We start from the raw sequence: 72,089 nt of genomic DNA on the forward strand, positions 1-72,089 counted from the left end.
TTGGTAGCATGCAAGGGGAAAAACACACCAGCGCCTAAAATAGGCTGTTATACCCAAGAACCACAGAGTCAGTATAAGGAAAAGTATTTATTACTAGATTATTATAGGACAAGGAATACAATTATAAAAAAATCGTCACTCAATCTAAACTAAAAATAAGTGCAGGTTGGCCAACCTAGAATACTAATATTTAAATAGATAGAAATGTCTATAAGTGTAAAACATATGTTAAAATTGTATCTAAAAATTGTATCTAAAAATATATGAAACATATGTGAGAGTTAAATATAAAATGAGCACATATGTGAGAATTAAATATAGAATGAACACTTAAAAGCGAATAGTATTATGCAACACAAGCATAATACTATTCCAAGCAGAGTCAATGGCAGCAACAAAGGTCAGCTGGGAAAACTGAAAACACTCTGCAAGTTTCAAATAAATCCCACCTTTTATGACAAGGTGCTAGCGACACACTGGCAACGTTATATCTGATTGGTTGTGCATCCTGTCCCTCACAGAGACACGGACCAATCAGATTATGCAATAACGGCCGAGGGCAGATACACTCCAGAGAGCTCTGTTCTAAACAGAGCCTAAACCACCGTCTCTGGGAACCTAACCATGGGTCCCGCCACCCACTACGTGCTTTTGCAGGTTCTCAGACAGAATCCGTGTGCGACGGATAATAATCTGATAGAAAAATGTCCGTCAGATAACAGTCTAGTCTGTCCGAGAACATTTAAAAGCACGTCGTGAGGGGTGGGACCCATAATTTGGATCCCAGAGGCGGTCCCTAAAAGAACACTCTGGAGCATATCTGCCCTCGGACGTTATTGCATTATTTGATTGGTCTGTGTGTCTGTGACGCACCAGATACACAACCAATCGGATAATAGTCTTATATGTGTGATATGGCCAATGCTAACTTCCTTTTTTTAATCTACTCAACTGTATTAAGAACAAATTAAAAAATAACTATCATGTTTACTGCAAGATATATTAAATACATCTGGGAGTTAGCTGAATGCATCAGGTGAGCCAATGTCAAGAGGAATATATATGCAACCACCAGCCAGTAGTTAGCTCCCAGCAGTGAATTACTGCTCTTAAGCCTTCCTAGGTGTGCTTTTCAACAAAGGATACAAAGCGAACGAAGCACATGAATTATATTGGAAATATGTCAAAACTTGTAAGCTCTATTTGAATCATGAAAATATAATTGTTAATTTACTTTAAGAGCCTGCAGGGTTATTGTGAAGTATACATTGATTCTATTTGGTTTGATATCACTGGAGTACAAAGGCCTCAGGAACTATTTCCGCAGAAAGTAGAAGTTGTATTGAAAGCTGCAATATTATTTTTTTGTATAGCTTGTTTTGTAACAAACTTTACAAACTACCTGTGAATTTGCTGCTTTTAAATTTCAAATAATGTCCAGTTAAAAAACGCGTGTACACTCCTAGTGCCTATGGCAATATGCAGCTTATCTCGCAGACAGGCAAAGAGGCTGCAGAACAGGGCTATAGGTGTTTTTGTTGTTGTTATTCATAAAACAAAGAGAGACATTATTCCTTAAAGTGATTGTAAATCCTAGCGTTTGTGAAATCATTTTACAAAGACTAGGTTTTACCATCACTTGAACATTATCATGAATTATTTATTTTATTTATTTTGGCTTAATTTTACTATGGTATATATTAGTAAAATAATAAAACAACATTTGCTATGGTGCTATTTTGATATTTTCTTCTGGAAAACAAGTAAAACCCCAGGGTACGGCGCTAGTCGGTTAGCCCTTAAAGGGACAGTATACACAAATTTTCATATAACTGCATGTAATAAACAGTACTATAAAGAATAAGATGCACAGATACTAATATAAATATCCAGTATAAAACTGTTGAAAAACTTACTTAGAAGCTCTCAGTTTAGCTCTGTTGAAAAGGTAGCTGGAAAGCCCACTGCAAGTGGGAAATAAGACACATCCCACCTCCCCCTTCTTTTGCATATGAAAAGACCCTTTACACAAACAGGAGCAAGCTGGAATAGGTATCTGACGGTATTCTCCTAAAACTTTGGGGCTTGATTAGGAGTCTGAAAATCAGAGCAATGTTATTTAAAAATAAAAAAACAACTTTATGGGCAATATAAATAGATCATCTACAAAACATTTATGCACAGAAAATATGAGTGTATAATGTCCCTTTAAGGACCAGCGCAGAACTTTGTTTGGCATTGATATCATGGGCTCTTTCGGTAGCAATCTCGCTGACAGCGGCAAGATTGCGCTATTTCTGCATTCTAAAGAGACTAGCTGAGGTTGCATTATTTAGTTTATTAATTTATTTGAAACAATGATTACTTTTTAGTGAATAAACTTTTGTTGCATATCTTTATTATTATATGACATTTTTATACAAACTGGTACAATGTTATCAAAGTATATATTTAAAGTGAATGTAAATTTTAATGAATGAATACCCAGTTTTAAAAAAATACTATTAAAAACAGGGGCACTTTCATTCATTAAACTTTATATTGCAGCATTTTTTTGGACCGGCGATCCTCCACCCTTTTCTAATGCTGTTCTTAGCACAGCAATGACGAAACCGGCTTCCTCCAATCATGGCGTGGCCTCACATGATGCATGTTCTGGGGTGCATGCCATGATTAGAGTAAGCCAGTTTCGTCCTTGCTGAAGTAAGTGCGGAGGAGCTGCAGGCGGGGGATCGCTTGTCCAGGTTTGCTAAAGAAAAAGGTAAGTATTATTATTTTTTTTTTAAATGCTTCAATGTAAAGTTTAATGAATACAAAGTGCCCTGTTTTAATAGTATTTTTAAAAACCGGGCACTCATTCATTAAACTTTACATTCACTTTAAAGGGCCTATTTATTATGGTGCGAGCGGACATGATCCGATATTGCGGATCATATCCGCTGCACATCTATAAATGCCGACAGCATACGCTGTCGGCATTTATCATTGCACCTGCAGTTCTGGTTAACTGCTGGTGCAATACCGCACCCTGCAGATTCGCGGCCAATCGGCCACTAGCAGGGGTGTGCTTCATTAATATGCCCCTAAGTGGGAGATAGCCACCTAGTGGCCAGAGTGTTGATTGTGGCCTGGAAAAATGGAACTAAACATGTGCACTTTGGGGTGACCACAATTCAGAAATGCCATCTGAAACAAAGAACAGCAGAAAGTGGGTACCTTGCCTAAATCTGTCCCTGTGCCAGTAAACATTTTTAGGGCATGTGTTATTTCTTTGTTTAAATACATTTATATGCACCCCTTAAAGGAATATGAAACTCAGAAAATTAGTTTTACATCTCAGATAAAGCATACAATTTTTAAAAACTTTTCAATTTACTTCTATTATAAATTGTGCTTCATTCACTTGCTATCCTTTGTTGAAAGAGCAGCAATACATTACTGGAAGCTAGCTGAACACACCAATGACAATAGGCATATGTGTGCAGCCACCAATCAGCAGCCAGCTTCCAGTTATGCATTCCTGCATCTAAGTCTACCTTAAAGGGACAGACTATTTTATTGTTTAAAAAAGAGACAATCCCTTTAATACCCATTCGCAATTTTTGCACAGCCTACACTGTTATATTAATACATTTTTGTACCACTGTAATTACCTTGTAGCTAAGTCTCTGCAGATTTCCCCCTTATCTCAGTTCTTTTGACAGACTTGCATTGCAGCAAATCAGTGCTGACTCATGAATAACTCCAAGGGAGTGAGCACAATGTGATCTATATGGCACACATGGACTAGCTCTGCGTTCTGTGAAAATACAATGCACTAAGATAAGAGGCAGCCTTCAAGGGCTTAGAAATTAACATATGGACCTACCTAGGTTTAGCTTTCAACAAAGAATACCAAAAGAACAAAACAAATTTAATGATAAAAGTAAAGTGGAACATTGTTTAAAATTGCATGCCCTGTCTGAATCATGAAAGTTTAATTTTAACTTGACTGTCTCTATAATAGGCTTTTCAACAAAGAATACAAAAGAACAAAGCAAATTAGACAATAGACACTATCTAACACGTGAGAGTTTAATTTTGACTTTAACTTGAAGGTTTCTAAAATATTGATCTGCAGCCTCATGTGCTAGGAAGATGGCCTTAAATGATTTGTCTATATATATAATATGGTGCCAGAAACTTTTTCTCTTTTTCAATTATATCCCAATGAAGACAAATGATTAATACATGATAGGAAAGTGAGGAACATAACCTTGTAGAGTGTTATCAGTTTCTTATCAATGAAACATCTACTACTAACAAGAGTAAACTTTGGAGTATTTAGATTAGAATACTTATTTCCGGATATGACTTTTGTTACTTGTCATTGGAAGAATCTACAGTAGCTTTGTGTTAACTCTTTTTTTTTTACAGCTTTAAAAGGTAAATTACGTTTTTTTATGATCCACAAAGCAATTACTGAAGTAATAAAGGTAATGAGCCAATCAAAATGATTTCACAAATATATTCTTCACACTATATGGCTTAACCAGAGGCACCTTTGTATCCTCTACATTCTCTTCTTGAATAATATGTGCTAGCTTAATAGACATTTAAAATTCCAAAGGGAAAAAGTTATGCTGAAAATGTAACAGTTGTGTGACTTCACGTTCTGCTTTTTACAATGGCAAATAGAACATTTACTTTATCAGTAGAGTAACAGCAAACGATGTTCAGAGTGTACTTTTATATAAATACTGTTAACTAATGAATAAACATATGTATCTAAATTATATTAGAAATTCTGTTTCTCCAATTTCTTACAGCATATAAAGGAAACACTATAAAATGCTAAATCTAGTGATGGGGTTACATTAGAATGACTTTTTTTACTTGCTAAGCTGATGAATATAACAATTACACATTATATTGTTAAAACAATTTTATATTTTTGAAATAAATTAATGAGCAATGATTTTGCAGATCTGCATATACACAATATATTACTTATATCTACACCCCAGTAAAATGGAATTAGCAGACAGAGCCTAGGTAGGTACATGGAGCACTAAATGGCAGGAAATAATGCTGCCATATAGTGCTCTTGTGAATGGATAACATTCTTGCAAAACTGCTGCCATATAGAGCTACAGTTCCTAAGCTTACGTCCCTGCTTTTTAACAAAGGGTAACAAGAGAATGAAGAAAAAATGCTAATAGAAGTAAATTAGAAAGTTGTTTATAATTTGCATGCTTCGTGAAAGAAAACGTTTGGGTTTCAAATCATTTTAAGCATCAAGCGTTTTGCAAAAGTAGAAAGGTAGGAAAGGAAACTCATGGGCCAGAATAAAAACAACTAAAAAAACAATCAGGTAAAAACATATGATCACAATCTCTACATACACAAAGAGAAAAGCTCTACCAGGAACGAAGAACAGCTCAGCAGCTTGTTCTATGGTGAGTTACCAGAAAGGCTGAAACGTTGTTTAGAGGAGATTTGCTTGGTATTATGGGCTGGACTGTCATTTGGTAGGATCAGACTGATATGCTACTGCATACTTCTCCTCTGTGAAAGGCATAGTGGGCTAAAAGAAACTGCACCCTAAATGGCACTAGTCTTATGGATAAGCAAGGATGTTTTTCTATCTTTTGTTCTGCCTCAGTTGAGTGTGTCTCTCTATTATCTTCTTTATATTGATAACAATCTATCTGTGATCTACTCCTGAAATGGCTTTTAGCTTTCCAACAGTGAATTGATTGTTGAGTTTCTTGAGTGATCACAATGCAATATCATTTTGTTTGTTAAAAAAACTGCAGTCACAAATGACTTTTCAACACAAAAGTCCTTTTCATGAAATATGAAGGACCTGCTCTCGAAAAAGCAACTGACTGATACAATAACCTTCATACCTCTTAAGTTACAGTAGAGCTTGCAAATAGCTGCAAAATACTTTTAAGATGTGCAAAATGCACTTTCAATGATTTATCAAATGCCTAGCAGTGTAAAATTCAAAAAGGCAAAAATTGATTGTGATTGGCAAAACATTTCAGCCTCATAGGAGAAAATGAGCTTTTATCATGGATCATGGATCCGTAAACATGTTTACAAGTGCGGGAAAGAGATGAGAACAAATTATTGTGATCAAGCCAAATTGAACATTTACCTTTTTGGCCAGAAAAAAAGAATGGGAAAAACCGCAGCCAATACATTGTGATTGAAGCATGGAATTAAAAAACTTTTTCCATTCCCCAACATTACCTGGTAGCAATGTGCTATGTAAAAAAATACATTAAAAAATAGTTATTTTGATAGCTAATTTGTGAGACTGAGATATGACTTAAAATCATGTCCTTGACATCCCAAATCTCTATAAATTATTTGGGCTATATCTAGAAAATTTCGACATCAACATCATTAGAACACTAAACCTGAATTTACATTGCTGGTGCAATTAATTTTTATACAGAATTTGGCAGATAACAAAACTGTTTTTTTATTTTGACCCAGACAGAAATGACAAGCTGTTTTTTGAATGTCTATCTATCATCTATCTATATGCCTGCCTGTGTGCCTGTTTGTCTGCCTGTCTGACTGTCTGTCTGTCTATCTATCTGTCTATCTATCGATAAATGAAACAAAAATATTCCTAGATTGAATGAGAAGGATCAACAATATTAAAAGGTGAGAGAGCAAAAAATAAACAGTAAATTATTTATTTGTTCATTTTTAGAAAGTTTAGTCAAAGAATCAAATTATCCAGTTTTCTGGATGTAATGTTTTTCTGCAGGTAGATCTAACGCTGGTTGGCAAATTATGTCAGAGGTGTGTACCTTACTCTGCTTTATTTCTACTTTGTCTAAATTTGAAAAATCAAAGATATTAGGTACACGTATAGTGAGGGGTTATATCTTACAAATACTGAGGATCATTTTTGCATCAGGCCAAGCAATAATGTAGAGTAGTATGAACATGAACCCTTTTACAGGTAACAATTGTAGTATCTCCTCATTTGCTTTTTCATGTTCTTGAAAACAATTAAAATTAATTTAAGATTAACTTTTTAAATGCTGCTCACTTGACATAGGAGTTTCATGCATTTATTCCACTACATTTAGGTTTCACTGCTTTACTTAAAGGGAACATGCAATCCAAAATGTTTCTTTCATTATTTAGATAGAGCATGAGATTTTCAAAAACTTTTCCAATTTATTTTTATTATCAAATTTGCTTTATTCTCTTGGAATTCTTTGTTGAAGGAGCAGCACTGCACTACTAGGAGCTAAGTGAAAACATCTGGGGAACCAATGACAAGAGACATTTATGTGCAGCCATTAATCAGCAGTTAGCCCCCAGTAATGCATTGCTGCTCCTGAAACTACTTTGGAATCCTTTTCAACTAAGGATATCAAGATAGCTAAGCAAGTTAGATAATAGAAGTAAATTGGAAAGTTGTTTAAAATCACATGCTCTATCTGAATCATGAAAAATAAATTGGGGTTTCATGTCCCTTTAAGGTTTTGTTTAAACTTATATTTTGACTATATTCTCATAAAACATTCTAATTTATGCATTAGCACAGTTGTTCTGTGATTGGGAGATAAAACATTAATGAAAAGTTGCTAAATATGGTACTTACTATTTTGCAAAAAGTCCAAATTGTAAAACTGATAAAGGGCAAATTACAAGTGGAGAACTATTTAATGTTCCTGCTCGAGCATTAACTGCGCTAGAAGTAAGCTTTTTTGCGTGTGCAGTGTTGCACTCACATTACAAGTTAAAAATAAACAGTTGTTGCTCACACACTAACCCATCGTGCATAAAAAGCCGGTCTTAGGATATTGCGCACCCCATAACCTATTCTCCCATAGAAGTCAATGGAGCAAAATAAAAAGTGAAAAAACAACTTACACCCTACTTGAATGCAAAGGCAATCGCATATTCTCAAATGCGCTAACCCGACATGAAAATTTGAATATTTCACATTCCAATGTTTCTTATTTTGGTACACTATATATATATATAAAGTCCCAAGTGGATCCAACACTCTCTACTGCAACACAGCCTCCGGGGTGCACTTCAAAAAATAATATTCCAATTAAATGAGAAAGGCACTCTCCGTATTTGATCAATCAAACTTCACTTGAAGTAAAGTTTGATTGATCAAATACGGAGAGTGCCTTTCTCATTTAATTGGTATATATATATATATATATATATATATATATATATATATATATATATATATATATATATATATATATATATATATATATATATATATATATATATATATATATATGCTGTATATACATGATTATATATAGGCATAGATATATACACAGATACAGTATTTATAGGAATATCCATTTTAAAATACATAGAACATATTTTGCTACATGCAGAACATTGGAATGTGAAAAATGTACAATAAATACACATTATAACACTTTATGAAATAGGAATAAGGGCTCCAATGCACTTACATATATACTGTATATGGTTATATATGTGTACATATGAATTTATATGTGTATATATGTCTGTAAATACATGTACTGTATACAAATATAAATACATAAATACATAATACATCTGTACACACATATACAGTATATATATATATATATGTATATATATATATATATATATATATATATATATATATATATATATATATATATATATATATATATTTATAAAGTTAATAAATAATATAGAAAGAGATACAGAATAAGAAACAAGAAAAAAAGAGATTAAAGCCAACCTTGCCCAGCAAGGTTTCTTGCTTCTTATTCTGTATCTCTTTCTATATTATTTATTAACTTTATAAATTTATATTAATTATATCACAATCTCCGTGCACCTCCTTTCTGCCTACAAAAGTAAAAAAAAAGGCAGGAACAAGAGGACTTGCAGATTACTAATATCTTTTGTGCTGCTAATTTTATAATATAATGATATGTGTATATATATATATATATATATATATATATATATATATATAGTATAAAAAGAAAAGGGTGGGGAAAGACAAACCACTAAACATATAAGGGAAGACTCTAGTGGTGCAACCTATACAATTTAAGGTATTGTATCCCTGTTGGATAGTATGGTAAGTAGCTAAATAGCCTACTCAATATGTTAAAAAGATCTATGGATTCACCATAGTAATACACATAAATAGAATCTATCATATACAAAGTATTGTCCTGACTGTAGTAAATCTTAAAAATCGATAAAAATATGATAAAAAATACACAGATGGTAATAGTAAATACAGATGATAATAAAAACAAAAAAGGAAAAAAAAAAATATTTCATACAAAAGTATAATTGATGTAACTGTAAATCGTTTGAAAAATTGATAAAAATTGATAAAAAATTGTTGAAAAAAACTAATAAAATAAAATTAATATATATATATATATATGTATATGTGTTGTATATAGCAATTATGCCCCAATTGAGCAAAAGTGAATTAAACTCATATATTAGGAGCAAAATGTAAAGTCATTAAAAAAGGGTCCTCCTTTGAAAATAAGGTCAAGTGGAACTCCTTTAGATTCTTAAATCAGAAACATAATCCAGAACAGAAAGAATAAAAGCGACTCCCTTTGGGAATTTACTCTCACTCCTTCCCCTCAATCATATGAGGTAAGTGCCGCGTAGTGAGAGGAAAAAACCCCCAGGGATCTGGTACAGTGCCGAATACTAAACTCGTTATATATATATATATATATATATATATATATATATTTATATATTTTATTTATGAAAGAAAAAATCAGTAAACATATATTAATAGACTTTCACGATGGATATTTCTCACTACTATACACGGCGCTATGCCACTTAAAGAGATCTGTGGAGACGTGTATAGTTCTCTTACTGAAAGATTGCAGCTCCGGATGGATGAAGATAGAAGATGCCGCCTGGATGAAGACTTATGCTCGTCTGGAGGTCCTCTTCTGCCCGGATCGAATGAAGACTTCTGCCCCTCTGGAGGACCACTTGTGCCCAGCTGGGTGAAGACGTCTCACGGTAGGGTGATCTTCAAGGGAGTAGTGTTAGGTTTTATTAAGGGGGATTGGGTGGGTTTTAGAGTAGGGCTGAAAGATTGCAGGTCCATAGGTATGAATGAAGTACCACGTGATTGTGATATACCTTTAAGGTATATCCTGCCTACCTTTCCTCCACCCTATATCAGGCACACCTGAACCATCATTCCTTGCCTGAAAATTGTTTTCTCTTTGCAGCTTATCTGATCGCATCCTACTGCTGTGATTCTACTTTTGATAATATCCAACTTGCGTCAATTTCCTTCTCTCTGAACAGGAGTAGTAAGCTAGGATATTTTGTTGTACACTTTACTTTCAAAGTTACTTTCTCATTCTACCGGAATTCTAATTTTTCTTCAAACCGAATCAAGGAGCACCGGATCTACTTGCAGCGTTCCGGAAGCCGCACTCACACTAACGCTGTATACCGGTCACAGAGGTAAAACCGCTCTCTTCAAACTTAAGGTAATATTTAATCCATTTACAAAGGATCTGTTCTTACCTTGTCACTCTCTGGAAATCATCCGCATTACCTTGCTGAATCTACCGGTTACTACCATAGTCTGTCTGTGCTGTATATATTTTATTTATGAGTGTGTGAGTGCGTGAAGTCATTTATGAGAATTGCTACAACAAGAATCAACTACTGACGCTTTCACAAAGTGTATCAAAATACATATTACCTCTATCATTATTCTGAACTGTTTGCTTTATGCTCCTTACTTATATTGCAACAATTGTTTCTACTCAAATATTCCTTGCTTCTGTTTGGCATCTACAAAGTTTTCTATCAGTAAAAGTCTCACCAATGATCTAACAGGTAGTTCAAATCATACTGCCTGTTTTATTCATTAAAAGAGCAACAAACCCTTAATTTAAGAACACTGCATAAGTTCCTGCATAAAACAGGACATCACATAATTTTCAGGCCACAGTGTTCTAAGGGTTTGTTACTGGTAAACAAAACTTTGTTATCATGGATGCAAATGAAATTAAAACTGAGTTCTCTAACATACAAAGAAAATTAGATTATCTTGCACAAGGTTTAACAGAAGTACAAGCAGATAATACCGCATTAAAAGCTATTGTTAAGGAATATATGACTCATAAAAGTACTGATGTACCGGAACCCCATATTCAATACCCTCAACCTTTCACTGGTAAAAGACATGAATTCAGAGATTTCAAGACTGCTTGTAAACTTCTTTTTACCATGAGACCCCGCACATATTATTCAGACCGCATCAGGGTTTGCACCACTATTTCATTTCTACAGGGAGAGCCTAGAACCTGGGCTAACAGGTTTTATGAAAATAATGACCCAATTTTGGATTCACTACAGGATTTCTTCCAAGCTATGTCTAATTTATATGAAGACACAGATACACAAATCACTGCAGAATCTAAACTACGCGCACTCAAACAGGGTAAGCGCACGGTGGAGGAGTACACAACTGAATTTCAAATGTGGGCAACAGACTCACTATGGAACCAAGTTAGCCTTAAGAATCAGTTTAGGCTGGGCCTATCTGAAAACCTTAAGGATGAACTGTCTCGCCAGGAAATGCCTGATACTCTTCCAGCACTTATAAAATTAAGTACATCCATAGATAGAAGACTCAGGGAACGGCTAGCAGAGAGATTCACTTCAGACACAATACCCAGGCGCCAGGTTACCTATCCTACAACATCTGAGAAACATCAAGGTAGTGTAACCCCTATGGAGATAGGCACTATCAAGGGGCCACTAAGTAATGAGGAAAAAATGAGAAGAAGATTAGAAAACTTATGTTTATACTGTGGACAAAAGGAACATAACGTCTCAAGCTGTCCTTCATTACAAAGACAAAAGAAGGGTAAGAAAACAGGTTATCAAAACATATATCATATCTCAGATACAATGCAATTGACTTTACCTCTCTCTTTGCAGTGGGATCAGGAAAATATACACTCCAAGGCATTGATTGACTCAGGTGCATCTGGGAACTACATTGATTCTGTATATATTGTAAATAATAAAATTCCTCTGGTTTGCAAGCAGAACCCTGTGTTTGTTAAATCAATTGATGGTACTTTAATAAATAAGGGACCCATTACACACCAAACAATACCTTTACTTACAATGATAAACAATGGGCACACAGAATATATTACATTTGATGTGATCCCCATATCACTACATACTATTATTTTAGGATATAGTTGGCTGCAAAAACATAATACCAAAATAGATTGGGAACATTCAAAACTTACACTAGACTCAACATATTGCCTAAACACCTGTTACCCCCATAGTATTTTATCATCATCTGAGACAGGGATACCAGGGATATATCAGGATTTGGCAGAGGTCTTCAATTTGAAAGAAGCAGAGAATTTACCACCCCACAGAAGCTTCGATTGCCCTATAGATATAATTCCAGGGTCACCAATACCACATGGGAAGATCTATCCTCTATCACAAGATGAGTTAGTGTATTTAAGGTCCTATTTGGATGACAACCTGAGAAAGGGATTCATATCTCACTCCACATCCCCTGCTGCAGCAGGCATGTTTTTGGTAAAAAACAAAGATGGCACTCTAAGGCCTATAATTGATTACAGGGCTTTAAACTCCATAACCATAAAAAACAGGTATCCATTACCACTAATACCAGAGATAATAGAACGGTTAAAAGGAGCACAAATATTTACTAAATTAGATCTAAAAGGGGCATATAACCTTATCAGAATGAAGAAAGGTGACGAATGGAAGACCGCTTTTCGGACTCGATATGGGTTATACCAATACAACGTAATGCCTTTTGGATTGAGCAATGCTCCAGCCACTTTCCAACACTTTATTAATGAAATCTTCCGAGATCTAATGGATATTTGTGTTATAGTGTATTTAGATGACATTCTAATTTATTCCAAGACAGAACAGGAACACGAAAGACATGTACGTTGGGTCTTAATGCGATTGAAGGAACACAAGTTATATGCCAAACATGAAAAGTGTTTATTTCATGTGAACAAAATCAAATTCCTGGGATACATAATAACTCCTAACAGGATCCAAATGGATCCAGATAAAGTTTCATCTGTACTAGAATGGCCTACACCAAAATCAGTTCGTGCACTACAACGTTTTATTGGCTTTGCCAATTACTATCGAAAGTTTATAAAAAACTTTTCTGATATAGTAAAGCCCTTAACTCAGTTGACTAGTAAGAAACAAAGATATAAATGGACCGAACAGGCCCAATTAGCTTTTGACTACTTAAAGGGGCAATTTTCCAAAGCCCCCATTTTACACATGCCCGATCCTGAGCTGCAATATGTGTTAGAGGTAGATGCCTCAAGTTCAGGTATAGGAGCAGTTCTATCTCAACAAGTAGACAACAAATCAGAATTATTCCCTGTAGCTTATTATTCAAGAAGATTCACACCTGCAGAAAATAATTATAGTATAGGAGATAAAGAACTCCTTGCTATCAAAGTATCCCTCTAACAATGGAGGCACTTACTGGAAGGTACACAAAAACCATTTAAAATCTTCACAGATCATAAGAATCTGGAATATTTGAAGAAAAGTAAAACTCTAACTTCCAGACAAGTAAGATGGTCTTTATTCTTAGATAGGTTCAATTTCTTGATCACTTACCGACCAGGAAGTCTGAATACCAAGGCTGATGCATTATCCAGAGTACAGGAAATGACACCTCAAGAGACCATGACTCCAATAGTACCAATCGAAAAATTTATTGGAGCACTAACACCTCTAGAGGAAGAGATTAAAAGGGCACAAGAAAAAGAAACCAATACACCTAAATCCTGTCACAAAAACTTAAATAATGGTTTAATAAACCATAAAAATCAATTGTATATACCCAGTTCATTAAGAAAACAAATATTGAAACACACTCATGACGAACCTTTATCCGGTCATACCGGAATACAAAAAACCATTGAAAAAACAAGAAGAAACTTTTGGTGGCCCCAAATGAATCAAACCATTCAAGATTATGTCAATTCCTGTGACATTTGTGCTAGAAATAAAATAGATCATAAAGGGCCCATCGGATTGTTGACCCCATTGCCAGTTCCGGATAAACCCTGGTCCATGATCTTGATGGACTTTATTGTAGAGCTACCAAAATCAAGGAACTTTAACACTATATTAGTTGTCATAGATCATCTAACAAAGTTGGGACATTTTATACCCCTAAAAAGGTTACCTTCAGCTTTTACTACAGCTAATGTTTTTCTTAACCACATAGTGAAACTTCATGGACTACCCACTGATATTATAACAGATAGAGGTACACAATTCACCTCATCTTTTTGGAGATCATTATGCAAATTATTAAAAATTACACCAAGATACTCAACAGCTTTCCATCCCCAAACCAATGGGATGACTGAGAAACTAAACCAAACATTAGAACAATATCTTCGTTGTTACATTTCCCATTTGCAAGATGATTGGATAGATTATTTATCAATGGCGGAATTCTCTTACAACAATTCAGTATCATCCTCAACAAAAATGACACCTTTCTATGTAACCTATGGCTATCATCCGACAACTTTGACACTATCTAAAAATGACGTAAACTCACCAGCTGCTAAAGACTATTCTTTACAACTAGAAGCAAGACTATCCCTAGTCAAAAAACATTTATCTGACGCAAAGAATTACCAGAAAGCTTATTATGATAAACGTCACAGACCCAGTCCAGTCTATAAAGTGGGTGACAAAGTGTTACTATCTGTAAAGAATCTAAAACTTCATGTACCCTCTAAGAAATTGGCAAACCAATACATTGGACCTTTTGTAATCAATAAAATTTTGAACCCTATGACAGTATGTTTAACTCTTCCTGCAGCTTATAGGATTCATCCCACTATACATGTATCTCTGATTAAACCTTATACTTCTACTGTACAATCCGGTCTTCAGACTCCAACTGCGTTACAAATAGATGACCACGATGAATTTGAGGTGGAACATATTCTAGATTCTAGGATCAAGAATCATCACTTAGAGTACTTGTTAAAATGGAAAGGTTTTGGTCCTGAGGACAATTCTTGGCATCGTAGCACTGACATTTCTGCTCCCCGTCTAATTAGATCTTTTCATCGCAGGTATCCTTTGAAGCCATCCCTCTCGTCAATTGGGGGACCCCTTAGCGGGGGGAGTGTGTGATATACCTTTAAGGTATATCCCGCCTACCTTTCCTCCACCCTATATCAGGCACACCTGAACCATCATTCCTTGCCTGAAAATTGTTTTCTCTTTGCAGCTTATCTGATCGCATCCTACTGCTGTGATTCTACTTTTGATAATATCTAACTTGCGTCAATTTCCTTCTCTCTGAACAGGAGTAGTAAGCTAGGATATTTTGTTGTACACTTTACTTTCAAAGTTACTTTCTCATTCTACCGGAATTCTAATTTTTCTTCAAACCGAATCAAGGAGCACCGGATCTACTTGCAGCGTTCCGGAAGCCGCACTCACACTAACGCTGTATACCGGTCACAGAGGTAAAACCGCTCTCTTCAAACTTAAGGTAATATTTAATCCATTTACAAAGGATCTGTTCTTACCTTGTCACTCTCTGGAAATCATCCGCATTACCTTGCTGAATCTACCGGTTACTACCATAGTCTGTCTGTGCTGTATATATTTTATGTATGAGTGTGTGAGTGCGTGAAGTCATTTATGAGAATTGCTACAACAAGAATCAACTACTGACGCTTTCACAAAGTGTATCAAAATACATATTACCTCTATCATTATTCTGAACTGTTTGCTTTATGCTCCTTACTTATATTGCAACAATTGTTTCTACTCAAATATTCCTTGCTTCTGTTTGGCATCTACAAAGTTTTCTATCAGTAAAAGTCTCACCAATGATCTAACAGGTAGTTCAAATCATACTGCCTGTTTTATTCATTAAAAGAGCAACAAACCCTTAATTTAAGAACACTGCATAAGTTCCTGCATAAAACAGGACATCACAGTGATACACACTACCAACCAATCAACAATAAGTGGGGGCGTGCCGCCGCCCCGGGACAGACTTTTTAAACCAGCTTGTTATTACAAATGTTGATAGCCTCTGATGAAGAAGGGTGCAATACGCAATCCCTTTGAAACGCGTTAGGACACTATCATAGCATTTTAATAAGTGCTTTCTCCACATTCAGGACATTCTCTCTACCCCATAAGCTGCACTGGCGGCTGAAAGCATACCAAATGATTTTTAATGTTTTTAATTACCTCATATTGTATTGAGGTTTTACTCTGTAAGCACATTATTAACCTTAATAAAGTCTAGTGTAACTAATACACACAGAGTTGCACTATTACTTTCTTTTTGTGTTTTCACATATTACATGCTGGGAGAACACCTACCATGAAGGAGAAGCAGCAAGCTTTAAAGATACGAAAAGACGACACTGTACCAGATCCCTGGAGGTTTTTTCCTCTCACTATGCGGCACTTACCTCATATGATTGAGGGGAAGGAGTGTGAGTAAATTCCCAAAGGGAGTCGCTTTTATTCTTTCTGTTCTGGATTATGTTTCTGATTTAAGAATCTAAACTTGACCTTACTTGCTCCACTTGACCTTTTTTTCAAAGGAGGACCCTTTTTTAATGACTTTACATTTTGCTCCTAATACATGAGTTTAATTCACTTTTGCTCAATTGGGGCATAATTGCTATATACAACATATATATATATATATATTAATTTTATTAGTTTTTCAACATTTTTTTATCACTTTTTATCAATTTTTCTAACGATTTACAGTTACATCAATTATACTTTTGTATGAAATATTAATTTTTTTTTCCTTTTTTGTTTTTATTATCATCTGTATTTACTATTACCATCTGTGTATTTTTTATCGTATTTTATTTTTAAGATTTACTACAGTCAGGACAATACTTTGTATACAATAGATTCTATTTATGTGTATTACTGTGGTAAATCCATAGATCTTTTTAACATATTGAGTAGGCTGTTTAGCTACTTACCATACTATCCAACAGGGATACAATACCTTAAATAGTACCCATTTATTGTTACTGAATTGTATAGGTTGCGCCACTAGAGTCTTCCCTTATATGTTTAGTGGTTTGTCTTTCCCCACCTTTTTCTTTTTATACTATTACTATTTTCTATCTGGTGATGGGGAAGTAGGGGTCCTTATCACCCAGATAGTGTCTCTAGGGCTGCAAACACACCTATATATTTTCCTTTCTGGCTGTACCCAGCGCCATTTCTTATACACACCTTACACCTTTTTTATATATATATATATATATATATATATATATATATATATATATATATATATATATATATAATTTAAAGAAAATACATCACTGTGTAGTTCTTTTATCAAGTCAGGAGGCTTGCTTTTCCCACAGAAAACCTCTGGATGGAATGTTTCCAATGCGGCAAAAGATTCTGGGTAAGATATGCAAATTAGGTTCACAATGACTCACTTTTTTACTTCAGTCTGCTTTTAGGCAGTCTTGCTTTAGGCCATAGCATTCCTGTATACACAGCTTTTAAGCTTAGCTAGGGTTAGTACAGTGATTCAGTGATTCAGTGATGAGTGTAACTGTACTTTGTAATGTATTTGTGAAGTGTTTTGTTACACTTTTTTGTGTAACAAACCAGAGCTCTGAGGTTGCGCTAACATGACACCGTTTACTTCAATTGCGCTCAAGACATCGTGTTTACTTTCAATTTGTAATATGAGCAAAAAAACAGTTATTCAGGCTGGTATGGTCTGAATCACTGTACTAACCCTAGCTAAGCCTAAAAGCAGACTGAAGTAAAAAAGTGAGTCATTGTGAATATCATTTGCATATCTTAACCAGAATCCTTTGCTGCATTGGAAAAAATCACAGAGATTATGTGTTTTGCGGTAACAGGGGTGCGTTGCTAACGAGCATTTTTTTTCACCGCTCACTTAAGACAACACTGGTATTACAGGTTTTTTTAAACCCGACATTAGCCACAAAAAGGTGAGCCCAGAGCAAAATTTAGCTCCACATCTCACCTCAATACCAGCGTTGCTTACGGTAGCGGTGAGCTGGCAAAACCTGCTCGTGCACGATTTCCCCATAGGAATCAATGGGGCCGAATCGGCTGCAAAAAAGCAGCGTTCAGCTTCTAATTGATTCCTATGGGGAAACAAAAGTTATGTCTACACCTAACACCCGCACATGAACCCCGAGTCTAAACACCCCTAATCTTACACTTATTAACCCCTAATCTGCCGACCCCAACATCGCCGACACCTGCATTATATTATTAACCCCTAATCTGCCGCTCCGGACACCGCCGCCACCTACATTATCCCTATGAACCCCTAATCTGCTGCCCCCAACATCGCCAACACCTACTTTTTATTTATTAACCCCTACTCTGCCGCCCCCAATGTCGCCGCCACCTAACTACACTTATTAACCCCTAATCTGCCGCCGCCACTATTATAAAGTTATTAACCCCTAAATCTAAGTCTAACCCTAACCCTAGCCCCACCTAACAAATATAATTTAAAATAATCTAAATAAAATTACTACAATTAAATAAATAATTCCTATTTAAAACTAAATACTTACCTATAAAATAAACCCTAAGATAGCTACAATATAACTAATAGTTACATTGCATCTAGCTTAGGTTTTATTTTTATTTTACAGGCAACTTTGAATTTATTTTAACTAGGTACAATCTTGGAGCGGGTCCATCTTGAAGCCAGCCGACGCGGAGCATCCAGCAAGACCGACGACTACCCGATGAATGACGGTTTCTTTAAATGACGTCATCCAAGATGGCGTCCCTTGAATTCCGATTGGCTGATAGGATTCTATCAGTCAATCGGAATTAAGGTAGGAAAAATCCTATTGGATGATCCAATCAGACAATAGGATTGAGCTTGCATTCTATTGGCTGATTGGATCAGCCAATAGGATTTTTCCTATCTTAATTCCGATTTGCTGATAGAATCGTATCAGCCAATCGGAATTCAAGGGACGCCATCTTGGAAGACGTCATTTAAAGGAACCGTCATTCATCGTGTAGTTGTCGGTCTGGATGGATGCTCCGCGTCGGCTGGCTTCAAGATGGACCCGCACTGCTCCGGATGGATGAAGATAGAAGATGCCGCCTGGATGAAGACTTCTGCACGTCTGGAGGTCCTCTTCTGCCCGGATCGAATGAAGACTTCTGCCCCTCTGGAGGACCACTTGTGCCCGGCTGGGTGAAGACGTCTCATGGTAGGGTGATCTTCAAGGGAGTAGTGTTAGGTTTTATTAAGGGGGATTGGGTGGGTTTTAGAGTAGGGTTGGGTGTGTGGGTGGTGGGTTTTAATGTTGGGGGGGTATTGTATTTTTTTTAAAGTTAAAAGAGATTACTTTGGGACAATGCCCCGCAAAAAGCCCTTTTAAGGGCTATTTGTAATTTAGTATAGGGTAGGGATTTTTATTATTTTGGGGGTCTTTTTTATTTTATTAGGGGGATTAGATTAGGTGTAATTAGTTTAAAATTCTTGTAATTATTTAATTTTTTTCTGTAATTTAGTGTTTGTTTTTTTTTCGTACTTTTTTTTTATTTAATTGTAGGTAATTTAGTAAATGAATTTAATAATTGTGTAGTGTTAGGTGTAATTGTAATTTAGATTAGGGTTTATTTTACAGGTAAATTTGTACTTATTTTAACTAGGAAGTTATTAAATAGTTAACTATTTAATAACTATTGTACCTAGTTAAAATAAATACAAAGTTGCCTGTAAATTAAAAATAAACCCTAAGATGGCTACAATGTAACTATTAGTAGTAGTAGTAGCGATGTCCGGTCGGCAGATTAGATGTTAAAAACTTTATTTAAGTGTTTGCGATGTGGGGAGGGGGGGGGGGCTCGGTTTAGGGGTTAATAGGTAGTTTATGGGTGTTAGTGTACTTTTTAGCACTTTAGTTAAGAGTTTTATGTTACAGCGTTAGCCCATAAAACTCTTAACTACTGACTTTTAAATGTGGTAGGAGTCTTGACAGGAGAGGGTCTACCGCTCACTTCTTCCAAGGCTCGAGTCGCAGAAAAAAAGTGAGCGGTAAACCTGTACCTGCCAGACTCGTAATACCAGCGGGCGTTAAAAAGCAGCGTTGGGACCTCTCAACGCTGCTTTTTAAGGCTAACGCAAGACTCGTAATCTAGCCGAATGTATCCAGAGTTTTCTGTGGGAAAAGCAAGCCTTCTGACTTGTCTAGATTTGTTAAATAAACTACACAGGTTATTTTCTTTACATTGTGTGCTTAGTGGAGGATTTTAAACTCATCTTTCGCCTCCCCATAATTTTAAATGTTGTGTGTGTGTAATATATATACAGGTGGCCCTCGTTTTACAACGGTTCAATTTACACCGTTTCAGAATAACAACCTTTTTTTCCAGTCATGTGACTGCTATTGAAAAGCATTGAGAAGCAGTGCATTTATTAAAATAGCCAGTAGGTGGAGCTGTCCTCTTGTGTTGCAGCAAAGCCAAGGAAGCTTAAATTAATCAGTTTAACCAGACCTGAGCTATCGAGCAGATTTCAAAGGAACAAGATCTTCATGTCTATAAATCAGTCCAGATTGGAATGCATAGAAAGAACTGTTTGCAGAAAAATGCAAGTGAAGTCTGTGTTGTGGGATTATTTTATTAGGTTTATAATGCTGTTTAGCAAATGTTTTTGTTCATTTAACTTAGTTTAATTATATATTCTGTGTTGTGTGATTATCTTATTAGGTTTATAATGCTGTTTAGCATTTAAAGTCTTAATTTCAAAGGTTTAAAAATAACGTATTAGGTGTTACTTATGACAATTTTGAGAGGGGCCTGGAACCTATCTCCCTCACTTCCCATTGACTTACATTATAAACTGGGTTTCAATTTACAACGGTTTCGATTTACAACCATTCCTTCTGGAACCTAACCCCGGCGTAAACTGAGGGCTACCTGTATATATATATATATATATATATATATATGGATATAGATATAGATAGTCATTTGTATGCTTTCTTTTTCTAACACCTAAGACATCATATATTTGAAACCTTATAACTTTTTGTGCAATTTTATTTTAATCATTTTTATAAGATGGTGTTATTATAACTGTACTTTGTAATGTATTTGTGATGTGTTTTGTGACACTTTTTTGTTTCGCAAAACAGTTAAATAGAGCTCTGAGGTTGCGCTAACCTGACGCCGTTTACTTCAATTGGAGAAAAAAACCTGATGCGCAGTCACGATAAACCCCCTATCGCTACCTCTTAAATGTTCTACGCCACTGGTAATCTGGTCCGAAATCTGGCTAATTGTCAGATATTCCAACTGATCATTAATTTTAGGAACCACTTAGTGAGTAGAGTTATATACATTAAGTATAAGAAATAAACTTAAATTAACTTTGATATGAAATTACATACAATTCTGGTGAGAAGTATTACTAGTTCCATATGGCAAAAATACCTTTGTAAACAGCCTAACATAATAAATAAAGACAGAAGAAAACCCTCATATATATATATACCACACTCTGTCACTAGCTATTACATATTTCTCCTTCAAGGCAAAGGGCAGAAGACCATAGACACGGAGATCACTATTAATACAATTATTTTATAAATATAACAAAAAAGTATCCAAAGCATGTACCGATAGGAAAAGAAAAAAGTCCCTTGATATCCAACTTGTAGATTAAAAAAACAGCAAGCCTTTATTTAAACTTTTCAGCAGGATAAAACATGGTCATATAAAAACTCTCAGCAGAGAGACAAGGTGAAAATGTCTGACCGGTTTCGGCCCTGTGTGGCCGTAGTCATAGACAGTTAACAGGTATCTATGGTGCACACCTTATATACCTGTTAACCACTCCCCTACTGGGAGTGGTATTGTGAATTAACATAAAAACAACTTGTAACTCTGTGCTTTAAAGAAAAGAGGGGGGGGGGAGAATCGAATATAGTACAAATATAGTACAAAAATATAAAAAAATAATAATAATGATCATTGGAGAATCAAATGAATAATATGAATAATATAATATAAGGATATAGGGAGATGTAAAAAAGACATACATATAAATAAGGGCTATAGGTATTATAGTCATCTCATATATATACAGATGAGGTCAGAGAGAATTAGTGAGACTAATGTGTAAATAAATAGATGGTTAAACTAGTGTTCATATAAATAAATAAATAAATAAATGATTGCATAAATGTATACATACACATCTAGATATTAAAATAAATTAAGCCTATTCTACAAACACAATAAGATAGAATATAAATTAATAAACTAATAATAAATTAATAAAAGTTAACGCTAGTGTCAAAGAAAACCAAATGAACAACTTGAGCATAGATGTTGCAGTTATAAATAAGAAATAGGCAATCTATAAAACCTTATATAGGTAATTAGTAATAAATAAATATATATATATATACAAATGTGCAAACAAATACCTAGATATATGCTAAAGCCAAATAAATGATTGGCCACTCAAAATATTTTGTATGAGCTATATAGTTGATACATCTAGACACTAGTCAACCTAATATTATTTTTATTATATTATTATGCCCTCCACATCTTAGCCTGATGTATGTATATCAGTCTAGACAGTTTACTATATATTTGTGAGTATAACTACCTAATTAGTGTCGGGAATTATATTAGGTGAAATTTGAATAATGTCCGAAACTATCTATTCCAAAAATTTATAATATCGAATTCTGAGTTAAAACCCTCAGGTACAAGGCTACCGAGCCTGTGGATCCAATAGATCTCTTGCCTGGAGAGGATATGAAGTAAATCACCTCCCCTAGGTGGTCTGGACACAGACTCGATAGCCCGCCACCTGAAGGTTCCAACATCTCCCATATGTACATCCAAAAAATGTTTGGATAAAGCAGAAACAGCCCTTTCCTGGGAAACGTAAGAGAGGTGCTCTCTAATTCGTTTGCCCACAGGCCTAGTCGTTCTACCAACATATTGCTTTTTGCACTGGGTGCATTCAATTAAGTAGATGACATATCTGCTACCACACTTAATGCAGCCCCTGGTGTCAAGGACCTCCAGCGTCGTGGTTGAAGAAAATGATTTTGAAACAACCATGTGGTCGCATGACTTACATGTCTTTTTCCCACATTTGTATGTTCCCTTAACTTGTAACCAAGAGCTGCCACTCTCCTTTTGGGGCAGCATACTGGGGGACAGCATGTTGCCCAGAGACACATTACGTTTATAGATGAAATTACATCCATCACCCATAATGCGTCTCAATACTGTGTCACCTCGGAGTATGGGCAAATTCCTTTCAATGACCTTACAAACCTTATAGTATTGGTTAGAGAAGGCAGTCACTAGAGTGGGTTTAATTCTGGAGGTAGTATCATGACTGAGTATGTTTTCTCTTTTCTTACCCCCATTACCTCTCATATCCATTATGGAGACTTCCATAAAGGCCTTATTGATGAGGTGTTTGGAATAACCCCTCTCCTGTAATCTCATTTTCAAATCCTCACTCTCCCTCAGGAAGTCCTCTCTCCGGGAACAGTTTCTTTTAATGCGCATGAATTGACCTTTGGCAATGCCTTTAAATACATGCCTCGGATGGCTACTTCTGGCATGTAACAGCGTGTTCCCGGAGATGGGCTTCCTGTAGAGAGTTGAGGATACACCCCCAGTTTCGCCATCAAAACTGAGGGTAACATCCAAGTAATTAATGCTGGTCTGGTCCCACTCAAAGGTGAAACGCAGACCAACACTATTGATGTTGAGCCAATTGACTAGTTTGTCAAGTTGATCTTTACTACCTGACCAGATGACTAGCAAGTCATCAATGTAGCGCAGATATTTGACAAAATATTGCGTATAGTTTCTGTTACCCCCAAAGACATGGAAGCGCTCCCACCATCCCATAAACAGGTTCGCGTAGGAGGGGGCAAATTTCGCCCCCATAGCGGTTCCACGTCTCTGGAGGTAAAACTTACCCTCGAACATGAAGAAATTATGACGGAGTAGAAAACTAACCACTCTAAGTACATAATCTCTCTGTTCGGGTGAAATTTCGGTGTCCCTTTTCAGAAAATACGAGATGGCCTGGAGGCCACACTCGTGAGGTATGGAGGAGTACAGAGACACCACATCAATGGTAGTCCAACTGTACCCCTCCTCCCAAGTCACATCCTCAAGTCTTGAGAGCACATGAGTGGTATCTTTCACAAAACTTGGTAGTCTTTGAACTAGTGGTTGCAGGAATTGGTCCACCCACTTGGACAGGGGTTCCAAAAGCGAACCAGTTCCTGCCACTATGGGCCTACCTTGTATGTTCACCAGACTCTTGTGAACCTTTGGGAGGTGGTGGAAAATGGGTGTCACTGGATTATCAACAAACAGACAGTCATATGTCTGTTCATCAATGATGCCCATCTGTGAATTATTTTATAAGTTATGAAGTTAATATGGAAATTGGACAATCCTATGTTTTTACTGGAATGTGTAAAATACTTATCATACTCAATATATCATTCAAAATAAAGTAATTGATTAAACATTAATTTATTTTCGATTATATAATTGGATATTCTATAACTACAAACATTAGTGATTCGTTTGTGGAGGGGAGTGACATAAAATTGTACATAGTCATTGAATTCCATATGGCTTATTCATTCCATTGTATTCTGATTAGTTGAAAATTTATTTAATAAATATTTATTTATACTTCTTAAATGACTGGCTTAGTGCTGCAGTAAACATGTATTTAAATTCCAGTTACATTCCCTGTCCCTTCTCTTCTAGTCTAATCTCCACTGCCATAGGCTTCTGTTTTTGCCAGCTCAATTAAATTTAGTAAGAAATGTCAGATTACAGAAAATGCAGTAATTGAACTAATTGTAGCTCTTAACCAAAAACATTCATGTTTAGCAAGTGGCTGGGACAACAATACAATGAAAATGGCCTATGGCAGTTGTATATTACTGAAATTATAACAAACTGTATCTTCCATATACACTTTGTATGATTTTAATGAAGGTGATTTAATGGCTTAAAACTATATTATGACTTCATCATAAAAAATAATGACAGAATAGAAGAACTAAGTTTAAAAAAAAATGTGTTGATATATAAAATGCAACATTTTAAAGGATAATGCTGCTATTTTCTAGCTTAACAAACCAACTAACAAAAAAACAAAAAAGCAATTAAATATACTCCGCTCAGGGAATGTGCTTGTGCTGAAAGCTTAATTAGAAATACAACATACACTGACGTAATGTCTTAACTACACACCCCTGGAATGCCCAGCTAACTGCCTACTGTAAAAAAATAACTCACTATAATAAACTGTACTATAAGTAATAAACCTCATTATAACTATGAATCTAAGTTGCTAAAGTTATCATCAATGTTTAAATAATTTGTCACAGAGATGCGCTAAAATGTCGGCGGATGACTGCCGGAGGACCAGAAATTCTTCCTCAGCCTATACGGGCTACTGGACTGGATATTGAGCCCTGGTCCACCTCTTTTAAAAGGGGTGCCGACTGAGTAGGGTGCAAGGGATCAAGTCGTCTTTTAGTATATTGCAGGCAATTTGATGAGGCACCTAGGGATACCACTTGTTTGGGGGTGCTACTCTAAACTAACCCCACAAAGTTACAAAAAATTAAAAAAAAAGCTTAAGTTACTAAAAATAATAAACTCCATTATCCAAAATAAAAAATAATTATACCTAACACTAAACTACATGCCCATAAAATACCGCCCTCAAAATAAAAAACACCCTAAACCCTAACACTAAAATAAATTGCAATAGCCTATTTGTAGGGCATAGCCCTAAAGTGATCTTAGCTCTTTTGCAAAAAAAGTTACAAAATCTACATTAAAATAACCCCCATCCCCCAGTTAAAAAAAAATTAACTTTAAAAACCTAGCATACCATATAGAATTAAAAATTACACAGCTTATTCTTAAAAATAAAAAACCCACCCAAAAAATCCTATCTAACCCCAAAAGTGTTACTCACAGTTGATGGGGACTCCGGGTCCTCTAGATGTAATGTCGGTCCCATCTTCATCCAGGCTCCAGACACCAGGGCCGATCTACGGTGGAGACGGACTTTGATGGCCTCTTCTACCGCCTCCACATCTTCTTCAACGGCAGGGCCCATCTTCATCCAGGCTCCAGGCGCCAGAGGCCCATCTTTTCTGCGATGAAGGTGGACTTTGGAAGCCTCTTCCACCATCTCCGCTCTGTATATTCTTCAATGGTGGGTCCCATCTTCATCCAGGTACCAGGTGCCGGAGGCCCATCTTCACAGCAGTGGAGGCAGACTTCTGCAGCCTCTTCCGCCGCCTCCTCTCCACATTTTCTTTTCTTCCACTGTCTTCAGGGAGCCTTCCTCGTCATGAGGTCACCGCTGCATCCTGAAAACCTGGAAGCGTGGAACCCCAATATATAGGGATACCACTTAATTCCTATTGGCTGATTTGAATCAGGCAATAGCAAGAATTTTTCTAAATTTAAATACTAACCATCCAATAGAAAAGGATAATTAGAATTCAAATTTAAAAAAGTTCTTGCTATTAGCTGATTCAAATCAGCCAATAGGGATTGACTGTTCCGTAGGCTTCAATGGGAGCCACGTCAGACACGGCATGAGAACTAGTGCAGTGAAGGGGGTAAGTTGTGCAGCGATGGGCAGAAATGTTATATATATGTATATGAATATATGCATATATATTCATGTGTTAATATGTATATAAGCATATACATATACAGGGAGTGCAGAATTATTAGGCAAGTTGTATTTTTGAGGTTTAATTTTATTATTGAACAACAACCATGTTCTCAATGAACCCAAAAAACTCATTAATATCAAAGCTGAATATTTTTGGAAGTAGTTTTTAGTTTGTTTTTAGTTATAGCTATTTTAGGGGGATATCTGTGTGTGCAGGTGACTATTACTGTGCATAATTATTAGGCAACTTAACAAAAAACAAATATATACCCATTTCAATTATTTATTTTTACCAGTGAAACCAATATAACATCTCAACATTCACAAATATACATTTCTGACATTCAAAAACAAAACAAAAACAAATCAGTGACCAATATAGCCACCTTTCTTTGCAAGGACACTCAAAAGCCTGCCATCCATGGATTCTGTCAGTGTTTTGATCTGTTCACCATCAACATTGCGTGCAGCAGCAACCACAGCCTCCCAGACACTGTTCAGAGAGGTGTACTGTTTTCCCTCCTTGTAAATCTCACATTTGATGATGGACCACAGGTTCTCAATGGGGTTCAGATCAGGTGAACAAGGAGGCCATGCCATTAGATTTTCTTCTTTATTACCCTTTCTTGCCAGCCACGCTGTGGAGTACTTGGACGCGTGTGATGGAGCATTGTCCTGCATGAAAATCATGTTTTTCTTGAAGGATGCAGACTTCTTCCTGTACCACTGCTTGAAGAAGGTGTCTTCCAGAAACTGGCAGTAGGACTGGGAGTTGAGCTTGACTCCATCCTCAACCCGAAAAGGCCCCACAAGCTCATCTTTGATGATACCAGCCCAAACCAGTACTCCACCTCCACCTGGCGTCTGAGTCGGACTGGAGCTCTCTGCCCTTTACCAATCCAGCCACGGGCCCATCCATCTGGCCCATCAAGACTCACTCTCATTTCATCAGTCCATAAAACCTTAGAAAAATCAGTCTTGAGATATTTCTTGGCCAAGTCTTGACGTTTCAGCTTGTGTGTCTTGTTCAGTGGTGGTCGTCTTTCAGCCTTGAGTATTGCACACCTTGTGCTTTTGGGCACTCCAGTGATGTTGCAGCTCTGAAATATGGCCAAACTGGTGGCAAGTGGCATCTTGGCAGCTGCACGCTTGACTTTTCTCAGTTCATGGGCAGTTATTTTGAGCCTTGGTTTTTCCACACGCTTCTTGCGACCCTGTTGACTATTTTGAATGAAACGCTTGATTGTTCGATGATCACGCTTCAGAAGCTTTGCAATTTTAAGAGTGCTGCATCCCTCTGCAAGATATCTCACTATTTTTTACTTTTCTGAGCCTGTCAAGTCCTTCTTTTGACCCATTTTGCCAAAGGAAAGGAAGTTGCCTAATAATTATGCACACCTGATATAGGGTGTTGATGTCATTAGACCACACCCCTTCTCATTACAGAGATGCACATCACCTAATATGCTTAATTGGTAGTAGGCTTTCGAGCCTATACAGCTTGGAGTAAGACAACATGCATAAAGAGGATGATGTGGTCAAAATACTAATTTGCCTAATAATTCTGCACACAGTGTATGTTTACAGGGAACACACAGTTCCCATAAACCGCAATGTAAAGGCACTTCTTAGTGACGTGTTTTTTCTAACACCCCACAACCGCCAACTTTAGCCCCCTATAACTGCTTTATGCAGTTACTTTATTAAAAAATAAAACTAGCAGCATCTTTATTTTTTTTTTTTTATTTTTTTTTCAAAACAGCTTTATTAAGACTCAAAAATAAAGTCGAGGTACAATACAGAATATTTCCGGTACATTGAAGGAATACATAACAAAGAATAATCTGTACTTATTGGTTAAAGCCGATCTAAATCAATTTTGAAAACAAAGTCGAGGGAAGAAAAGAAAGAAAAGAATAAAAAAAATAAAGATGAAAGAATGAGAAAACACAGAAAAAGAAAAACAATAAGAGAAAAAGCCCATACACAGTATATGTTTAACTCACATAATACAAAGGGATAAAAGCATGGGTTTTTCACAGTAATGCTAAAATGGCATGTTACTTAATTCTCTAAGAAAAAATTGACACACGTAATCTATCTCCCATAACACATCAGAATAAATACAGAGTTCAGGTAGATGTATTTTGAAATTCTTCATAAATGAATGACTCCCAGATCATCTTTAGCTGTGCGTAAAGGGGCTCTTGTTTACGTAACACATATGAATATTCCTCTAACTCTAATAACTCGTGGAATCTATCATACCATTGGGGAAGGCTTGGTACCTCCGTGCGTTTCCAGTTTCTGGCTATAAGGGTCTTCATACAATTGCTGGCTATGAATACTATTTTTTTCTGGGGGGTGGGTAGTTTTCGTGGGATATTATTAAGTAACCATACCATGGGATCTGGTGGGATATCTATTTTTATCATCCTGGAAGTGACTTTTATCACATTATCCCAACTCGGTTGAATAAGAGGGCATGTCCACCATATGTGTCCCATTGTACCCAGGGAGTTTTCGCACCTCCAGCAGAGGCTGCTGGCTGATGCAAAAAGTTTATTTATTCTGTGGGGTGTTAAATACCATCGCTGAATGATTTTAAGGTTAGTCTCCATAAGGGAGCAGGAGGAAGAAACTTTAGTGATATTGTTAAACATGTGTGACATGTCAGTCTGCGAGATTTCAGCGTTCAGCTCGTCTGCCCATCTATCAATATAAGCTGGAACATAGCCCGGTGCGGGTGCTTGTAGCAAGGAGTAAGTTAAGGAGAGGGTGTGTTTCATTGGGTCTGCGGATTTACATAAAGATTCGAATGGGGTCAATGTGCGGGTGATATTTCTCCTGTCTGGGTGTTTGAGGATGAAAGAGCGACACTGATATAAGAAAAACCAATTTGAGAACATATGAAGGCCGCTGTCTAATAGACTATCTGAAGATCTAAAAGCTTGCTCATTGCTTATTTGATACATCATAATCGCCCTGGTATGTGAGCTAAATTTCGTTGTTCCCCAATTTTGTCCCGGGGGAAAATCTACATTGTTTGTGAGGGGTGTGAGGGGGGAGGACCTAGATGAGAGCAGTGGGTGCTTCGATAATATGAGGTCCCATGTATTAAAGGTCTCTTGGATTATGAAATTATTGTTGGATATCTGCATCAGCCCTGAACTATTCTGTCAGCAGAGGGACCCCAAATGTTGGGAGTGTGTGATATCGTGCTCTAATTTTACCCACTTTTTGTGGTCGTAATTTGTGAACCAATCGATTATGCGTTGGAGGAAGATGGCCTTTCTGTAGTTTAATAAATTTGGGACCCCTAACCCCCCATTTTTTATAGACAGATACATAAGATGTTTATTAATGCGTGCTTTGCGTTTGTCCCAGATAAAGTCCAAAATCTTATTCTGTAAGCTTGGTAGGAATCTAGGGGGGAGGGGGATTGGTAGTGTTTGTAGAAGATACAGCATCTTTATTTTTTAATAAAGATTGCAACACTGAAATGTTGGGGCAATTGGGAGACATTTTGAAATTTAACCAGAGGTCTGACCTCTGGTTAATTTTCTGAGCGCTAATTGCTACCATGAGCTTGAGGAAGCAATAACCAGACACTTGTTATGGCTGAATATTTATCATGCATCCGTAAATGGGTGACTTTGGCTGTTTATGGGTGTGTGATAAAGTAGTGCTCCACTTGTAATATAGCCCAATATTGGATGCAACTATATATCATATAGTTTATTTCATGCATTATCACATGTTCAGCCTTCCACTTGTTAGTGCAGAAATAGTCAACTACTAAATCCATATCATTTCAATTTTACAGTGTATATGATACTATAAGCTGACGATTTATATAGAAACAGGAACACCAGAGATCGCATTTGTTTGATTCCTTATTTTTGTGTGCAATATTTTTTTGAAATAATATTTATTAGACAGTGTTAATATGAGTATAACTGTACTTTTTAATGTATTTTTTAAGTGTTTTGTTAAAACTTTTTTTGTTGCGGAAACTGTTAAGTACAGCTCTTCGTTAGCAGAAAGGATTGTTGTGTAAAAGGCAAATGTGCGCACGCAATCGTGATTTTTCAAGACTTGTAATACTAGCGCATTGGAAGTTGATTGTGAAAAGACCACATTGCGCATGGAAAAATCATAATGCGCTACTTGTTATCTTGCTGGAAACTAGCAAGAAGAATATAATGATGCAGGTGAAGGGGCGATCAAGTTATATAAACTATCGGCTATATTTAGAGTTTTGTCGGTAACGACCCGCATAGCTAACGCTGGCTTTTTTCTGGCCGCACCTTTAAAATAACTCTGGTATTGAGAGTCCACAGAAAGGCTGCGTTAGGCTCCAAAAAAGGAGCGTAGAGCATAATTTAACTCCACTGCAACTCTCGATACCAGAGTTGCTTACGGACGTGGCCAGCCTCAAAAACGTGCTCGTGCACGATTCCCCCATAGGAAACAATGGGGCTGTTTGAGCTGAAAAAAAACCTAACACCTGCAAAAAAGCTGCGTTCAGCTCCTAACGCAGCCCCATTGTTTGTTATGGGGAAACACTTCCTACGTCTGCACCTAACACCCTAACATGTACCGCGAGTCTAAACACCCCTAACCTTACACTTATTAACCCCTATTCTGCCGCCCCCGCTATCGCTGACCCCTGTATATTATTTTTAACCCCTAATCTGCCGCTCCGTAAACCGCCGCTACTTACATTATCCCTATGTACCCCTAATCTGCTGCCCTAACATCGCCGACCCCTATATTATATTTATTAACCCCTAATCTGCCCCCCACAACGTCGCCTCCACTTATTAACCCCTAATCTGCCGAGCGGACCGCACCGCTATTCTAATAAAGTTATTAACCCCTAATCCTCCTCACTAACCCTATAATAAATAGTATTAACCCCTAATCTGCCCTCCCTAACATCGCCGACACCTAACTTCAAACATTAACCCCTAATCTGCCGACTGGAGCTCACCGCTATTCTAATAAATGTATTAACCCCTAAAGCTAAGTCTAACCCTAACCCTAACACCCGCCTAACTTAAATATAATTTAAATCTAACAAAATTAATTAACTCTTATTAAATAAATTATTCCTATTTAAAGCTAAATACTTACCTGTAAAATAAACCCTAATATAGCTACAATATAAATTATAATTATATTGTAGCTATTTTAGGATTAATATTTATTTTACAGGTAACTTTGTATTTATTTTAACCAGGTACAATAGCTATTAAATAATTAAGAACTATTTAATAGCTAAAATAGTTAAAATAATTACAAAATTACCTGTAAAATAAATCCTAACCTAAGTTACAATTAAACCTAACACTACACTATCATTAAATTAATTAAATAAAATACCTACAATTACCTACAATTAAACATAACACTACACTATCAATAAATTAATTAAATACAATATCTACAAATAACTACAATGAAATAAACTAACTAAAGTACAAAAAATAAAAAAGAACTAAGTTACAAAAAATAAAAAAATATTTACAAACATAAGAAAAATATTACAACAATTTTAAACTAATTACACCTACTCTAAGCCCCCTAATAAAATAACAAAGACCCCCAAAATAAAAAAATGCCCTACCCTATTCTAAATTACTAAAGTTCAAAGCTCTTTTACCTTACCAGCCCTGAACAGGGCCCTTTGCGGGGCATGCCCCAAGATGTTCAGCTCTTTTGCCTGTAAAAAAAAACATACAATACCCCCCCCCCAACATTACAACCCACCACCCACATACCCCTAATCTAACCCAAACCCCCCTTAAATAAACCTAACACTAAGCCCCTGAAAATCTTCCTACCTTATCTTCACCATACCAGGTTCACCGATTGGTTCAGAAGAGCTCCTCCGATGTCCTGATCCAAGCCAAAGCGGGGGGCTGAAGATGTCCATGATCCGGTAGAAGTCTTCATCCAAGCGGGCAGAAGAGGTCTTCCATCCGATTGAAGTCTTCATCCAAGCGGCATCTTCTATCGTCATCCATCCGGAGCGGAGCGGCAGTATCCTGAAGACCTCCGACGCGGAACATCCATCCTGGCCGATGACTGAACGACGAATGACGGTTCCTTTAAATGACGTCATCCAAGATGGCGTCCCTCAAATTCCGATTGGCTGATAGGATTCTATCAGCCAATCGGAATTAAGGTAGGAATATTCTGATTGGCTGATGGAATCAGCCAATCAGAATCAAGTTCAATCCGATTGGCTGATCCAATCAGCCAATCAGATTGAGCTTGCATTCTATTGGCTGATCAGAACAGCCAATAGAATGCGAGCTCAATCTGATTGGCTGATTGGAACCTGGTATGGTGAAGATAAGGTAAGAAGATCTTCAGGGGCTTAGTGTTAGGTTTATTTAAGGGGGGTTTGGGTTAGATTAGGGGTATGTGGGTTGTAATGTTGGGGGGGGTATTGTATGTTTTTTTTACAGGCAAAAGAGCTGAACTTCTTGGGGCATGCCCCGCAAAGGGCCCTGTTCAGGGCTGGTAAGGTAAAAGAGCTTTGAACTTTAGTAATTTAGAATAGGGTAGGGCATTTTTTTATTTTGGGGGTCTTTGTTATTTTATTAGGGGGCTTAGAGTAGGTGTAATTAGTTTAAAATTGTTGTAATATTTTTCTTATGTTTGTAAATATTTTTTTATTTTTTTGTAACTTAGTTCTTTTTTATTTTTTGTACTTTAGTTAGTTTATTTCATTGTAGTTATTTGTAGATATTGTATTTAATTAATTTATTGATAGTGTAGTGTTATGTTTAATTGTAAGTAATTGTAGGTATTTTATTTAATTAATTTAATGATAGTGTAGTGTTAGGTTTAATTGTAACTTAGGTTAGGATTTATTTTACAGGTAATTTTGTAATTATTTTAACTATTTTAGCTATTAAATAGTTCTTAATTATTTAATAGCTATTGTACCTGGTTAAAATAAATACAAAGTTGCCTGTAAAATAAATATTAATCCTAAAATAGCTACAATATAATTATAATTTATATTGTAGCTATATTAGGGTTTATTTTACAGGTAAGTATTTAGCTTTAAATAGGAATAATTTATTTAATAAGAGTTAATTAATTTCGTTAGATTTAAATTATATTTAAGTTAGGGGGGTGTTAGGGTTAGACTTAGCTTTAGGGGTTAATACATTTATTAGAATAGCGGTGAGCTCCAGTCGGCAGATTAGGGGTTAATGTTTGAAGTTAGGTGTCGGCGATGTTAGGGAGGGCAGATTAGGGGTTAATACTATTTATTATAGGGTTAGTGAGGAGGATTAGGGGTTAATAACTTTATTAGAATAGCGGTGCGGTCCGCTCGGCAGATTAGGGGTTAATAAGTGTAGGCAGGTGGAGGCGACGTTGAGGGGGGCAGATTAGGGGTCAATAAATATAATACAGGGGTTGGCGGTGTTAGGGGCAGCAGATTAGGGGTACATAAGTATAACGTAGGTGGTGGTCGGCAGATTAGGGGTTAAAAAAATGTAATCGAGTGGCGGCGATGTGGGGGGACCTCAGTTTAGGGGTACATAGGTAGTTTATGGGTGTTACTGTACTTTAGAGCACAGTAGTTAAGAGCTTTATGAACCGGCGTTAGCCCAAAAAGCTCTTAACTCCTGGTTTTTTTCTGCGGCTGGAGTTTTGTCGTTAGATTTCTAACGCTCACTTCAGCCACGACTCTAAATACCGGAGTTAGAAAGATCCCATTGAAAAGATAGGATACGCAATTTACGTAAGGGGATCTGCGGTATGGAAAAGTTGCGGCTGAAAAGTGAGCGTTAGACCCTTTTTTGAATGACTCCAAATACCGGCGGTAGCCTAAAACCAGCGTTAGGAACCTCTAACGCTGGTTTTCACGGCTACCGCCAAACTCTAAATCTAGGCCTAAGTCTAGTACATAGCAAACAGGTTAATTTGAATAAGAGGCATGGCGGTGCTTGAGCAAGATGTACTGCAATGCTTAAACAATTTGGTTTCACAAGCTCAGTAAATAAAATAAACAAATACAATAGGAGATGAGGTATTAAAATGCTAAATATCTAGAAGCACAATATAGCAAAGAAAGCAAAGTCATGTATCATAATTTAGGCAACAATATGTTTTCCTAGAAGCAATAGCCAATAGACATAGTCAAGCAGGATCAATATGGAATTCTGGGGTATAAAAACCCATATTATCAATGATGAACAAATGAATGTTTTAACAGGCCATAATAAGGGTACATGTATATTTGTATAAACATGATGTGGCCCAAAGTTGTGTAAGCTCTGCACATAATAGAGGAGAGGAGAAGTCTTTGCCATTATAGAAATAATATCTGTTTTGAGTTTCTTCACAGTAGCCCATAATTAGTCATTAATGTTCATATGTGATATGCTATTATTTTATAGTATAAGTAACTGTAAACTTCTGGAACATTAACTCAATTAGTGAGTTTTGACATTTGTTTACAGATTAAGTACAACTTTTGCAACATAGACAAATAAGACTTTCAGGACAAACTTTTGTTTGAGAGCCGGTGATGTGGTTGAGTTAGGATTTCAAGGATTTCAGTCAAATGATCACAATAGCTGATACAGAATATTCTTATCAGGGAGAAAATGTCTGCTTTCATAGGTCCAGCATCATCTCATGTATTTCTAGTTTACAATTTTTAAGATATGAATATCTTTCTAGATGTAGGAAAATAATTACTTGGCGCTTCCAGTCTTTGAGAGTTGGTACCTCAGGGACTTCCGCCTGTGCTATGAGCATTTTTGCTCCATTTAGTATAATATTTAGCAGGGATTGTTTTAATATGTATTGCAATTTTGTCAGGGAGTGGAAAAGAAGAATGTCTGGTGAAAATGATATAGATGTACCTAGAGGATCTCTGTCATCTTTGATATTACAACTGTCCAAAAGGGTTTTAAGCATGAGCAATTCTATCATATGTGTAGAATATCAGCTTCTTCTCCAAAACCCCCTCCAGCACATCCCAGACGGTGTTTGTAGATCTCACAGGGGTAAGATACCAGCGTGATAGGAACCTATAGTTAATTTCTTGAACCTGTGTAGTAATTGAGATTTTTTTTACATCTAGTAAAAGAAAATTCTCCATGCTTTGAAGTTGATTTGTGTATGTAGATCAGAAGCTTATTTACAATCGAGACAGTGTGTCTTGGAGATTGTTCCATCCAGCATAACTTTTAAGGGTGTAAGTGTGCAGGTCAATGTTGTTTTTTGGGTATAAGATTATTACGCCAGCTAGAAAGGTCATTAGTTATTTCTGTTAATAATTGTTTGTAGTTATGTCCATATATATATAATTCATTTTTGAGGTTAGAAAGCTCCCCAAATATTTTAGTTTTTTGGACTAAATCATCATTGGGCATGATTTATTGAATTGGTTCCAGGAGTCAGTGGGTGTTGTAATATTCATCAGCAGGGATTTAGTTAAAATTAGATGAAACTTGGAATGTTTTCCCTAATCCATAAATTCTGCCAGGAGGGAGTGGGAGATATCAGTTAAGGAGAAAAGAATGTCATCGGCATACATTATTACTTTGTGTTCAGTGTATTTAATTTTGAGTACCTTTATTAATGGGATATTTCGTATTTTACATTATAATATCTATACTATTTTTAAAAGTGCATAACCTAAAATGTCAGTGCAAAAAGCAGAGAGGTTTCTGCAACCGTGCATGTAGTGTAACCACTGTTCCTTTAACTTTGAACTCTAGGAACATGCAGTGCCTTCGCTATCTTTTTGTATCCTGTTCCTTGTTTGTCTTCTCTTAACTTTTTGGACCATTTATCTGGATTAGCCATATTTCTAAGATGCAGTCAAATGTGACACTCAACAAACCCCTAGCCAGTTCAGGTATTTCTTGTGTTCTTGCTCAAGCACACCTGGTGCAACTGATGAAGCCCTTGATTAGTTGCATCAGGTATGCTTGAGACAATACCTATTTTGCATATTTGTGCTGTGAGGGATTCTATTCAGGGAGTTGAATGATTTTGACACTGCAGAATTCATTTAAAGTTGCATTTTCATTTGAATTTTGTGAAACCACTTGAAGCATTCGTAATGTTAATGTATTTCAATTGCTTTTGTTTGATTTGTTCATTGCAAACAGCTGAAAGTCTGTAAATTTTGACAATAAACCTGATTTGCAATGGGGGTTGAATAATTTTGATTACAACTGTACTATATTTAAAAGTTCATAACCTAAAATGTCAATGCAAAAGGAGATAGGAAAGTGGACAACCCTGACGAGTGCCATTTGAGATTTAAAAAGTCAGAGAGAATGCCATTGACCTTAATTTTAGGGGTAGGAGTTGAATATAGAAAGAAGATGTTGTTTATAAATTTACTTCCAAAGTTCATGTGGGACAGGGTGGCTCTGAGAAAAGCTCACCCTGTTGAAAGCCTTTTTGGCATCAGTAGAAACTAATGTAAGTGGAGTGTTATGTGTTTTGGAGTATGATATTAATTATAATCGTTATCCCTAGCTTCCCACTTGGTACGGAGAAATCAAATTGGGTATTAATCTGTTTAGGCTCTCAGCTAAAATTTTACCAAAAATCTTGACATTAGTATTTAAAAGGAAAATTGGCCTAAAAGTTTTGGGTCACGTAAGGGGTTTGCCCGGTTTTGTCAGGATAGTTATACGAGCTTCCAATATTGAAGTAGGAAAGTTATTTATGCCCGAGAGGGAGTTGAACATTTCTGCTAAATGTGGAATAATTATGTAAGCAAATTTCTTATAATTTTTTGCACTAAAGCTATCTTGACCCGACTTTTGCAAGATGGCAATTTCTTAATTGCAGTGGTAATTTCATTAGTCAATATTGGGAAGTTTAGAGTTACTAAGTATTCTTGGATGAATCAGGGGATTAAGTATTGTTCTGCATGCGTACTCGACTCGCTCATGCGCTATCAGCATATCAGGGAAATGCATGTTTACGTCACAGCAAGCCGGGACTCAGTCTGAAGCAGTGGATCTAAGAAATATTGCAGGCCCTTTTGAAAATATTATACGTAAGTTAAATGACATTGAAATTATTTCATTATGAGTATTCAATAAAAACATATAAATTAAGTTTAAAAGAATTTGCCTAACTTGCGGCTAGATTACGAGTTGTGCGTTAACGTAAAAAAGCAGCGTTAACAGGTCCTAATGCTGCTTTTTTACGCCCGCTGCTATTACGAGTCTTGCAGGTATAGGTGTACCGCACACTTTTTTGGCCTTTCCGCAAACCAACTTACGTAAATTTTATAAAGGCTTTTTTCTATGGGACTTCCATAGCGCCGGTATTACAAGTCTGCCTGGGAGGCCAAAAAGTGAGTGGTACACACTCTACCGCCAAGATTCGTAACGCATTCTAAGGTCAGTAGTTATGAGTTTTACGCTACAAAGCTGTAGCATAAAACTCATAACTAGAGTGCTAAAAAGTACACTAAAACCCATAAACTACCTATTAACCCCTAAACTGAGGCCCTCCTGCATCGCAAACACTAAAATAAAAATATTAACCCCTAATCTGCCACCCCCGACAACACCGCCACCTACATTATACTTATTAAACCCTAATTTGCTGCCCCCAACATCGCCAACACCTACATTATTTTTATTAACCTCTAATCTCCCTCCCCCAATGTCGCTGCAACCTACCTACACTTATTAACCCCTAATCTGCCGCCCCCAACGTTGCTGCCACTATAATAAACATATTAACCCCTAAACCGCCATACTCCTGCCTTGCAAACACTAGTTAAATATTATTAACCCCCTAATCTGCTGTCTCTAACATCGCCGCCACCTACCTACATTGATTAACCCCTAATCTCCTGCCCCCAATGTCGCTGCAACCTACCTACACTTATTAACCCCTAATCTGCTGCCCCAACGTCGCCGCCACTATATTAAATGTATTAACCCCTAAATCTAAGTCTAACCCTAACCCTAACACCCCCTAACTTAAACATAATTAAAAGAAATATAAATACAATTACTATCATTAACTAAATTATTCCTATTTAAAACTAAATACTTACCTGTAAAATAAACCCTAAGCTACCTACAATATAACTAATAGTTACATTGTATCTATCTTAGGGTTTATTTTTATTTCACAGGCAAGTTTGTATTTATTTTAACTAGGTAGAATAGTTACTAAATAGTTATTAACTATTTAATAACTACCTAGCTAAAATAAATACAAATTGACCTGTAAAATAAAACCTAACCTAAGTTACACTAACACCTAACACTACACTACAATTAAATAAATTCCCTACACTAAATACAATTAAATAAATTAAATAAAATTAGCTAAATTACAAGAAAAAAAACACTAAATTACAGAAAATAAAAAACAAATTACAAGATCTTTAAACTAATTACACCTAATCTAATAGCCCTATCAAAATAACCCCCCCCCCAAATAAAAAAAAAACCCTAGCTTATACTAAACTATCAATAGCCCTTAAAAGGGCCTTTTGCGGGGCATTGCCCCAAAGAAATCAGCTCTTTTACCTGTAAAAAAAAAATACAAACAACCCCCCCAACAGTAAAACCCACCACCCACACAACCAACCCGCCCAAATAAAACCCTAACTAAAAAAACCTAAGCTCCCCATTGCCCTGAAAAGGGCATTTGGATGGGCATTGCCATTAAAAGGGCATTTAGCTCTATTGCTGCCCAAAGCCCTAACCTAAAAATAAAACCCACCCAATACACCCTTATAAAATCCTAACACTAACCCCCAAAGATTCACTTACCGGGAGAAGTTTTTTCCAAGCGGCAAGATGTCATCAACAAAGCCGGCAGAAGTGGTCCTCCAGACGGGCAGAAGTGGTCCTCCAGATAGGCAGAAATCTTCATCCAGACTGCATCTTCTATCTTCATCCTTCTGACACGGAGCGGCTCCGTCTTCAAGACATACGGCGCGGAGCATCCTCTTCAATCGACGGCTTCATCGAAATGAAGGTACCTTTAAGTGACGTCATTCAAGATGGCGTCCATTAGATTCCGATTGGCTGATAGAATTCTATCAGCCAATCAGAATTAAGGTAGAAAAAATCCTATTGGCTCATGCACTCAGCCAATAGGATTGAACTTCAGTCCTATTGGCTGATCCAATCAGCCAATAGGATTGAGCTCGCATTCTATTGGCTGATTGGAACAGCCAATAGAATGTGAGCTCAATCCTATTGGCTGACCTAGTTAAAATAAATACAAACTTGCTTGTGAAATAAAAATATACCCTAAGCTAGATACAATGTAACTATTAGTTATATTGTAGCTATCTTAGGGTTTATTTTATAGGTAAGTATTTAGTTTTAAATAGGAATAATTTAGGTAATGAAAGGAATTTTATTTAGATCTATTTAAATTATATTTAAGTTAGGGGGTGTTAGGGTTAGGGTTAGAATTAGATTTAGGGGTTAATACATTTAATATAGTAGCGGCGACATTGGGGCGGCAGATTAGGGGTTAATAAGTGTAGGTAGGTTGCAGCGACATTGGGGGCAGGAGATTAGGGGTTAATAAATATAATGTAGGTGTCGGCGATGTTGGGGGCAGCAGATTAGGGGTTAATAAGTATAATGTAGGTGGCGGCGATGTCTGGAGCGGCAGATTAGGGGTTAATAATTATAATGTAGGTGTCGGCGATGTCAGGGGTAGCAGATTAGGGGTTAATAAGTGTAAGATTAGGGGTGTTTAGACTCGGGGTTCATGCTAGGGTGTTAGGTGTAAACATAAAATGTGTTTCCCTATAGGAATCATTGGGGCTGCTTTACTGAGTTTTACGCTGCTTTTTTGCAGGTGTTAGACTTTTTCTCAGCCGGCTTTCCCCATTGATATATATGGGGAAATCATGCACGAGCACGTAGAACCAGCTCACCGCTGACTTAAGCAGCGCTGGTATTGGAGTGCAGTGTGGAGCGCAATTTTGCTCTATGCTCACTTCTTGCCTAATAACGCCGGGTTTAGAAAAACCCGTAATACCAGCGCTGTATGTAAGTGAGCAGTGAGAATAAACTGCAAGTTAGCACGCACCCCTCTTACCGCAGAACTCGTAATCTAGCCGTTGATTTTTTATTCATAATTGATCATACCTTTTATAACAATTTAATTTTAATATTGTTTATGCGTATAGTACATAATAACTATTATTCTGCAAGTAATTACTTGCTAATACTTAAGAGGACTATTATAATACAATATATGAATTTACACATACAGTTGCAATCAAAATTATTCAATCCCCATTGCAAATCAGGTATATTGTCAAAATTTACAGACTTTCAGCTGTTTGCAATGATCAAATCAAACAAAGGCAATTGAAATAGTTCAACACAATGAATGCTTCAAGTGGTTTCCCCAAATTCAACTGAAAATTCAAATTTTAATGAATTCTGCAGTCTCAAAATTATTAAACCCCTTATGGCAAGCATCTTTAGTACTTAGTAGAGCACCCTTTTGCTGTTATGACCTGCTGCAAATGAGATGCTAAGCAAGACACCAGCTCGCCGGAAATATAAGTTAAGAAGCAGCAGTCTTAAGACCGCTGCTCCTTAACTCGTCTGCCACCTCTGAGGTGGCGGACAGCATTCAGCCCAATCGGATAAGTTTGGGTTGATTGACAACCCCCGCAAATGTGCAGGGGGCGTCATTGCACAAGCATTTAACTAGAAATGCTTGTGCAATGTTAAATGCCAACAGCTGAGTTCTAGCATGGAAACCTTCTGCGTTTAGTATGCACCTTACTGTGCAAACTGAAACCTCAGTGCCTGTTGCCACCACATCTTGCTGCAGGTCTTTAGCAGCCACTCGAGGGATTATATTCAACCTTCCTTCTCAGAAATCTGATTGCAGCCGTTGATAGCTTCATTTTTCTACAACCGTGCATGTAGTGTAACCACTATTATTTTAACTTTGGACTTGCGAACTATGCTTCCAACGGTGTCTCTAGGAACATTCAGTGCCTTCGCTATCTTTTTGTATCTTGTTCCTTGTTTGTCTTCTCTTAACTTTTTGGACCATTCATTTGGATAAGCCATGTATCTAAGATGCAGTCAAATGTGACACTGAACAAAACCCTAGCCAGTTCCGGTATTTCATGTGTTCTTTCTCAAGCACACCTGATGCAACTGATGAAGCCCTTGATTAGTTGCATCAGGTATGCTTGAGACAATACCTATTTTGCATATTTGTGCTGTGAGGGATTCTATTCAGGGAGTTGAATAATTTTGACACTGCAGAATTAATTAAAAGTTGCATTTTCATTTGAATTTGGGGAAACCACTTGAAGCATTCATAGTGTTGATCTATTTCAATTGCTTTTGTTTGATTTTTTTATTGCAAACAGCTGAAAGTCTGCAAATGTGACAATAAACCTGATTTGAAATGAAGGTTGCATAAATTTGATTACAACTGTACTATTTTTAAAAGTTCATAACCATATCAACATTTCAATATTATATATTTGAATATAACTTTGCCATTTATTTATATATCTATTTTGTCTACACAAAAGATTTAATAATACTTTAAATTAATGTAATAAATTATGTAGGAATTGATATGGCTTTGTATGCGAGTCAGGAACCAATTAGGGAGATGTATCGGTAAGGCCTGTAGGACGTAAATAATTTTTGGGAGAGTCGTTATCTTTATAGACTGGATCCTGCCCCACCATGAGAGAGGTTTAGTCGCCCAGCTAGTGAGATCACTAAGTGTAATGTTAAGTAATGCTTCATAATTTTTCTTAAAGAGAGTAAAGTAGAGTGGAGAAATGTGTATTCCTAGATACTTAATTTACTCTGTCTGTAAACATAAGGAGCAGACAGAAGAAAGGTTGTAGAATTCAGATGCACTAAGGGATATGTTTAGGATCTCTGATTTTGATTTATTTACCAACAAGTTTGAAAATCTACTAAATCTGTCAATCTCATACATTAGGGTCGGGATAGTGCTTAAGGGAGATGATATAGAGAACAGGACATCATCTGCGTACATAGCTATTTTAAAATCATTGGGTACTATTACGATACCTTTTATGTTATTGTTTATGCGAATATAAGAGGCGAAAACTTCCATAGTGAGAATTAATAAAATGGGTGAGAGTGGGCATCCCTTTTGTGTGCCATTTTGAATGGGGAATGGGTCTGATAGTATCATTAGCATGCCATTAGCTCTCACTCTGGCACTTGGTTGGGAGTATAAGCTACAAATTCGGGTAATCATTTTCGGTCCAAATCCAAATGATTCTGACTTGTTCTATCGAACGCTTTTTCGGCGTCCGTTGTCATTAGAACTGCTTTAATATTGTGAAATTTTGCAAAGGTTGTGAGAGTTAAGGCTCTAATCCTGTTATCCCGGGCCTCCTGGAGCAGGACAAAACCCACTTGATCTGTATGTACTATTTCATTCAGGACTGTATTGATACAATTTGACAGAATTTTGCTAAATATTTTTATGTCCAAATTCAATAATGAGATTGGCCTGTAACTGCCGGGCTGTTCTTGTGGTTTGTCAGGTTTAAGGATTACCAAAATATGGGCAGTCAGCATTTCCAGTGAAAACTTTAAAGTGTCATCAATGGCTTGGAATAAGGTCAGTAGGTGAGGTGCTAGGAGTACTTTGAAAGTCTTATAATAAGAATTAGTAAAGACATCCGGGCCAGGGCTTTTGCCCAAGGGGAGGTGTGAGATTTATTTTAAGGAAATTAGTCTATCTAATTAATTAGCTTGGTTTTGTGTTAGCATATTTAAGCCCGCAGACTTAACATATTGTTGCATTTCCTCAATATGTGCTTGGGAACCTGGGGATTTTAAGTTATAAAGTTGTTTATAGAAATTGCTAAAACAGTTTGCTATTTCCTTACTGTCATGTATGTCTGTATCGTCAGGTTTTTTGAGCTTGTGGATGTGTGTAAGGCTTGTTTTTATTTTTTGAGCTTTCGCAAGTAAAGGGCCTGTTCTATTTCCCTCATAAAAGAAGGTTTTTCTTAACCTTAATGCTTTCCTTTGTGCTTCTTTCAAGAGAAAGTTCCTTCCTTGTGGTTGTAATTAAAGATAGGAGTTTTGCATCCTTTGTAGAGTTTTTCTGTTCGATAGGGATAATAAACATTTAAAGAATGATGTCCTATTCGAGTTAGGTGCATAGACGTTAACCAAAGTAATAGGCCTATTAAACAACAGACCAACCACTATCAACACTCTTCCCTCTCTATACAATTTGGTCTTGAGAAGCTGGAAGGGGATATTTTGATGTAGGAGGATTCCCACCCCATTTCTCTTTTTTTCATTAGAATTAAAAAATCCCTTTGGGAAGTCTCTCGAGGAGATCAAGGGAAATGTGTTTCCTGTACGAAGGCCATTGAACATTTTTGTTTTGCGAACCATCGCAGAGCAATGGATCTCTTGGAGGGGGAATTGAATCTCTTGGTGTTTTGTGAAACTATGCGTATGGATCTATGCATTGTATTTGTGGGGTAAAGCGCTTGCAGTGTCTTACCTCGGTATAGAGATTGGATAGTTAGAATCTGATCCCCCACCCCTGGGCCCACGAGACAAGAAGGTACAAGTAATTGTGGTAAAGGAGTGCAGCCTGAGGCTAAAATCGGATCCACTGGGTGAGCTAGAGTGAGCAAACAAATAGTAATTAACAATAATACAATAACAATTCAAGCCTAACAATAACTGTGTTAAACTTAAATACCAAGTTAGACCCAATTGGGGCAACTCACGTTAACTAAGGGTAGGGGGTTGCAGCAGTCTAACTGCTGCTGCTCCTGAGCTATGTTGCATTGTTGTCCAGGGAATGGTATATAAGTATCAGACTCAGAGAACACTCATGTGTTAGTTCTTACAAATATTATCTCTTTTAAAAAACAAAAGAAAAATCGAGCAAAAAACTTTTATTCTATGTAGCTAGCCAATAAAAAGGGGTGTTCCATTGATACTATTGTACCACGTATTAAGGCAATTCTTGGAATGCCAGAATAAAGTCCATCTAGGCCAACATCTGTGTTTCTCAGGGTGGCACCTTATTGCTGGGTTTCCTGTATTGTCCTCCAGGAACTGGAGCTTTAGTTTTCTTTGGGACCATGGTCCAATTCTGTCTTTAGGCTTTGGGTGGGAAGGAGTGTGACATATCTACTTGGTTGTGGGATATTTAGTTGAGAGCAGAATTTTTCCAAATCTTCTAGATCTCTTTATGTCGCTTCTTTGTTATCTTTTAATGCTTTAGGTAAGAAGGGGAATCCCCAACTATATGGTATACTTAGCCCTCTTAAATGAGCTGTCAGGAATCTAACTTCTCTGCATTTAGACAGTGTTAGAGGACTTAGATCTGCGTATATTTGTAGGGATGTGCCCTGGAACTGAACTGGAGATTTCTTCCTTGACGCTGCCAATATATTTTCTTTGTCCTGAAAATAGTGGCATCTCATTATAACATCTCTGGTTGGTGTAGAGGGCTGAGGTTTTGGGCGCAAGGCTCTATGAGCTCTGTCCAGCATTATAGTCGTATCAGGCTCAGTGTCCAGCAGAAAGCAAAATAGACTTTGGACATATTATTGTAGATCAGTAGGTATAATGGTCTCTGTGATTCCCCTGATTCTTAAGTTTTGACGGCGGCCTCTGTTATCCAAATCTTCTATCTGCGTTTGTAATTGGATTATTTCAGTAGTTTGTAATGTTTTTTTTACGTCAGCTAGCCTGTCTTTAATCAGCTAACTAACCTGTAACATAAAGGCAGATAAATCTTCCTTGAAAGGTAAAATTGTCTAATCCACTCTAGTTAAAGGGTAATCCTCATCTTGTTGGGTGTCCCTAGAGTCATCTCTTTCCTCACCCATATCCGAGAGAGGAGAGGCTGGTGATGAGGTGGTAGGAGTTCCTACAGCTTTAAAATAGGTATTCATTTTGGCACTTGAGGTGGTGCTGATTTTTGTTTTTTGTCCGTCTTTAGTTGTCTTTTGGACGCCATGGCTTTTGTACAAATCGGGTTCAAATTAGTCCCATGTGCTGCAGTTATCAGTAAATAAATACAAGCCTATTGAAAAAATGTCCTGTGCCACTACAGAATCTAAAAGTTTTTGCCTATATGTTTTAAGTCCTGGTTGGCTGATCAGGTATACATATAGATCTCTGACCAAGCTATATAATGTGAACGGGGGATGTTATGTTGGCCTTTGAGAGCTTTATATCTTCTTATAGTATAATCATAGGTCATAGGTCTACCTCTCGGCATAGCCACGCTATATTATTTGGCAGACCCGTTTTGTGGCTGCATAACCAGGGTAGTTAATCTGCTCCACTGGCGTATTGTCAGAGTCTCCTCCATGTAGCCCCACTGATATTATTCTTTAGCTGGGAGGGTTAAATGAGCTGGATGGTGGGATTGTTGCTTACCGAACTTTGGTCGCAATCTGCAATGTATTTCTGTCCACGGTACTCCTGTTCTGCAGAGAGGAGGCATGGCCAACTTCTGCCTGATTGAGGGACCTGTGAAGAGTAGCAGAGGTCATTACCTTCGATCCATTCTGGAGCTGCCGTCAGAGGGTGTATGAGACTGTGAACTAATACCACTAGGCCTCAGGAGTAAACAGAGTTGTTGCGTCGTCAGCGCAGGTACACCACCCGGATCACATGTGGCAAGTATGGCGGATTGTGAGTGTCCCCTGAGCTAATCGAAGATGGCAAAAAGGTCAGCAGTAACTAACCATGCTTCTGTGATCCAAGTTCAGCACCCCAGACAGGAGAAAGCCGATGTGTCAGGAGTCAGCTTCATGGAGCTTTACACTTGTGTGGCCATGCTGGTCCTCGGCAGGCTCCGCCCCCTTATACAACTTTTTAACACACTACCCTTTATGCAAAGGGTTTCAGTCTCACTAGCCCGACGATTGCGCTCTTGCATTTTCTTTCAACTTGTAATATGCACACTATTTCAGACGCTAATAGCGCTTGCACACAACAGTTAGAGAACCACTTGTAATCTTGTCAATAGTACTTAAAAATGAGGTTAATACTTAAAAAAACATTTTTTTTACATTTATGAATTAATGTAAAATCCTTTCATATATAAACTGATTTAATTTAAAAAGTATTCTAATTATAGTATTTTTGTACTCAAAGTTTCTAAGTCACATTTTCAAAAGCAAAGGATAGCCGATAGAGTATCGGCTAGATTACGAGTTGTGCATTAGGCTGAAAAAGCAGCGTTAAGAGGTCCTAACGCTGCTTTTTAACGCCCGCTGGTATTATGAGTCTTGCAGGTACAGGTGTACCGCTCACTTTTTTGGCCAGACTTGGAAAGTAATCAGCTCCAAAGTAATCAGCTATTTTACCTGTAAAAAAAATTACAAATCCCCCCAACAATAAAACCCACCACCCACACAACCAACCCTACTCTAAAACCAACCCAATACACCATTAAAAAAACCTAACACTAACCCCTTGAAGATCACCTTACCGGGAGAAGTCTTCATCCAACCGGGCCAAAGTCCTCAACGAAACTGGGAGAAGTTTTCATCCAAGGCGGGCAAAGTGGTCCCCCAGACGGGCAGAAATCTTCATCCAGACGGCATCTTCTATCTTCATCCATCCGGCGCGGAGCGGGTCCATCTTCAAGACATCGGACGCGGAGCATCCTCTTCATCCGATGGCTAACACTGAATGAAGGTTCCTTTAAATGACGTCATCCAAGATGGTGTCCCTTCAATTACGATTGGCTGATAGAATTCAATCAGCCAATCGGAATTAAGGTAGAAAAAATCCTATTGGCTGATGCAATCAGCCAATAGGATTGAAGTTCAATCCTATTGGCTGATCCAATCAGCCAATAGGATTGAGCTGGCATTCTATTGGCTGTTCCAATCAGCCAATAGAATGCCAGCTCAATCCTATTGGCTGATTGCATCAGCCAATAGGATTTTTTCTACCTTGATTCCGATTGGCTGATAGAATTCTATCAGCCAAATGGAATTGAAGGGACGCCATCTTGGATGGCGTAATTTAAAGGAACCTTCATTCAGTGTTAGCCGTCGGATGAAGAGGATGCTCCACGTCGGATGTCTTGAAGATGGACCCGCTCCGTGCCGGATGGATGAAGATAGAAGATGCCGTCTGGATGAAGACTTCTGCCCATCTGGAGGACCACTTCGGCCGCCTTAGATGAAGACTTCTCCCGACTTCGTTGAGGACTTCGGCCCGGTTCGATGAAGACTTCTCCCAGTAAGGTGATCTTCAAGGGGTTAGTGTTAGGTTTTTTTAAGGGGGTATTGTGTGGGTTTTAGAGTAGGGTTGGTTGAAGATCACCTTACCAGGAGAAGTCTTCATCCAACCGGGCCAAAGTCCTCAACGAAACTGGAAGAAGTTTTCATCCAAGGCGGGCGAAGTGGTCCCCCAGACGGGCAGAAATCTTCATCCAGACGGCATCTTCTATCTTCATCCATCCGGCGTGGAGCGGGTCCATCTTCAAGACATCCGACGCGGAGCATCCTCTTCATCCGATGGCTAACACTGAATGAAGGTTCCTTTAAATGACGTCATCCAAGATGGTGTCCCTTCAATTACGATTGGCTGATAGAATTCAATCAGCCAATCGGAATTAAGGTAGAAAAAAATCCTATTGGCTGATGCAATCAGCCAATAGGATTGAAGTTCAATCCTATTGGCTGATCCAATCAGCCAATAGGATTGAGCTGGCATTCTATTGGCTGTTCCAATCAGCCAATAGAATGCCAGCTCAATCCTATTGGCTGATTGCATCAAACAATAGGATTTTTTCTACCTTGATTCCGATTGGCTGATAGAATTCTATCAGCCAAATGGAATTGAAGGGACGCCATCTTGGATGGCGTCATTTAAAGGAACCTTCATTCAGTGTTAGCCGTCGGATGAAGAGGATGCTCCACGTCGGATGTCTTGAAGATGGACCCGCTCCGTGCCGGATGGATGAAGATAGAAGATGCCGTCTGGATGAAGACTTCTGCCCATCTGGAGAACCACTTCGGACGCCTTAGATGAAGACTTCTCCCGACTTCGTTGAGGACTTCGGCCCGGTTGGATGAAGACTTCTCCCAGTAAGGTGATCTTCAAGGGGTTAGTGTTAGGTTTTTTAAGGGGGTATTGTGTGGGTTTTAGAGTAGGGTTGGTTGTGTGGGTGGTGGGTTTTAATGTGGGGGGGGATTTGTAATTTTTTTTACAGGTAAAAGAGCTGATTACTTTGGGGCAATGCCCCGCAAAATGCCCTTTTAAGGGATATTTGTAATGTAGTGTAGGGTAGGACTTTTTATTTGGGGGGGGGTTATTTTGTTAGGGGGATTAGATTAGGTGTAATTAGTTTAAAAAATCTTGTAATTTGTAAATTATTTTCTGTAATTTAGTGTTTGGTTTTTTTGTACTTTAGCTAATTTTATTTATTGTATTTAATTGTTTTTAATTTAGGGAATTAATTTAATTATAGTGTAGTGTTAGGTGTAATCGTAACTTAGGTTAGGTTTTATTTTACAGGTACTTTTGTATTTATTTTAGCTAGGTAGTTATTAAATAGTTAATAACTATTTAGTAACTATTCTACCTAGTTAAAATAAATACAAACTTGCCTGTAAAATAAAAATAAATCCTAAACTAGATACAATGCAACTATTAGTTATATTGTAGCTAGCTTAGGCTTTATTTTAAAGGTAAGTATTTAGTTTTAAATAGGAATAATTTAGTTAATGATAAGAATATTTATTTTGATTTCTTTTAATTATATTTAAGTTAGGGGGTGTTAGGTTTAGGGTTAGACTTAGGTTTAGGGGTTAATAACTTTAATATAGTGGCAGCAACGTTGGGGGCGGCAGATTAGGGGTTAATAAGTGTAGGTAGGTGGCGGCGACATTGGGGGCGGCAGAGTAAGGGTTAATAAATATAATGTAGGGTTCGGCGATGTCGGGGGCAGCAGATTAGGGGTTCATAAGTATAATGTAGGTGGCGGCGGTGTCCGGAGCAGCAGATTAGGGGTTAATAATTATAATGTAGGTGTCGGCGATGTCGGGGGCGGCAGATTAGGGGTTAATAAGTGTAAGATTAGGGGTGTTTAGACTCTGGGTTCATGTTAGGGTGTTAGGTGTAGACATAAAATTTATTTCCCCATAGGAATCAATGGGGATGCGTTAAGGAGTTTTACGCTGTTTTTTTGCAGGTGTTAGACTTTTTCTCAGCCGGCTCTCCCCGTTGATTCCTATTGGGAAATCGTGCACGAGCACGTACGACCAGCTCACCGCTGACTTAAGCAGCGCTGGTATTGGAGTGCGGTAATGAGAAAATTTTGCTCAACGCTCACTTCTTGTCTTTTAACGACGAGTTTCTGAAAACTCGTAATACCAGCGCTACATGTAAGTGAGCGGTGAGGGAAAACTGCTCATTAGCACCGCACAGCCTCTAACGCAAAACTCATAATCTAGGTGAATGTTAATTAATAACAATAAAACAGCATTGTAAATCTTTTTAAGGAGATAATCTAATCTTTACAGCTTCAAATAAATTACTTGAAACATCTAAATCAAGATTTTGACAAAAGTCCAAGGCCTTTTCTTTCAATACCCACATAAATGTAACTATTGTTTTTCTTTTGAATTTTAAACCTATAAAAACATTCCTTTATTATAAACTAATGATTTTAAATAACCTTTATCAATCAATATTATTACTAGTTTCCTTTTGTCACAGAAAAATAACTATCTCATCTCAAGTGTAAAGCTATGATACTAAACTTCTTTATTATTACTAGGGTTGCACCGATACCATTTTTTTATGACCGAGTACAAGTACCGATACTTGTTTTCAAATACTCGCCGATACCAACTACCGATACTTATTTTTTTTAATGTCATGTGACATTTTACCAATCACAATACAGACTAATTATTTAAGATTCCTTCTTTATAATTATAAAGTACTGTAATTTAAAAGACATTATGAAATAATAAAACAGTTTTATTTGTCACAAAGTTCACTGAACATGTTTATAAATAAAAATATTACAATAAAATATTAAATTAAAAGGGGTAATGCAATTGGGTTGTAGGGCTGTTATATAACATCAATCTGACATTTGTACGGAGGTTCGACTCTAAGTTGAACAGTCTTTCACTTTCCACACTACTGCATGGGGCAGAAAGATATTTTTGGACCATTTTAGCCAGAGCGGGAAATCAGTTTATTAACTGCCCAGTACTTCAGGGGTTTGTCTGAACGAGGTACAGTGATCTCTCCTACAATAATACAAATAACAACAACTTGTATTGGCAGAACAGTAGTAAACAATTTTTAGTTTAGCCTCCACTCCAGTTTAAAATGAAATGGGAACATGCAGTTTGAAAAAACGCCACAAGATAGCATAAGGGTAGGAAGTGGAGGTATCGGTTTAAGTATCGGTGCATTTGCACGAGTACAAGTACTCATGCAAATACTTGGTATCAGTACAGATACCGATACTAGTATCGGTATCAGTGCAACCCTAGTTACTACAGATAGGAGTGGTGGCACTGAGGAAGTAGGCACAGTATATGCTGTTTGCCTGACACACAGGCTGGCGGCACTGGTGGCAGGCTGGCCTGGCAACTAAAATTAAATAACACTAGCAGACTGATGTAAAAGGTTTTTTAAAAAAAATTTACACTAATGTTACAACAGATAGGAGTGGTGGCACTAAGGATGGAAGTAGGCACAGTGTATGCTGTGAGCCTGACACACAGGCTGGCACTAGTGGCAGGCTGGCCTGGGAACTAAAATTAAATAACACTAGCAGACTAATGTAAAAGTTTTTTTTTTTTTTAATTTACAATAATGTTACACCAATTATGAGTGGTGGCACTGAGGCTGGCAGTGGCAGGCTGGCCTGGCAACTAAAATTAAATAACACTAGCAGACTGATGTAAAAGTTTTTTTTAAAAAAAAATTATATTAATGTTACAACAGATAGGAGTGGTGGCACTGAGGATGGAAGTAGGCACAGTATATGCTGTGAGCCTGACATACAGGCTGGCACTAGTGGCAGGATGGCCTGGGAACTAAAATTAAATAACACTAGCAGACTGATGTAAAAGTTTTTTTTTAAAAAAAATTACAATAATGTTACACCAGATATGAGTGGTGGCACTGAGGCTGGCAGTGGCAGGCTGGCCTGGCAACTAAAATTAAATAACACTAGCAGACTGATGTAAAAGTTTTTTTAAAAAAAATTTACACTAACGTTACAACAGATAGGAGTGTTGGCACTGAGGATGGAAGTAGGCACAGTATATGCTGTGAGCCTGACACACAGGCTGGCACTAGTGGCAGGCTGGCCTGGCAACTAAAATTAAATAACACTTGCAGACTGATGTAAAAGTTTTTTTTTTTAAATTTGACTAATGTTACAACAGATAGGAGTGGTGGCACTGAGGAAGTAGGCACAGTATATGCTGTTTGCCTGACACACAGGCTGGCACTGGTGGCAGGCTGGCCTGGCAACTAAAATTAAATAACACTAGCAGACTGATGTAAAAAAAAAATTAATTTTTTTTTACACTAATCTTAAAACAGATAGGAGTGGTGGCACTGAGGATGGAAGTAGGCACAGTGTATGCTGTGAGCCTGACACACAGGCTGGCACTAGTGGCAGGCTGGCCTGGGAACTAAAATTAAATAACACTAGCAGACTGATGTAAAAGTTTTTTTTTTTTTTTAATTTACAATAATGTTACACCAGATATGAGTGGTGGAACTGAGGCTGACAGTGGCAGGCTGGCCTGGCAACTACAATTAAATAACACTAGCAGACTGATGTAAAAGTTTTTTTAAAAAATGTTTACAATAATGTTACACCAGATATGAGTGGTGGCACTGAGGCTGGCAGTGGTAGGCTGGCCTGGCAACTAAAATTAAATAACACTAGCAGACTGATGTAAAAAATTAAAAAAAAAAAACAATTACACTAATGTTAAAACAGATAGGAGTGGTGGCACTGAGGATGGAAGTAGGCACAGTATATGCTGTGAGCCTGTCATACAGGCTGGCACTAGTGGCAGGCTGGCCTGGGAACTAAAATTAAATAACACTAGCAGACTGATGTAAAAGTTTTTTTTTTTTAAATTTACAATAATGTTACACCAGATATGAGTGGTGGCACTGAGGCTGGCAGTGGCAGGCTGGCCTGGCAACTAAAATTAAATAACACTAGCAGACTGATGTAAAAGTTTTTTTTAAAAAAATTACACTAATGTTACAACAGATAGGAGTGGTGGCACTGAGGATGGAAGTATGCACAGTATATGCTGTGAGCCTGACACACAGGCTGGCACTAGTGGCAGGCTGGCCTGGCAACTAACATTAAATAACACTAGCAGACTGATGTAAAAGTTTTTTTAAAAAAAAATTTACACTAATGTTACAACAGATAGGAGTGGTGGCACTGAGGATGGAATTAGGCACAGTATATGCTGTGAGCCTGACACACAGGCTGGCACTAGTGGCAGGCTGGCCTGGAAACTAAAATTAAATAACACTTGCAGACTGATGTAAAAGTTTTTTTTTAAAATTTGACTAATGTTACAACAGATAGGAGTGGTGGCACTGAGGAAGTAGTTACAGTATATGCTGTTTGCCTGACACACAGGCTGGCACTGATGGCAGGCTGGACTGGCAACTAAAATTAAATAACACTAGCAGACTGATGTAAAAGTTTTTTTAATTTTTTTTTATACTAATCTTACAACAGATAGGAGTGGTGGCACTGAGGATGGAAGTAGGCACAGTGTATGCTGTGAGCCTGACACACAGGCTGGCATGGCAACTAAAATTAAATAACACTAGCAGACTGATGTAAAAGTTTTTTTTTTAAATTACACTAATGTTACAACAGATAGGAGTGGTGGCACTGAGGATGGAAGTAGGCACAGTATATGATGTGAGCCTGACATACAGGCTGGCACTAGTGGCAGGCTGGCCTGGGAACTAAAATTAAATAACACTAGCAGACTGATGTAAAAGTTTTTTTTTTTTTTTTTTTTTTAATTTACAATAATGTTACACCAGATATGAGTGGTGGCACTGAGGCTGGCAGTGGCAGGCTGGCCTGGCAACTAAAATTAAATAACACTTGCAGACTGATGTAAAAGGTTTTTTTTTTAAATTTGACTAATGTTACAACAGATAGGAGTGGTGGCACTGAGGAAGTAGGCACAGTATATGCTGTTTGCCTGACACACAGGCTGGCACTGGTGGCAGGCTGGCCTGGCAACTAAAATTAAATAACACTAGCAGACTGATGTAAAAGTTTTTTTAAATTTGTTTTATACTAATCTTACAACAGATAGGAGTGGTGGCACTGAGGATGGAAGTAGGCACAGTGTATGCTGTGAGCCTGACACACAGGCTGGCACTAGTGGCAGGCTGGCCTGGGAACTAAAATTAAATAACACTAGCAGACTGATGTAAAAGTTTTTTTTTTTTTTTTAATTTACAATAATGTTACACCAGATATGAGTGGTGGCACTGAGGCTGGCAGTGGCAGGCTGGCCTGGCAACTAAAACTAAATAACACTAGCAGACTGATGTAAAAGTTTTTTTTTAAAAAAAATTACACTAATGTTACAACAGATAGGAGTGGTGGCACTGAGGATGGAAGTAGGCACAGTATATGCTGGGAGACTGACACACAGGCTGGCACGGCAACTAAAATTAAATAACACTAGCAGACTGATGTAAAAGTTTTTTTTTTTTAAATTACACTAATGTTACAACAGATAGGAGTGGTGGCACTGAGGATGGAAGTAGGCACAGTATATGATGTGAGCCTGACATACAGGCTGGCACTAGTGGCAGGCTGGCCTGGGAACTAAAATTAAATAACACTAGCAGACTGATGTAAAAGTTTTTTTGTTTTTTTTAAATTTACAATAATGTTACACCAGATATGAGTGGTGGCATTGAGGCTGGCAGTGGCAGGCTGGCCTGGCAACTAAAATTAAATAACACTAGCAGACTGATGTAAAAGTTTTTTTAAAAATTTTTTTACACTAATGTTACAACAGATAGGAGTGGTGGCACAGAGCAATTAATCACAGTATATGCTGTGAGCCTGACACACAGGCCTGCTGGCAACTGAAATTAGATTACACTAGAAAACTGATGTAAAAGTTTTTTTTTTAAATTTACACTAATGTTACACCAGATATGAGTGGTGGCAGTGAGCAAGTAGGCACAGTATATGCTGTGAGCCAGACACACAGGTTGACAGGCAGGCAAATGCAATTAGATTACAAAAAAAAAAAAAGTTCTGAAGTTCTAGCCCTTAAAACCTTAAAAGGGCTTTTTGGGGTGCTGTCCTTACAGCAGAGATCAGATGAGTCCTTCAGGACTGTAGTGGACACTGAATACACTAGCCTAGCTATCAATTTCCCTATAAAATCACCAGCAGCATCACTCCTCTCACTAAGAATGCAGGATCAGAATGATTCTAAAATGGCTGCTGCCCAGGAGCTGGGAGGGTCTGGGAGGGAGTGTCTGCTGCTGATTGGCTGAAATGTGTCTGCAGACTGTGAGATACAGGGTCAAAGTTTACTCATAGATGACGAATAGAGGGCGGATCGAACATTGCATATGTTCGCCCGCCGCGGCGAACGCGAACAAGCTAAGATCGCCGGGAACTGTTCTCCGGCGAACTGTTCGTGACATCACTACACGTGACATAAACAAACAGAGAAATGACACAGAGCAACCATTATTGGACAATAAGATATCACATGATTCAACATCAAACACAGAACTGTGATACAAACAAGCAGAGGAATGATATAGAGCCATCACTATTGGACACAAGATATTGAGGCAAATTTAACAAATGTCTGTCGGACCTGATCCGACAGTGCGGATCAGGTCCTACTGACACAGCTGAATGCGGAGAGCAATACGCTCTCCGTATTCAGCATTGCACCAGCAGCTCACAAGAGCTGCTGGTGCAACGACGCCCCCTGCAGACTCAGGGTTTCAATCAACCTGATCAAATTTGATCGGGTTGAATTGTGGCAATTCTTTAGACCGCTGCTCCATAACTTGTGTTTCTGGTGAGTCTGAAGACTCGTCAGAAACACGGGCCTTCAAGCTCCGTTCGAAGCTTGATAGATAAGCCCCATCATGTGATCTTATAACATAAAGAGACCTGATTTAGAACTTGAAACATCTGGTGTTTGAGATTTTTTCGATTGGTCCATTTAAAGAAATGCGGATTATTATTGGTTAGTACATGGTTTATACTTATCCAATGATCGTTACATAATACAAATAAAAATTAAAATATCAGCGATTTTTCCGCAAATTTGATACTCCATTAAAAATTTGATTAACTCCATTAATAATTCATTGGATGGGAATAAATAGCAAAAATTAAAACATATGTTACTTCTGTGAGTCCAATTTCGGGAAACCAGAAGTGGAGCATTACTAAAGTGTATTTAAACTGCCAGAACAATTCACATAGCAGCAACCTCTAATTTATTTTATTTTATGCTCTTGAAAAAGACGATATATTCGTTGAAACGCGTAGAGCTATTTTAAAGTTGTTTTTTAGGTTTGTTTTAATAAATATTTGTTCTTTAGTGACAAATATTCTGCTGCTTTTGTGAAATCACCAGACCTGAGTCTTCAAAATATTGGAGAGATTCCATCGTGAAGAGCCGAATTTTGATTTTATCAGAGTTAGTACATTGCACCCATTTTTATTTGATTAACTACAGCACATACCAGTGAAGGTCTCTTATTCTGAGTGACATCTACAAACACATTTGAGAAATCCATTCGAAAAGAGGACCAGTGCATCGGAGCATTCATTAATTCCCAGCACCACCGCATCTGAAGGCTGGAGAGATTACATTGTGAGGGGCAGAATTCTGACTTTATCAAAGTGAGTATACTGCACTGATTTTTACACGTTTTATTCCCGAATACTCAAGTGAAGTTTTTCTTATCTTCAGCAATTTTTAGAAGCGTATCTGGAATAGATCCACTCAAGACCATTATACAAAGAGTGACATTTACTACAATAAGAGAGAAGAAAAAATCAGGACCTGCTCCATCTATACCTGGACTCTAAGTATACGTGGTCTCTGGAGAAAGGAGCGCATAGACAGGTATCAGATAAGTATGCTTGGACTGTAGAGCAAGGTGAGCATACACAGGTACAAGGTAACTGTACTTGGTCTCAGGAGCAAAGTGAGCATACAAAGGTATCATTTAAGTATGCTTGGTCTCTGGAACAAGGTGAGCATACATAGGTAGGTACAAGGTAAGTATGCCTTGACTCTGGAGGAAGGTGAGCATACACAGGTATCAGGTAAGTATGCTTAGACTCAGGAGCCAGGAACAAGGTAGAAAAGGCAATAACTCACCCCAGAGTGATGAGCTGGGTGAGCTTTTGAAAGGACTCCCACACCTGAGTCCTCAAGGTGGGAGTTCCTGTAATTAGGACATCGTCCCATTAAATCTAGGCAAGGGGTGGTCGCCCATGCCTAGAAAAGCTACAGCAAGAGCAGGAAGACTGGAGTCTCGGCGTACCTCCACGTGAACTGCTGAGATAAAACTCAGCTAATCTCTGTCAACACTGGAGGAGCCAGTCCGGGAGCTACCATTAAGCTACTTACAATACTCAATCATTAAGTGTTCTAGTGTGCTCCAACAGTAGATTCCTCCTCTCCTTTTCCATTTTTTTTTTAAAGAAAAAAAAAGAAAAAAGAAAAATATCTATAAATACCCAATGGATTGAACAAACAAAATATATTTTGCTAGCAAATTACTTTTAGTATCTAAACTTACCAGGAATGACAAAATATCACTTCCCCCCTTTTTCAAATTGAAAACATTGTGTGAAATAATTCCAATATTAAAAGGGACCTTTGATAACTCTCAATACTGGAAGCAAGAGAAAAACTCAAATGAAGACAAGCTTTTAACTTTTGCATAACATTAAATCACTGAGGTTCTAAATAGTATTATTTTCTAGTAGAAAGGATTTCTTAGACTGTTAATCCTATTACATCAAGAGCCTATGATTAATAAAAAAATAAAAGTATGAAAGTACAATGCAGCAGAAAACCTGCAGCTTAAAGGGACATTATACACTCATTTTTTCTTTGCATAAATGTTTTGTAGATGATCTATTTATATAGCCCATAAAGTTGTTTTTTTTTTTTAATTGTATAGTTTTGCTTATTTTTAAATAACATTGCTCTGATTTTCAGACTCTTAACCAAGCCCCAAAGTTTTATGTGAATACCGTCAGCTACCTTCTCCAGCTTGCTCCTGTTTGTGTAAAGGGTCTTTTCATATGCAAAAGAAGGGGGAGGGGGGGAGTGTATTATTTCCCACTTGCAGTGGGCTTTCCAGCTACCTTTTCTACAGAGCTAAACTAAGCGGTTCTAAGTAAGTTTTTAAACAGTTTTATACTGGATTTTTACATCAGTATCTGTGCATCTTATTATTTATAGTAGTGTCTATTACATGCAGTTATATGAAAATGAGTGTATACTGTCCCTTTAAGTGTTACGAAGTAAACATTTTGATTGTGTCCATTTCAACTAGTTGTAGCTAGCAAAATTATATTAACAAACGCCTAGATTATGAGCTTTGTCGGTAATGGTGTGCGGTGCTAACAAGCAGTTTATGCGCACCGCTCACCTACAGACAATGCTGGTATTACGGGTTTTTACAAACCCGGCGTTAGCCGCAGAAAAGTGAGTGGAGAGCAAAATTTTGCTCCACATCTCACCTCAATACCAGCACTGCTTACGGTAGCGATGAGCTGGATTGCAAAACGTGCTCATGCACGATTTCCCCATAGGAATCAATGGGGGAGAGCGGGCTGAAAAAAAATCTAACACCTGCAAAAAAGCAGAGTAAAGCTCCTAACGCAGCCCCATTGATTCCTATGGGGAAATACTTTTTATGTCTACACCTAACACCCTAACATGAACCCTGAGTCTAAACACCCCTAATATTACACTTATTAACCCCTAATCTGCTGCCCCCAACATCACCAACACCTGCATTATATTATTAACCCCTAATCTTCCGCTCCGGACACCGCTGCCATCTACATTATATGTATAAACCCCTAATCTGCTGCCCCCAACATCGCTGACTCCTACATTATATTTATTAACCCCTAATCTGCCACCCCCAATGTCGCCGCAACCTACCTACACTTATTAACCCCTAATCTGGCGCTCCTGACACCGCTGCCATCTACATTATATGTATAAACCCCTAATCTGCTGCCCCCAACATCGCTGACACCTACATTATATTTATTAACCCCTAATCTGCCACCCCCAATGTCGCGCAACCTACCTACACTTATTAACCCCTAATCTGCCGCCCCCAACATCACCTCCACTATATTACATTTATTAACCCCTAAATCTAAGTCTAACTCTAACTCTAACACCCCCTAACTTAAATATAATTTAAATAAATCTAAATAAAATTACTACAATTAACTAAATAATTCCTATTTAAAACTAAATACTTACCTATAAAATAAACCCTAAGCTAGCTACAATATAACTAATAGTTACATTGTACCTATCTTAGGATTTATTTTTATTTTAAAGGCAACTTTGTATTTATTTTAACTAGGTAGAATAGTTATTAAATAGTTATTAACTATTTAATAGCTACCTAGTTAAAATAAAGACAAATTTACCTGTAAAATAAAATCCAACCTAAGTTACAATTACATCTAACACTACACTATAATAAAATTAATTTCCTAAATTAACTACAATTAAATACAATTAAATACAATTATCTAAAGTACGAAAAAAACCCCCACTAAATTACAGAAAATAATAAAATAATTACAAGTTTTTTAAACTAATTACACCTAATCTAATCTCCCTAATAAAATAAAAAAGCCCCCCCAAGATAATAAAAAGCCCTACCCTATACTAAATTACAAATAGCCCTTAAAAGGGCCTTTTGCGGGGCATTGCCCCAAAGTAATCAGCTCTTTTACCTGTAAAAAAAAGTACAATACTCCGGGCCCCCCCAACATTAAAACCCACCACCCACACACCCAACCCTACTCTAAAACCCACCCAATCCCCCCTTAATAAAACCTAACACTAACCCCTTGAAGATCACCCTACCTTGAGAAGTCTTCACCCAACGGGGCCGAAGTCCTCAACGATGCTGGGCGAAGTGGTCCTCCAGACGGGCAGAGGTCTTCATCCAAGCCGGGCAGAAGAGGTCCTCCAGATGGGCAGAAGTCTTCATCCAGGCGGCATCTTCTATCTTCATCCATCCGGTGCGGAGCGGCTCCATCTTCAAGACATCCGACGCGGAGCATCCTCTTAGTTCTTCATCCGACGACTGAATGAAGGTTCCTTTAAATGACATCATCCAAGATGCAGAGAGGTGCAGCAGATACAGAGCGACGGGAAAGGTGGATTAGCCTGGCAGAGGCATTTAGGATGGATTGAAGGGGGGAGAGGCGAGAAAGTATGGGAACATGTTTAAAAGAAGATGTGAATGAACCGGTAGAGAGAGATAGGTTGAAGTTGTGAGTAAGAGCAGGAGTGAGGGTGGAAGACAGGGAAGGTATTAGATGGAAAGGAATAGGGTCGAGCAGGCAGGTAGTGTGCCGTGAGGAAGATAGTAAACAACAAACTTCATTCTCAGTGGTTGAGTGGAAAATGCAGATTGTGGCAGAGGGAGTAACTGGGCCTGGAATTAGAAGATTGCAGGTTTGTGTCGGGATGTTGTTAAAGATCAGCGTTGGGACCTCTCAACGATGCTTTTTAAGGCTATCGCAAGACTCGTAATCTAGCAGAAAATGTGCACAGTCTTTTTATATTGACACTTTTTGAGCTTCATGTACAAGAATTCATAGTATATACATATATGCATTGGCTGATGGCTGTCACATGATACAGGAGGAGTGGAAATATAAATAACTTTGGCCTAGATTTGGAGTTTTGCGTTAGCCGTCAAAACCAGCGTTAGAGGCTCCTAACGCTGGTTTTTACCGCCCGCTGGTATTTGGAGTCAGTCAGGAAAGGGTCTATCGCTCACTTTCCAGCCGCGACTTTTCCATACCGCAGATCCCCCTACGCCATTTGCGTATCCTATCTTTTCAATGGGATCTTTCTAACGCTGGTATTTAGAGTCTTGGCTGAAGTGAGCTTTAGAAATCTAACGACAAGACTCCAGCCGCAGAAAAAAGCCAGGAGTTAAGAGCTTTCTGGGCTAACGCTGGTTCATAAAGCTCTTAACTACTGTGCTCTAAAGTACACTAACACCCATAAACTACCTATGTACCCCTAAACTGAGGTCCCCCCACATCACCGCCACTCTAATATATTTTTTTTAACCCCTAATCTGCCGACCGCACACCGCCGCCACCTACGTTATCCTTATGTACCCCTAATCTGCTGCCCCTAACACCGCCGCCGCCAGCTACCTACAATAATTAACCCCTAATCTGCCGACCGCACCTCCCTAATCTGCCGACCGCACCTCACCGCTACTATAATAAAGTTATTAACCCCTAATCCGCCTCACTCCCGCCTCAATAACCCTATAAGAAATAGTATTAACCCCTTATCTGCCCTCCCTAACATCGCCGACACCTAACTTCAATTATTAACTCCTAATCTGCAGACCGGACCTCACCGCTACTATAATAAATGTATTAACCCCTAAAGCTAAGTCTAACCCTAACCCCCCCCTAAATTAAATATAATTTAAATCTAACGAAATAAATTAACTCTTATTAAATAAATTATTCCTATTTAAAGCTAAATACTTACCTGTAAAATAAACCCTAAGATAGCTACAATATAAATAATAATTACATTGTAGCTATTTTAGGATTTATATTTATTTTACAGGCAACTTTGGATTTATTTTAACCAGGTACAATAGCTATTAAATAGTTATTAACTATTTAATAGTTATCTAGTTAAAATAATTACAAAATTACCTGACAAATAATTCCTAACCTAAGTTACAATTAAACCTAACACTACACTATCAATAAATTAATTAAATAAAATCCCTACAAATAAATACAATTAAATAAACTAACTAAAGTACAAAAAACAAAAAAAGCTAAATTACAAAAAATTAAAAAATTAATTACAAACATAATAAAAATATTACAACAATTTTAAGCTAATTACACCTACTCTAAGCCCCCTAATAAAATAACAAAGCCCCCCAAAATAAAAAAATGCCCTACCCCATTCTAAAATTAAAATAGAAAAGCTCTTTTACCTTACCAGCCCTTAAAAGGGCCTTTTGCGGGGCATACTTATTGTAGGTGTTTAGACTCGGGGTACATGTTAGGGTGTTAGGTGCAGACATAGGAAGTGTTTCCCCATAGGAAACAATGGGGCCGCGTTAGGAGCTGAACGCTGCTTTTTTGCAGGTGTTAGTTTTTTTTCAGCTCAAACAGCCCCATTGTTTTCTATGGGGGAATCGTGCACGAGCACGTTTTTTAAGCTGGCCGTGTCCATAAGCACCGCTGGTATTGAGAGTTGCAGTGGCGGTAAATATGCTCTACGCTCCTTTTTTGGAGCCTAACGCAGCCATTCTGTGAACTCTAAATACCAGCGATATTTAAAAGGTGCGGCCAGAAAAAAGCACGCATAGCTAACGCACCCCTTTGGCCGCAAAACTCCAAATCTAGCCGTTTGAAATTTGTCATAAAAAAATATACTACTCATTTGAAGTACAGAATAAGTGCTATTGCATTGTCGTGTTATCATGCATTTGTTGATTATGCAAATCTACTGTATTTACTGGTCCTTTAAATAAATGTTAATAAGCAACCATTTTGATCGCATCCCTTTAGAAGACGAAGATAGCCTCCCAGCTAATTGCAGCTAGCAAATTTTGTTGCAGGAGTTTAAGGCACAGATTATATCTTTAACATATAATATCCCTCTGACCACCGTATAAAACAGGGGAAAGGGTGTCTCAGGTCTCTTCAGCAGGGAAGTAATTAAAGGGACATGAAATCCACATTTTTTCTTTCTTGATTTAGAAAGAGAATGCAATTTTAAACATCTTTCTAATTTACTTCTATTATCTAATTCATTTTATTCTCTTGCTGTTCTTTGCTGAAAAGCATATATAGATATGCTCAGTAGCTGCTGATTGGTTGCTGCACATAGAAGTCTTGTGTGATTGGCTCACCCATGTGAATTGCTTTTTCTTCAACTAAGGATATCTAAAAAAATGAAGCAAAATAAATAATAGAAGTAAATTGTAATGTTGTTTAAATTTGTATTCTCTATCTGAATCATTAAAGATAGATTTTGGGTTTAGTGGCCCGTGGCCCTTTATTCATAGTCACTCTTTATGACAAAAAGAAGACAGTTCCTTTGTGTATAGGAGAAAGTCATTTATTGGAGAAGTAAAGAGGGTTATACAGACTTCTCGGATGGTTTTGCTCTTAAGCAAAGTCTCTCACTATATGAAGGTCTGCTATTCTGTGGTATACAGTCCCTACCACTCCTGCTGTTTCCCTTTTAACTTCGGTCTTAGGGGCTGATTTATCAAGTGTCTGTCCGACATCATCCGCTCAGCGGATCATGTCCAACAGACATCGCTGAATGCCGACAGCATATGCTGTCGTCATTTAACATTGCACAAGCAGTTCTGGTGAATTGCTTGTGCAATGCTGCCCCCTACATAGTTGTGGCCAATTGGCCACTAGCAGGGGGTGTCAATCAACCTGATCGTATACGATCGGGCAGATTGATGTCCGCAGCCTCAGAGAAGGCGTACGAGAGATGGTCTTAAGACCGCTGCTTCTTAACTGCTGTTTGACAGCTTGTTAAATCGCCCCACCTCCTCCTAGCCTTTACGAGTTTACTTGAATGTGCCACTCCAACGATTGAGCGAATCAGTAGTTCTTTAGAGACTTCCAGATTTCCTCTTCGTCCAGCAGACTTTAGCTACCCTTCTCCGGCTAAATCTTCAGCCTAGGTGAATCACCTCTAAAGTCAAGCAGTGAAGGTACCAGTGGGTTTGATCTGTTTTCCTGCTGCAAATCTTTAGAACTTCTTCCTCCCTGATCCAACTGCCTTTTTTCCTTGATGGGGCACGAACAGAAAGCCACCAGGAGACTAGTTCTTTTTAAAGCTGTTACATATAGAGGGAGATTCTGATGATTGTATAGCAAATAAGCGATATGTGCACTGGAATATCAGGTTCACACCGTGGCAAATTTTGCAAGTATTAACATCACTGAGTGTGTTGGGCTTTACCCCTTGCCAGATGAACTTCTGTTTACTGCTTCTGAGTAAGACCCCTTCTTTATGTTGAAATAATTTTTATTAAGTTTTACATAGTACAAACAATGACAAGAAGGAAAAAAATAAATAATAAAAAAAAAAAGAACCCAAAACTTATTAAAGTCATCTAGTATATGGCATCAATTTGTAAATGAGTCCATTCATCATAATATCCTGAAAAACAATGACAACAAACTTTCTAAATCTCTTATTATAGCACTGGTTAGCATGCCATTTTAAGATAACAGAATGGTAGATTTAGGCACAATGGGCAAATATTAGTATGACCATCAAATACAGGTCCTCACTTGTCATTTGAAAGGAGAAAAAAAAAAAAGGAAGAGGTAACCATACGAAAGTGAAGAGTGAAAGAAGAGAAGAAAAAAGAAAGAAAAAAAGAGAAGAGAGGAAGAAGAACTGTAACAGATGCCTACCTGAGTAGCTCCCCCACATTGGGGTCCCCCATCGAGCCGACGTGACTTATTTAGTTGGTTGTGTATCTAAAACTGTCTTTATATACTTGTCCTACAAAATATACAACCTGTTCGTTTTGTATCTCAATTCTGTGCATTGTACATTATCCAGTGGAACCATGTACGTTGGAATGTCTGTTGGGTGTCTTGTATATATGCTGCTTGTTCATACATGTTATAGAAGTATGCAATTTTTGCTATGATCTCCTCATGTGTGGGTGGACCTAGTTTCCAGTGTCGTGCAATGCATATCCTGGTGGCCGTGCATGTGATTCTAATAAACTGGTTTATATATTTATTAAGTCTTCTACATGGTTCATGTAGTAAAGCTTGTGACAGTGTCAAAGTTATTGGTTCACCCAGAACCTTGCTGAGAAGGTCAGAAAAATCCTCCCAAGTCTCTCTTATTAAGGGGCAGTCCCACCACATATGTTTATAAGTTCCAACCATTCCACAGCCTCTGTAGCAGAGGCTGGAACGCTCAATTGTCGTATGTGAAGTAATTGTTGGCGTCAGGTACCACCTTGATATTGTTTTATAACAGTTTTCTATCATGTCAGCACTTAATAAACCTCTACAGGAGTTTCGCATTAGTAGGTTCCACTCCCCCTCCTCTATATGTGTATCCAAATCATGTCTCCATTTGTGTCTTAGTGAAACAGTTGATGTCTGTGCTTTCTGTATGATCAGATATAACCGTGAAATAGCTTTTTTTGGTCTTTGTCTCATTTTACAAAGGAGCTCCAATTCAGTTTGGGTTTTCTCTTCTAGGTTCGTCATGATTGAACGAATAGTAGATGTGAGTTGTAGATACTGATACCAATGTAATGTGTGGGGAGAAATTATTTCCCTCAGTGTATTGTAAGACTTCATTTTTTTATTCTCTAGTACATCAGCTATCCTATAAAGGCCTTTATTTTCCCATTTAGTTAACGTGGAGACTGGTAGGGTTGACATAATGCATTTCAGTGGTGTATATATGGAGTTGGGAGATAGAAGAGAAAGACCTCTCGTTAATTTGTGCCATTGTGAAATCGTATGAGATGTGATTGGGCATGTTTTATTTTGTTTAGGGGGTAGTCTCCAAATCATTGTCTCCGGGGAAGTAAAACCATTAATATTCATCTCCAGTTGGACCCATCGGACCTCCTCCTCCGTCCCCATCAATAGCAGTGTCTGAGCCAATCTAGCTGCTTGATAGTAGTTTTTGAAATTGGGTATTCCCAAACCCCCCAACTGTCTATGTCTAGTAAGTATATTTCTAGCTACCCTAGCTTTTTTATTGTCTCTTAAAAATCTATGGATCCCAGTTTGTAGTTCCTCTAGATCTCTAGGGCTTATTTTTATCGGTAAAGCCCGGAAGAGATAAAGGATTCTGGGTAAGACCATCATTTTAACTGCCGAGATACGTCCATACCACGAAAAACAGTATCGACTCCACTTCAGAAGATCTTGTTTGATGCTTTTGTACAGTGGGATATAATTAGTCTTGTATAATTCTGAGGAACGTTTTGTTATCTTGACTCCCAGATACGTAATATATTTTTTAACCCATTTAAAATCATAGTTCAGTTCTAAAAGTTTCTGCGTAAGACCCCTTCTTTAGAAGGTTTTTTTTTTTTATTTTTGCCGGGCTTGTAAGCTGCCTTGCAACTCCAAACATTTGCAGTGATGGAATAGCGGTTCTCAGTTTAAGGCAAGATTCAAAGCATTACCCAACAGAGCATAGTTGAGCAGAGCATGCACGCTTTGGTCCAAACATTAGTCCAGCCCAACGGAAGACTCATCTCAGCACTCCACTTGAACATTTGCTTGGTTTAATGTAACACTTAAATGTTTAAAACAAAAGAAAACATATTTAGTATTTTTGAGTACTTTTTTTATCAGATTGTTTAAGGTTATCATGTTTTTAATTTCAAATGTAACATTTGAACATTTAATGTAACATTTAACTTTTTGAAAGTAATGAAAAATTACACATTTTTAACAATAATATAAATGTGTGTGTGTCTGCATGTGTGTGTATGCATTTGTGTGTGTGACCTAGACAAATATCCTTTACATTTATATCAACAGATTATTTTTACAACACACAGAACATATGCTCCTGCATCTGCACTAAAACCTTGTGTTTGCTGATAGCAGATATTACATAACAGCTGACTCATTGCTGATAAATTATTATTATTATACTTTTAGCTATGAAGTGCCAACATATTCCGCAGCTCTGCCCATGGGTACAATTCATTTAAATGAAACAATGATATAACAAGACAAAATTTTACAAACACATACAGGAGGAACTCATGGGAACTTACAATCTAGAAGGGTAGGAGGTTGAGAAACAGGAGGTGAGGACTGCAAGAGTGAGAAAGATGTTAATACAGAGTTAGATGAGGGAAATATTAGGTATGAGAGCAGTATAATTGTTGATTAGAGAGGATAGGTAGTGAAGAGCAGCGTTGGTGAGAGCTTTGTATGTAAGAGTGAGAATTATGAATTTAATTCTGCTGTGAATGGGGAACCAATTAAGGAACTTGCAGAGAGGTGCAGCAGATACAGAGCGACGGGAAAGGTGGATTAGCCTGGCAGAGGTATTTAGGATGGATTGAAGGGGGGAGAGGCGGGAAAGTATGGGAACATGTTTGAAAGAAGATGTGAATGAACCGGTAGAGAGAGATAGGTTGAAGTTATGAGTAAGAGCAGGAGTGAGGGTGTAAGACAGGGAGGGTATTAGATGGAAAGGAATAGGGTAGAGCAGGCAGGTAGCGTGAGGAAGATAGTAAACAACAAACTTCATTCTCAGTGGTTGAGTGGAAAATGCAGAGGGTGGCAGAGGGAGTAACTGGGCCTGGAATTAGAAGATTGCAGTTTGTGTCGGGATGTTGTTTTGGATAGTTCCTGTTTTGTTTAAAAAGTAGTCTGCCAGGTTAATACACTCCACTACTGAATCTCTGAGCAGGTGCAATGTTTGAATGAGGATGCAAATGACATACGGCTAGATTACAAGTTTTGCGTTAGAGGCTATGCGGTGCTAACGAGCAGTTTTCTCTCACCGCTCACTTACCTACAGCTCTGGTATTACGAGTTTTCAGAAACCAGTCGTTAAAAGACAAGAAGTGAGCGTTGAGCAAAATTTTGCTCATTACCGCACGATTTCCCCATAGGAATCAACGGGAGAGCCGGCTGAAAAAAGTCTAACAGCTGCAAAAAAGCAGCGTAAAACTCACTAACGCAGCCCCATTGATTCCTATGGGTAAATAAAAGTTATGTCTACACCTAACACCCTAACATGAACCCCGAGTCTAAACACCCCTAATCTTACACTTATTAACCCCTAATCTGCCGCCCCCGACATTGCCGACACCTACATTATATTATTAACCCCTAATCTGCCACTCCGGACACCGCCACCATCTTCATTATACTTATGAACCCCTAATCTGCCGCCCCCAACGTCGCCGCCACCTACCTACACTTATTAACCCCTAATCTGCCGCACCAACGTCACCACCACTATAATAAACATATTAACCCCTAAACCGCCACACTCCCGCCTCGCAAACATTAGTTAAATATTATTAACCCATAATCTGCCGTCCCTAACATCGCCGCCACCTACCTACATTTATTAACCCCTAATCTGCCGCCCCCAATGTCGCTGCCACTATATTAAAGTTATTAACCCCTAAACCTAAGTCTAACCCTAAACCTAACACCCCCTAACTTAAATATAATTTAAATAAATCTAAATAAATATTCCTATCATTAACTAAATTATTCCCATTTAAAACTAAATACTTACCTATAAAATAACTATTTAGTAACTATTCTACCTAGTTAAAATAAATACAAACTTGATTGTAAAATAAAAATAAACCCTAAGCTAGCTACAATGTAACTATTAGTTATATACTGTAAGTATTTAGTTTTAAATAGGAATTATTTAGTTAATGATAGTAATATTTATTTAGATTTATTTAAATTAAATTTAAGTTAGTGGGTGTCAGATTTACGGTTAGACTTTTAGGGGTTAATAATTTTAATATAGTTGCGGCGACATTGGGGGCGGCAGATGGGGTTAATAAATGTAGGTAGGTGGCGGCAATGTTAGGGATGGCAGATTAGGGGTTAATAATATTTAACTAATGTTTGCGAGGTGGGAGTGCGGCGGTTTAGGGGTTAATATGTTTATTATATTGGCGGTGACATTGGGGGCGGCAGATTAGGGGTTAAAAGTGTAGGTAGATTGCGGCGACATTGGGGAAAGCAGATTAGAGGTTAATAAATATAATGTAGGTGGCGGCGATGTTGGGGGCAGCAGATTAGGGGTTCATAAATATAATGTAGATGGCGGCGGTGTCCAGAGCGGCAGATTAGAGGTTAAAATTTTTATTTTAGTGTTTGCAATGCGGAAGGGCCTCGGTTTAGGGGTTAATAGGTAGTTTATGGGTGTTAGTGTACTTTTTAGCACTTTAGTTATGAGTTTTATGTTACAGCGTTGTACCATAAAACTCTTAACTACTGACTTTTAAATGCTTTAGGACTCTTGACAGGATAGGGTGTACCTCTCACTTTTTGGCCTCCCAGGACAGACTCGTAATACCGGCGCTATGGAAGTCCCATAGAAAAAAGACTTTACGAAATTTACGTATGTCGTTTTGTGGTAAGGCCAAAGAAGTGTGCGGTGACCCTAAACCTGCAAGACTTGTAATACCAGCGGGCGTAAAAAAGCAGCGTTAGGACCTCTTAATGCTGCTTTTTTACCCTAACGCATAACTCGTAATCTAGCCAATACTTTTTGTGCACAGTTAAACTTTCACAGAAACTTTACTAGATGCATTTTTTATGTGTAATTCCAAAAATATTTATTTTCAAAACTGAAATGAATTTGTGTTAGCTTAAAATAGATCTAAAGCGAAAATAATGATCTTATCTTATACAAATAAGCTTCAAACCATTAAAGGGACATTCCAGTCAAAACTGAAATACATGCAGATCAATTACATATTTGAATAGAAACATATTTGCAATATACATACATTGGCAAAAATGTTTCTAGTAAAAGTTATCACTGTTTTAGTGTAAGCATTTTTCCCTGCATGTGCACGTGAGGCATAGCTAGATATTCTCAGTGCACTAGCATTTTTAATACTGCAGCTGCTTAGAATACCAGTGGTGCTTGTATCATGTCAGCAATTAACAAATGTATTCATCACCAGATGGTACAAGCACCATAGGCTCTCTGAGCAAGAGCTGTGTTTAAAATGCTGGTGCACGGTGCATACTTAAATACACTTTTGAAACAGCTATAGCTTTTATTAGAAGCATTTTTTGCTAATACATGTATATTACAAAAATGCTTCTATTCAAAAATAAAATGCATCCATGTAAATTCAAATTTGGGCTGGAATGTCCCTTTAATAACTGTTTTTGAATATCATATATAACCCTATTTTATCTTTTGTGGTAATCCTTTTGCAAATCAATTGTTTCTGTGTCTTATTTAAAAATAACATTGATCTGGAATCCTAAAATGATATCCAGAAATAACTAAAATATCCTGAAGAACTCAGTAGAGAGGTTTTTTGGGGTGTTTTTTGACATTGTGTATTTAAATGACCTGCCTAGATTTGTGATAAAGTCCCAGTATTCTTTATTCATGGGAATTAGGTAGAAAATGACATTCTGAGGAAATAGGGGCGCAATTACATATACGGCGCAGGTTTCGGCGCAAGTTTGGGAACCCGGGCCGCCCATAATTTCACCTTGCACATCGGTATTACATATACTGCTTCGTTAGATGCTAAACTGGCATAAGTAGGACAAACTGGCGATCTTCTGAAATGTGCGCAAATACACTTTTCAGTCGTCACAAGTAACTTACGCCAATATTTTGTCCACGGAAAGTGTCAATAAAGAGTAGTTTTATGCAAATTAGGCTAACACTCGTAAAAATGGACAGATTTTAAATAAAAATGCGACACGTAATTATGCTATTTAAAATTCATATATAAACCCATGCACAGCCGCCATTTTCTTCAGTGTGTTTAGATTGTTCGTTGAGCTACAACACACTACACTGGAGTGGAGGATTAGTGAGAGTAGAGAGAGAGGCGCAAACGGAGGAGTTAGGTCGCATTGTTGTTTGATTAAGCTTGTACACTTACACATATTTTTACATATTGCACACATATTTTGCATACATACATATACAAATGCACCACACTTTTTTTTTTCTAACACCTCACACATTTTATTTTATTTTTACAGTGTGATAGACTGAGTATTTGGTTGTGATTGTGTGTGATTGAACTGGGAGTGAGTGTGAGTGTGTGTAGTGTGATTTAGTGTGAGGATGGCAGGGAGAGATAGGGAGGAGGGGAGTGGCAGGGAGAGGAGTATTGGAGAGGACAGGAGGAGCAGTGGGCCCCCCCATCAGAGAGTAAGTGGAGTAGGGAGAGCTAGAAGGGATGATGGGAGGGGAGATGCCCGAGAGCCCCAGAGAACAGGCACATCTAGGAGAGGGACAGAGGGTGCACATGGGGACAGAAGGGGGCAGGAGGGAGAGGATAGAGGGGAAACCACACCAGGGACATCACAGGGAGGAAGCCAAGTGTCCATGGAGGATGAGAGGCTGAGATGTCCCAACTTCTCATTTGATGAAAATGTTGCCCTTGTCCAGGCCATCATGGACAATTACAGTGACCTCTTCAGGCAGGAGAAGGGCAAAGGCATTGCCAAAAGGAGAAAAATGGCATGGTTGGCGGTAGAGAATGCCGTCAACAGTGTGGCCCCGCAGAGGAGGACTATTGAGGGCCTGAAAAAGCGGTGGAATGACTGCCAGAGGAGAGTCAAAGAAAAGATGAGGCAGGAAGCTATGCACCAGAGGGTAACAGGTGGTGGTCCATCCCTGGATATTGAGTATAACCCCTGGCAGGAGATGATATGCAGGTCCCTGAGTATCACAGCAGTCTGTGGACTTCCAGGGGCTCGTGACTCAGGGGCTGCAACCACAGCACATCATGCTGGTGAGTAACATCCCACACACCAGTATTATATGTATTTGAGATATAACATCCTTTAATATCACACATTCATGTACACAATGAGGAGCATGGTATTTGGCCTAATAACAAAAACATCTACAATTATACTTGACAATACTGCTACTTAACACAATGCAATTCATGATATGAGGTGGAATAGTGCAATACTAACATGTCTCAGAATAACACAGGACAAATGTTATAGAGTTTGACATGAGAATCAGTATAGGCCCTAGCAGGTATCAATATATATTGTATGCCCACATGGACATATATCTGACTGTACTAATCCCTTTCATCCTTTGACTCCTTCACAGAACCTCCTGTCACGAGGATACAAACATCCATGCCACCACCACCAC

The sequence above is a fragment of the Bombina bombina genome, chromosome 1 (genome assembly GCF_027579735.1).
Source record: "Bombina bombina isolate aBomBom1 chromosome 1, aBomBom1.pri, whole genome shotgun sequence".
NCBI lineage: Eukaryota > Metazoa > Chordata > Amphibia > Anura > Bombinatoridae > Bombina > Bombina bombina.